The sequence below is a fragment of the Chlamydotis macqueenii genome, chromosome 6, assembly GCF_036417535.1.
Source record: "Chlamydotis macqueenii isolate bChlMac1 chromosome 6, bChlMac1.mat, whole genome shotgun sequence".
In the NCBI taxonomy this organism is placed as follows: Eukaryota; Metazoa; Chordata; class Aves; order Otidiformes; family Otididae; genus Chlamydotis; species Chlamydotis macqueenii.
In genome coordinates this window covers 44,998,246-45,066,377 of record NC_141561.1, presented here as the reverse complement: position 1 = coordinate 45,066,377, position 68,132 = coordinate 44,998,246, and the positions used below count along the sequence as shown (strand labels likewise).

The window sequence follows — 68,132 nt, the reverse complement described above, 5'->3', positions numbered from 1 at the left end:
AAACCACCCTCCCCTCTACGAGCGCTGGGTACTGTTTCTACACGTCTGTCGCTGACCTACCGTCTTCTCGCTGAGCTCTGCCGCCTTAGCCACCGCCGAGCCTGTCGCCCCATGAGCAGCCTCGCACGAGCCCTCGTGAGGAACGGCGTCAGGAGCCTGCGCAGACAGGGAAAGAGCAATGGAGCCACCGCACTGCCTGGCGCTGGGCTGAGCTGCCTTGTGCGCCTGCCTTCCACTGCACGGGACAGGCTGCCCTGGCCACGCCGCGGTCTGCAGCCTCCCACCCCGGCCAGCTCCAGGCATCCTGGTTTTCCCATCGAGGCCGCAGGCGCCATAAACCACGCCCTGCCTTCTCACCTTGGCGGGCTTTGGTGCTGTTCCTGGCGCCGGTGCCGGCTCCTTCACAAGACTTTTTTTTCGCACTACGTTCCCCAGCAAGTCTTTCACCAGGACCACACACGGCTCTGAACCCTTCTTCTCGCCAGCTGGAGGCAAACAAACACCCACCACGATGTGCCGCTCTCCGTACGACACGCTGCGCCTTCCCAGCTCGGCCCCTTGGAGCCTCGCCGGGTTGCCCGGGCTCGGAGACGGGCACAGGCTACGGAGAACAGCCCGTACACGCCCGCCCTGCAGATATCACTACCCGAGCATCTGGCCATTGCTTTCTCTACATATTTAGGATGCAACCCTACTTCCCTGGGGGACAAGTCGGAGATTGCACCCCTCACCGCTCCTCTGCTTGGGAGCTTCTACCAGCGATGGCACCGCTTGTCCACACTGCTCTCCGTACAGGGAGAGACCCTATGGAGAGGGACCGAAAGAGAATGGCCGAGGCTGGCAGAGGACTCTCACACCGCATGCTAATCCCAAGGCTTTACGAGACCCACGGCTCTGTTCCTTGAGGCGCTGGCTGCTCTCGCTTGCCTCGAGGAGCGCAGCAGCCGAGCGCGGGAGCCCTCACGCACAGCGCCGGGCGCCTGCTCGCTGCTGGCTCCCACAGCGCGGCAGCTCCTGCTGCCAAGCCCTTCGCCGGCCGCCTCCTGCCAACGCCACCTCCTCACACGGCACCACGCGCTTTTCTGAAGCCTGGCGCTTTTTCTTCTGCAACGCTTTCCTAGCACCTGCGCACACTACCACGCACGGGAGAGCTGCCTTTGCACAGGAACAGCCTGAGCCCCATGCACGTGAGGAGCCTGTGCCCCTGGCATGGCCCATTGCCCCCTCCTCCGCGTTATGGGCTCCACCACACCTGTCAGGCCCTAACGGATGCCTCTTCCCCCTACAGCCGTGACAGCCTCACTTACCTGAGGACTGACTCTCCTCCAGCATCTTCAGTCTGCCCCGGAGCTCGTCCATGCCTGCTTTTTGGCGCTGGATCGTTTCCTCGTGCCTCTGGCCTCGGCACCTCCTGCCCAGGTTGACCAAGGCCCACACCAGCTGCAGGAAGAAGCAGCCCAGTCAGTTCTCGCCCAAATCGCCTCCGGCTCAACACGAGCTCAGCTTGACCCCGGTTTAGACACCGCCACGCTGAAAGATGCCGCGCCCTCAGCAGGTGCCAAGAGCCAAGCCCGTGGGGCGTCTCTCCCCACAGTCTCTTGGCAGATTGGTGGGGTAGAGGAGCGGCAGCAGAGACCCCTTCCGTGGTCCTCTGTGCCGGCCTCACGCCACCAAGGGCATCAGCCCTGCAAACGCTCCGGAGAGCTGGGAGAGGGACGGCGCTTGGCTCTCAGCAGCCCCCTCAGTGTTTTTCTCTGGCACTTGGCGCCACCACAGAGGATTTTATTCCCTTGGACACAGGCACACCGATCCGCTCGGTGGCCTGCCTTTCTACGTGATCACAGAATGAGAGAATGGTTTGGCTTGGAAGGGACCTTTAAAGCCCACCCAGCCCAACCCCCCCGCAAGGAGCAGGGACATCTCCAACCAGACCAGGTTGCTCAGAGCCCCGGCCAACCTGGCCTGGAATGTTTCCAGGGATGGGGCATCCACCACCTCTCTGGGCAACCTGGGCCAGTGCTCTACCGATGATGTCCTACCAATGGCATGCGTGATTCTCTTCTACACTACACCCGTGCACACAGACCCCCACAGTTCCTTTGCTTGCTGCACCGCCCCAAACATCCAGACACTCAGGAGAAGGGAGGCCCTTCATCCCACCCTGCCCACTGCTGCAAGCTCCCCGCTCGGCTCTGGCCGCTGTCGCCCCGCCCTTTGCTCTCAAACAACAGCTGTGCTGGGCTGCAGCTCTGGCGCCCGGCGCTTCCCCTCCCCATCGCTACGTGCGCACCAGGACAGGCGCTACCTCCCGCTCAGCGTCAGGCTCCGAGTCACCGCCTGGCACCCAGCCTTCCTCGTTGGCACGCCCTCTGCCACCCTTGCCGTACAGGATGTACGATGCCTACAGTCCCTCCAGCTGCTGCCGCAGTCACCTTGCAGTTCTTCCCTTTTCCCGTGCCAGGGAACTCAAAAGGGGATTCAGCGCGGGGGACAACAGTCCCTCCATTCCCGTCCTGTGCAACACGCTACCCCTGCTCCTGCGCGCTCAGCCCTGTCACTGCTTTTGTGGTGCCAATCCCACCAGCAAGGTTGGGAAAAGGAGCCAACGCTTGCAGATCTTCCCCTCCGTCGCCCCCGCCTCTGCTTGGCAATTAGCACAACCATCCGCACACACCACACCTCGCGCTTCCAAAGCGCTGCGCCCACACCCAGCTCCTCACCCGCTGGCAATGCCCGTGCAGGAGCGCGGCTGACGCGGCTCGTGGGTGGCACAGGCAGCCCCGCTCCTGCCTTCGGCCAGCTCGGAGCATGCCTGAGGCGGGCTGGGGCACTGGCCACTCTCACCAGCACACTGACAAACACCACGTGCGCCATCGATACCCTCAGCAAACCCAGAGCTCGGCAGCCTCCGCACGGACTCACCCTCCTAAAGGCTTCAGCCACCTTCGCCGGTATCCCGGGAGCCTCTTCCACCTTCACCACCGCTTCTTGCGAGGCGTCCCTCAGCGCCTGACACTCTGCTTGGGCTTGCCTGTGCCAAGAGACAAGACCCTTGAGGGACACCGTGACGGACAGCAGCTGCCCAAACAGCCTGCGGAGAGCAGCACCCCGGGCACCCGTCGGTGACTGTCGCGGTGTGGGTGGGAACGTTCAGCTCAGTTCGTGGAGACTTCAACACACGGCCACTGGCACGCGTTCCACTCAACTCCTATCTCAGTTCACGTGGCGCTTGCATAGAGCCCCCATCGCTGAGCTCCGCTCCGCGGCTCTCGCACACACCTTTGGCTCCCGGGGAGGTCCCAAAATGCCACCAGCTGCTGGGAATCCACTAAGCAGCTTTGGCCAAGGCCCCAGTTCACAGCTGCATGTACCTTAACTCGTTAGCTGCTGCTTGCAGAGCTCGATCCTTCTCCTTCATCACCATGGACATCTCCAGCAGCTCCCTTCTAAGCAGGTGCAGCTCCTGCTCTTGCTGTTTCACCTGGCAGATGTTCTGCTCCACTTCTGACTTCAGCTGCTCGCTCAGCTCCCCTAGGCACACCACAGCTCCATGGGTGTCTGGCTCCCCCATCACCCAAGCCCTGGGGGATCCGCACCTCCCAGTGATCCGACGTCTGCGACCACGTCCCTTTTTCCCAAGGCGTTGTCATAAGGGTCGTCAGCCATCATAGGGCTTGTCCCCACAAACCCTCACCCTGCCCTCGCTAGCAGCCCTCGCCTCCTGGGCCCTGCCACCAGACCTTGCTTCCCCAAGTCACAGCGCAGGGCCGGTCTCTGTCAGGGCAGATGCCGCAATCACGGCTGGCTATGGCTACTTGCCTTCTGCTTCGAGAAAAGTGGGGTCGCCAGCATTTCCTGGCCTGCCCGCTTTCACCCACCTGCCTTCCTCATTCGCTTCGCGCTGTTATGGCCAGCAAAAGTGGGCCACGCGCATCCCTTTGCCTCACACCTCAGGCTCCTTTCTGCCCCATACAGCCTCCCCAAAGCAACGTCACGCCCACTGAGGGATCCCCGGCCAGGCTCTCCCAGTTTAAAGCCTCAGGCCACCTGCGGCTCCAAGGTGTGTACTCTTAACTTGAGCATTCACGGATTTGTTGTGTAAGTGCCAAGGCACAAAAATTAAAAGCTCAGTAACACCACAAGTCCCCCACAGTCTTACCCCATGTGCTGGGCAGTTCTTTATGTAGTGGCCAGGTTTCCCACAACGGAAGCAAGTATATGATGGTGGAGGGGCAGCCAAGGGATTCTTCACGTAACTAGAAGTTTTTTGGGAAAAAAAAACCAAAAAGGTATGCATGTGTCTCTCTACAATTTGTCCACAGGCTCCAAAGAACACATTTGACATTATCAACACCTACTTGACTGGATCATATTCACGGCAAGACTGCGTCATCATAGCTTTTATCTTCTCTTCTTCGGTGGCACTGGCTTCAGCCAGGTTGGCAGTCTCTGTAACGGGGAATTATTTGACACACATTAGAAACACCCTTCAGCCCACACAGCCAACGACACCAGCACTCACCCACTGCTGTAAAGAGCAGCACGGCGCTGGCTGCGCTTGCGCAGAAACAGCTGCTCATACAAAACACAGGTGTCCTGACGGCCTTTGCAGCATGGCCGTATAACCAGAACATGGTGGCACACCTTTCTTCTAAACAGGTATCTATAAGCAGCAAAATTAAAATTAGTTACAACTTTTTTTTAAATCATGCAGAAAAGCGTATACTTTGTTCATAAATGTCTGTATTAGGTGACCCTAACATGTTATCCATGATCAGATCCAATGATCCAGGGTTAGAGGAACACCTCTCACCATTCCAGTGAAGAAAAAGGAGTTTTCCTTAAAAGAAAGGTGAAAAATACAAAACACCACCTAGTAACTTTTCTGCTATCAGGACTATTTTGAAATGCATACTTACCCATACTATTTGACCCGAGTGACAAATCAAGATCTCGACCATCACCAGTCAAGTATCTCCTTCTGTTACTTCTTTATACTTCAGCAGCCGAATGGCAGTGCTGTCAACTCTGAAGAAAAATGCTGTCCCTTCTCCACGGGTAAATTCCAAGTGGCGGTACACTAAAGAAAGGCTTCACCTTTGGGAAATTAAAGCAGCATCAACCCTGAAGTCACCCAGATCCAAAAATGTGCTGCAGGCAGAAGTTCAGGAAAGCGACGGGTATTTTACCCACAGGAGTTCCCGGCTCTAACCCTGCAGCAAGATCTCCACACTGGGTTTTAGATATTTTCATTTGCAGACAAACTGCTAAACTGAACTGCTTCATCAGATAAAGTGGAAAGATCAAATGCAGAGCTGTAGAAGACCACTTTGTGTCGCAGCGAGAGTTAAATCCACCGCAATCTATTAGAGACGTTTAAGCCCTCAGAGGGGCCCAACCAACATCACTTCAATTATCCAGTTCTAGGAATAAAGACCCAAGTATTGAAGGATGTGAAAAGGAATCAGTTAGCCTCACAGAACTGTTCTCAACATGGATGGGATGTGTTGGGTTTGGTATTTGTTGGAACCTCAAGTCCCATGTAAGGAACAGCACCAACTTTAACAAGAGTGGTTTGTCAGTGGTTTTTGATAACGTCTGTAAACTGCATTAGGCAAAAAAAAAAGTATTTAAAACAAAAGCGAAGGACACAAAGTGAAAATGGCAAAAATGACACAGGTGTGTGTGTGTTTTATATAAAGTGCACAAGTATGTGTGTATGTGGGTATGGAATCAAGCGCGGTGTGTAGGAACAAATGTGAGAGTGTGTTTTTACATACTGCTTTTGGTGTTCCGCTCACTGGCTCAGCTGGACTTCTAGAAAAAGAAAGAAAGAAAGGAGATCAGAACTTGAAATAAAGCACTTGTACCCCACAGAAAGCAGTGAAAACAGATTATAAAGCCTCAACATCAGCACCTTATGTACTGATAGCCCAGCGAATGTGGGAATTTATTCATATACATAAACTGTTCTCTCCTGGAACATCCAGTGCCACTAAAAACAACCACAAACATCCCAATTCTACTCTGTCACAAATTATTCCAAGACTTCCAGGGACAGAACACAACAGGGCAAGAGGAAGTCCTCAGGTATTTTGCCTCTGCTCTCTAAGTATCAAAACCAGGAAATCTGTGCTACAGTGTCCTGTTCTTAAATAACCAGCCATCAAACCAGGAAGGTAACTGTAGCCAAGCTGTAGATCCCTGGTGTTACAAACAGGCACCAGATACAGAACTGAGTTTCTAAGAAAGAACAGTGATGGCCTAGACACTGCGAAGGGCAAGTGTACTTAGCGCAAAAAGATCAGTCACCTGACCATATTTAGCCATGGCAGCGCCAAAAATACCAAATGTGTTACATCTGCTGTATGGGCTGAAAACAGGAGTAGAAATGTCACCTGACAGCAGTTCCTAGGATCTGGTGTGATTTAGGAGTCCTGTGACAAACGTACTGTCCCAGCAGGCTTAAAAATGTCCGTCTGCTTTGGGACATTCAAACCTACCCCATCACAACAAAAATTAACAGCAGCTTTAACAGGAAAGAGAAATCTGAATGCCTCTGTACGCCAATATCCAGGAAAAAGTGAACAGACTGCACCCGCTACCAAAGAATACAATGCTTTAGGGACACTCACGGGACAGAGGTTTTGCTGGGAGCTTTAACTCCTCCAGCAGGGATTCGTCTCACAATTACCGAGCAGTTCTTCGGAATCAAGGCATCATCATCTGTGTATTCTGAAAGCAATACAGAAATAAAAAATCAGTCAATTTGTAAGAATGTACATTAATACGCAATTCCGTAGCATTCAGAGGATCCCTGTACAGATTGAAAAGCCAAATGTTATATGTAAGATCCCGCTTTTATCGTCTCAACACACTAACAGGACATCTCAAGAAATCTGCAGGTTTGAGAATCAAACACAAGCAGCAATTTCTGTTTGATTCTTTCAAAAGAGTTTGAATGCCAACAGCAACATGGTCTGAAAGGTCACTAAAGGAGAGTCTGCCAGTGCATGAGGTTCTTTCCTGATCTAGCTGAAGTTGCTTTTGCCCATTTGCCTTTGTCCATTTTGCCTTCCTAGTGTCTTAACACGAGTCCATCATACCATTCTTCCCACTGGCTCTTAAAATCCCGCTTGCTTTGAGCTTACCTTAGCATTGCTTCTGTCACTAGGTTGCCATTATGGAAAGCAACAGTGACTGAGCTGGAAAGGGTTCGAGTTCTCTGAACAAGCAGGCCATCTTCACTCAAGTGTCACTTTGCTCTTTCCGAGATCGTTTCCACATTTAGTCAGGATTCCTGCACAGACAAAGTGACACAAAAACCATACTTGATGTCCACATGTAAGAGCGCCAAACATCCCATTTAGGCAGAAGATCCTGGTCTAGATTTTCCCTTCCTCTTCTGAAGGTGAGTTTAGGCATCTGCAGCTGATTAAGAAAACCTGAAAGTCACCGTTATGCACACAGACCAACAGTTTGGCACACAGACCTGTTACACTGAAATGTATTCCCTAGCTTGGCCCTGAAAACCACTGGGGGATTTTTGCGTTTTCCCATGAAAACACCCTTACGAAAGCTTCCGGAAGCATCTGTGTCACTAACAGACCAACTTTAACATTTGACACTCATGCAACACACCCTGCCTAGAGGAGGATCTTGCCGCTGTTAAACAGCAGGGATGCTCTGTAAAGTACGAAGCAGATTCCTCCTTCAACTTCACCCTTAGGCAGCACCACACTTAACAGAACCCAGTGAAGCAGAGACTTTTTCTTCTCTGCAGGCTGATTACGTACAGAAACAATGCAACACACCTTGGACAACTGGTGCGATGTCTGTTGGAGGAACACTTGATGGGGTAACATACTGATGAGCATCAACTTTTGTTCTGAAACTTGACCTTCTGTTCCTCACCTGCTATAACAGAATCTACCTCTTTGCCCCATTTCAAAACATTTCTTCTTTTGGAGCGAATCATTGGGCTCCGTCGCGGGCTATGAGCATCCAACATTCTGGTTTTAAGGCTCCGTTTGAGACAGACCCAGCTGTTACAGGAGTGGTGTCAGCCAGCTGGCCATTCAGCCTGCTTGCGTTTGTGAAGCTGAAAGTACCTTAGCAAATAAAGACAAAATTCAGAGACCCTTCTGCAGAAAAGCCCTTAAAGCAAATCAGACATTTTTCAAAAGCTCTTGACAGTTTTATTCAACACCACAGGAAAACCAAAGCCTTCTGAAATGTGTCCCCACCTACATATGTCATGGCATCCACTGGCCTCCTGAGACCCCTAATACTGTGCTGTTCAGTCTCCTCACAAACATTCTCCTGAAAATGGTTTCACTGTCGATCAACAGCGAGCTTTATGTCCAGCCACTGAACTTACACTTCCTGCAGCGAACATACGATTCTGTTTAAGTTTAAACACAAAAATCAGGAAGAGGAAAAAAACAGTAGAACACATTCTAAAGAAAAGACTGATGTAAGGGTGCCAGGGAACTAAAGGAAAAAAATAATGTTTAAAAAGTGAAAACAATTTACAAGTCTCTTTATTTCTGAAAAGTCCCATCCCAAAGTCTCCAATTACATTGAACCTCCTCAAGATGGCAGATCACCAAACAGAAACATCATACTAAGTAATACAAACCCATTATCAGCTCCAAGAATTGAGCAGATTTAAATGAATTTATGACTTCTCTAAGAATCCTTCTTGCTTATATTCACCATAAATGTTCTGCCGCAAAACTTCAGTACCGGCCCGACACCGTTACCGTGCACTATCAGGGAAAAAACCACCCACGGTTAGAAATGAATGATGAACTGATGCTCCATAGCATCTGCGTGGCAGTGTCCCTGGTGTACAGCAGCAGTTCTATTAACAAGAAATGCCAAACTGTCCTTCAGAGGCAGCCAACACTCAAGTGCACGATGGCTTTAAGGGCTCTGCTGAGATTCCAACTCACAGCTGCACTCTTGACCCAAAATGTTGCTGGGGAGCAGTTTCTGCAACAGCCACAGAACCAGTTTTCCAGTGCCGCGGCGTACAAGAAGTTGAAGGCAAAGTTAAGTGACCAAACCCGCTGTTTTTCTTCAAGTCAGCCACCTGTTCCATTGCCATCCCGTTCAGCTTCCTCCAGCAGATTTCAAAGAAATCTGGCAAGCCTGTTCTTATCAGATATCCTCCCACATTTCCGTATCATTTTCCCTGAAGAATTCCCGGAAAGCAAAACCTTAGTGAGCTCTCCACGTTGCACATGAAGCGCGGGCACTTGTAGCCTGGCTGTGTGGCTGAAACACAGCTCTGGCGGTGGTTGTCAGAAGAGCCGCGAGGAAGGAACAGCTCTGTGGGGCTCCCAGCACAAGTCCCAGCTAGGGATGGAGGGCGAATCCCATTGTCGCTTCCCACCCCGCGCCCGCCGCCCCCACGCACCTTCTTTGGTCTGGGCGTTGGTGATCTGCAGGTCGCTGTTGGGCGCCTTCAGCTTCTCCCGGGCCATGATCTGGCGCTTGAGGTTGCGCAGGGAGATGTGCAGGCCGTTGAAGATGAGCGTGTGGTACTTGAGGCTGGAGGAGAACTTATAGTGCAGGCAGGACATGGTGAGGGCAAGGCGGTGTGTCCTCGGCAGCGGCGCCTACCGCAGCACACAGGGCCGTGGGCTCTGCTCTGAGTTGGGGCACGCAGCCCCGGCTCGGCCTCCGCTCCCTGTCTGGCACACAGCGCTGCCAGGCCGGTGTGTTTGGTGGCTACGGCGACTGCGGTGCCCCGGCCTCAGCGTTCCGCCAGGGCTTTAGGGGCACCAAGCAGAGGGGCTGGGCCAGCGGTGGTTCTAGGCCACGTTCCGTTGCCCCGACAAGACGCTGCCTGGCGCCACAAGCGGAACCAAACAGAACAGTCCGGCCACGCCCGGTCACCTGTCTGCTGGCTGTGCAGCCAGGGCCACTGGACTGGATCATCCTGACCGGGAGGAAGATGGAGGAGGCGCTGAAGCTGGGCCGCAGGGAGGCGGGCGAGGAGGGGGAGCTGGGTGGGCTGCTGGCTGCCTCGTGGAGAAGGCGCTGATGCAGGAGATGGAGTTGGAGCCCGCCAGCCGCGGCTCCTCCTGCCCGTGGGAGCAGCTGCGGGGCAAGTACCCTGAGGAGAAAGACCTGGGAGTGTTGGTAGACGAGAGGTTCAACATGAGTGGGCAATGCGCCCTTGCGGCCCAGAAGGCCAACCGCATCCTGGGCTGCATCAAGAGGAGCGTGGCCAGCAGGTCTAGGGAGGTGATTCTGCCCCTCTACTCTGCCCTGGTGAGACCCCACCTGGAGTACTGCGTCCAGTTCTGGAGCCCCCAACACAAGAAAGACATGGACCAGTTGGAAAGGGTCCAGAGGAGGGCCACAAAGATGATCAGAGGGCTGGAGCACCTCTCCTATGAGGCCAGGCTGAGAGAGTTGGGGCTGTTCAGCCTGGAGAAGAGGAGGCTCCGGGGAGACCTGATAGCGGTCTTCCAATACCTCAAGGGGGCCTACAGGAAAGATGGGGAGAAGCTGTTCAGTAGGGCCTGTTGTGATAGAACAAGGGGTAATAGGTTTAAATTAGAAGGAGGTAGGTTTAGATTGGATATGAGAAAAAAATTTTTTATAATGAGAGTTGTAGAGCACTGGAACAGGTTGCCCAGAGAGGTGGTGGATGCCCCATCCCTGGAATCGCTCAAGGCCAGGCTGGATGGGGCTCTGAGCAACCTGATCTAGTCAGGGATGTCCCTGCTTCTTGCAGGGGGGTTGGACTAGATGACCGTTGAAGGTCCCTTCCAACTCTAACTATTCTATGATTCTATGATTCTACCCGCTGCTCGGCCCCCAGGCTGAGGCCGCTGACGGCCAGCGCGGCCCCGAGGAGGGGCTGCCCGGCAAGCAGGGTAGGCAGAGAGGGCGAGGGGGAGCCTCCCCACGCTCACAGCCCTGCGGCTCACCGCCCCTCTCCCCGCAGGCAGCGGCCGTGAGTCGGGGAGCGTGGGAGATGGCATCCCCGCACCCCAGAAGGTGCTCTTCCCTGCGGAGCGCCTCTCCATGGAGTGGGAGCAGATGTACCCAGTCGGCGCCGGGCTGCACAACGTGGGGAACACCTGCTTCCTCAACGCCGGCCTGCAGTGCCTGACCCACACGCCGCCGCTCGCCAACTACCTGCTCTCCAGGGAGCACAGCCAGACCTGTGAGTGGGGAGGCCCGGCTCGGCGGGCGGCAGGGGAGGAGCAGCGCCCGCCTGTCCTGCTCCCGGCGCTGCGCTCAGCACCTCTGTGCGTGGCTCTGGCCAGGGCCGTGCGGGTGTCGGGATGCGCCTGCTCTGCTCCCTCCTGCCTGTTTCTCCGTCCAGAGGTCATCCTTGTGTCCGCGGAGACTTTGTCTCTGCTGGGCGTAGCCAGGACTGAGATGGGTCCAAGGGGGTCTGCTGGCTTCCTGGGGGCTGAGCTGGGGGTCCCACACAGCCCCTGCCTGCGGGGAGCGCGTGAGGGCAGGGCCCAAGGCTGCGTGCAGGCAGCAGCTGCTGTTGCTGGGGGGCTTTGAAAGGGAGTCCGGCAGGCACCGCTCCCAGCTGTGCCCAAGGGGAGCACGCGGGGCTCGCAGCTCTGTGCGTAGGGCTCTGCTGGGATCTGCCCCTCAGGGCCGAGCGCTGGGCTCCTCCAGCGCGTCCCTGTGACCTGTTTTCCGTCCACGTGGACAGTGTCTCGTCTGGGGGGGTTGCGCTGGCTGGTACTGTGACTCGGGCTGCTACTGAAATCCGGAATAGAACTCCTTAACAGCAATGAGAAGTTAAGAAGCAGGCACTTCTTTCTTGCAGCGCTGGGCACACGGGGATCGCTCCACCCAGCGTGCACGCCTGTCTCATCCAACAGCACAGTTAAATACACATTTGATATACATATTCAATAGATTTACGAGAAATGTCACGCATAAACATCAACTTTCCGAGAAATCATTATAATACATCTCCTCCCATTCGCGCATGCTCAGTAATTTGAGTCAGGGGTCTTCTGGTGGTCTCGGGGGTCGTCAGGACACCCCCTCCTCAAATTCGTCGGTCGAACCCATCCTTGAAATCTCCGTATGTGGTCCTGAGAACAAGGTCATATTTTCCTTGAATCTTCTGGCTTAAAAGTGATGGCTTAGAGCCCAAACAACCTACCTGGGCCTCGTTCTACCACCCCCAAACTTTCCCCAACACAATGGGCCAATTATCTAAGATAAGGAGGTGCCATCCTTCTCAGATAAGGAAGTCTTATGTTCCTTAAGGTAAGGATACTTCATATATAAAACTTAACCCTATATTTCTATGGTTAGTAAAATCACTCTACATTTATATTCCAGAATCACATTGATTAAGTATTCTCCTATTATTAACCATTGATATTGTTATTAATTATAATTCTGCTGATTGAAGTCCTCGATACCCAGATCGAGATGGAAGGGTACGGGGTTTCCTAGCAGCGAGCTGGTATTCATAAGGGGTCTGCAACACTTCGAAGGTTTTGCACCATTTGTTTCAGAAGTTTTGCAGCACCGGGACCTGTCACAGAAGGTAACGCGAGAGCAGATGCTCTCACTAACGCGGCCCTCGTTCCAAACACACTCACGCAGGCTGAGCTGTCCCATGAATTTTATCACCAAAACTCTGCAGCCCTTCAACGACAACTACAGCTGACACGGGAACAAGCTCGGGCAACTGTGCGTTCCTGAAGCAGCTGCCAGAACACAGTTACGCCCCCTTGATATGGGGTTAATCCGCGCGGTTTGTGCTCTCAAGAATTGTGGCAATCTGATATAACTCTCGTCCCGTCATTGGGCCCACACAAATACGTGCATGTAACTATCGACACCCATCCCAGCTTATTGTTTGCCTCTGCTCATGCAGGAGAACGTGCTCAAGATGTTTGCCAACACTGGACGTCAGCGTTTGCTTTCATGGGGGTTCCCACGCGTGTCAAAACAGGTAACGGGCCAGCGTATGCTTCTCGCGCAGTCCAAAACGTCCTTGCTCTGTGGGGCACCCAGCATGTTACTGGTATCCCGCACAACCCCACTGGACAGGCTGTCACTCAACGCGCCCATGGCACACTTAAAAATATGCTGTTAGAACAAGAAGGGGGAACGGAAGGGAGATCTGCAAACGAAAAGTCAGCGAAAGCAATGTATGTGCTCAGTTGTCTAAATGGTTGGAGTGACAATTCTTCCCCAATACAGAAACATTTTGGATCGTCTCCTGTACCTGAGGCCATCCGAGGGCAAGCTCCGGGGATGGTTCAGAATCTGGAAGCAGGGAACTGGGAAGGACCGTTCCCTCTTGTAACGTGGGGAAAAGGATACGCTTGTGTCTCTACAGCAGCAGTGAACACGTGGATCCCTGCGCGATGGGTACGACCGGCGCTCCAGGCTGCCTCGCGTTTGTCGGATTGTTAACGAGCTGTGTGGCAGCTCCATGGACATCAGTCACGGAAAGCAGAAATGTGTAGGGAACTATCAAAACCCAGCACTACTCCAGTGCCCGCCCTGATGGGGGGTTTTTCATATGTGGGGACCGTGCGCGGGCAGGGATGCCCTCCCATATGGGGGGCCCTGCACCATGGGAACCTTGGGGATGTTTACACCCAATAACGCAGTGATTTTACAGCGTAAAAGACCTAAACGAAGTACACGTAGCTTTGAATCTGACTGCCAAGACAATACAGAGTTTGGGAACCCAAGTGAAATTATTGCTGCTCCAGTCTTTGCACTTGGTGTGGCAAGTGCCCAGGCTTCGCTACGCTAAATAAATTGGGCTGTTGGCTTGCTAAGCAAACAAATGCAACTGCATCGGCGCTGTCAGCGCTGCTGACTGATGCAGGTGCTGCACGCGACGCTACTGTACAAAACAGAACCGCTGTCAGCCTGCAGAGCACATCTGACAGGCCTGGTTGCGTGCGCTGGCCACGCGTGCAGCAGCGTCTGGTCAGTACTCTTCCTCTGAATCTGCCGAGGGGATAAACAGAGGCGGCTCGGGGCGCAGGAGAGAGACAGGGCCCAGAGCGCACTCTGCGAACAACAGGGGAGCCCTGAAGGTGCTGCGCCTGCCTCCTTTCTCTGCCCTGACCCTGCTGATAAGCACCCTCCTGCTCGGCGGTGTCTCCGGTGTAGTCGGGGTGGTAACAGAACAGAGCAGCAATAGATTTTTTATTATGAGCACAAAATCACGGTTGCCAGGATTTTGATGGGCTTTGCTGCGTGAATCTGTCTGATCATTCGGAATCCATTCACAAAAGCATTCAAAACTTGCAAAAAGGAGTACAGAAACGGCAACAAAGGGATGGCTTTGATGTATCCAGAAATCTTTTTGGTGGGTTGACAAAAGCTTACTACAAGTAGCTGTAGGATGCTCATTCATTCCTTTTAGATGTGCATTTTGATCTGCATTCCGTGCGTGTGGAAATGTGTGCAGACTTTAATAGATAAAGCCTTGGAACAAGCCTCTTCTCAGAAACAAAGCAGGGGAGATGTGGGTATTTCTCCAGCCAGTACGGTGCCAGTGAAAGCGCACCGTCCTTGGGGGAGGGATACAATCCTGCTCGCAGGAAGAAGCCATGGCAGGAGAAGGGAAGCTTTAGGATACAAGACATTGTCAGCAGAACTTATGGCTTGTTTCAACAGAGGCTTGCAAAAAACTAGTCACTGGCTTTGTAGGTAAGGAGGTTGCTGCAGTTGTTATGTCTGTAACAGCAGAAGAATGCTGTAGTAGAAAATTACTTTAAACAAGAAGGGGGAATTGTTGGGGACGACGAGTAGCAGAAGCCACGGGAATGAGAAACAAGAAGCCACGAGAATGAGAAACAAGGGACTTTCCAAGAGAAGGAAAACAAGAGAAAGGACATCTGGGGGTGGATGGGCGATCGGAGGGTAGATAAGCACATAAGCTGTAACAATAAATGATTTCACTTAGCGTGCAGCGGGGGTCCGTGACTACGTTCCCACAGCCTTCCCTCAGCCATGGACACTTTCTGAGGCCAAGAAAAGCTCACAACGCTCACCTGGCTGTCCTGTCTGGGCCAGGCCACGGCACTCACGCTGATCTGCTCCACAGCCTTCCCCGGCACTGAGGCCAGGCTGACAGGCCTGTGCTTCCCTGCATCCTCCTGTGGCTCTTCCTGTGGACGGGCGTCACGCGTGCTGCCCTCCCGTCAGCCGGGGCCTCCTCGCTCGGCCAGGGCTGCTGGGCAGTGGTGGAAAGTGGCCTGCCGAGCGCTTCGGCCAGCACCCTCAGCCCCAACGGGCGGGTCCCGCCCGGCCCCGCAGATCTGTGTGTGTCGCAGTGCGGTCGCAGGGCGCTGACCATTTCCCCCGGGGGGTGGGGGCTGCATCGTGCTCCCCGTGCCGGTCTCTGGCTCGGGGGCTGGGCACCCTGAGCACAGCTCGCCGGCACAGATGAGGCGCAGGAGGCGTTCAGCGCCGCAGCCTTTTCCTCAGCCTCTGTCCCCGCGCTGCCCCTGCCCCGCCAGGGACGGGGATTCTCCTCAGCCCTGCTGCTGCTGCTCCTGTCTGTGCAGACACAGCTTTCACGCTCTCTCACGGCAGCGGCAGATTCAGCTCTCGCCGGGCGCTGGCACTGCCAGTTCTACGCCCGCACACCCTCACGGCGTCCTTGGCGTCCTGCGCAGCTGCTGACCAGGCCCGGCCGCGCGGGGGCGGTGCTCGGCCTGCGCCCGAGGGGATGCCGCCTGGGATTGGTCGCTGGGCTGTCACTCTGCCCCCGTTTGGGCCTGCCCTGAGGCAATGCTGTCTGGGATTGGTCCTCTTGGCTGTCACTCTGCCCCCATTTGGTCCTGCCCTGAGGCAATGCTGGCTGTGATTGTCCCCGGGTGGTGAGGCTGCTGGGCTGCAGTGCCCGCCCTCCACCTGGGGCAATGCTTCCTCTGATTGGCTGCCTGGGATTTCCCCCTTGCTCCTCCCATCTAATGACGGGCCAGACAGCTTATCAATCATCACGTGCTGCTCTCCCACACGGCGTGATTGGTGGAGCCAGCCTGCCCCGCCCCTGCAGGGTGCCCAGCTTTTTCCACTCTTGCCGCCTTTCCTGCAGGCCAAAAGTGAGAGTGCAGACTCTCTCGGTGCATCTTTGGACCTATAAAAAGTGGGCTTTGCCCTAAAAATGAGAGTTTAGACGCTTAAAATGAAGCTCTAGGCCTGAATAATGTTGTGATTCCTAAAATGAAGGCTTTGAGCTGTAAAAGTGGGGTTAGGGCCCTGTGAAAGAGAATTTGGACTCCAGAAATGAAGCTTGGAGCCCTGTAACGGATGGTTTGGAAACGGAAATGAGGCTTTGGACACTGCAATGAGCTTCAGTGTCTTAAAGCAATGTTTGGGCTCTGAAAAGGAGACTTTGCAAACTAACCCCGAGGCTTTGACCCTGAAAATCAGGAGTCAGGCCACATATTAGACATTGGACCTAAAGTGAAGGTTTGGACCATAAAAACGAGGCTTTGAAATCTGTAGGAGAGAGTTCAGGCCCTCAAAATTGAGGTCTGAAAAATAAAAATGAGGCTTTGGACCTTAAAAATGAGACTTTGGCCATGAGAAGTCGATGCCCGAAGCCTGTCAGTGTTTAAGAGCACTTGGGCAGTGTCGGTATTAACGAGCTTTAACGTGGTCAGGCCTGAACTGGTCAGGCAGTTTGACCAGATGATCGTTGTAGGTCCTTCCAACTTAAATACTCTATTCTATCATATTTTAAAACAAAAAAAAAAAAAAAAAAAAAAGAGGCTTTAAGCCCTAAAAATTCCAGAATGGATCCTACAAATTAGACTATGGGAGCTTTGGGAGCTAAAGAGAGTGTTTGGACCTGTAAAGGAGGCCTTGGACCCTAACAGTGAGCCTTTCAACCCTCAAAATCAGAGTTGAGGCGTTAAAAATGACACTTTGGGCCCTTAAAATGAGTCTTTGAACCTTTGGAGTAGGGCTTGAACTTCTAAATGAGGGTTTGTATCCTAAAAATGAGAATTTAGATCTTGAAAATGACTGTTTGGACAACCAAAATGAGAGTTTGGGCCCTAAAAATGAGACTTGAAGTTTGAACTTTAAAAACATGTGACCAGATGTTAAAACTGGGCCTTTGGACACTGAAATGAGCCCTTGGACCCAGAAAATGATTGTCGTAGTTCAGCCCCGATCGGGACCAAACTACGCAGTCTCCGTTCCTCTCACAAGGAAAATTCTTCACAACAGGCTGGCAGACACCTCTCAGGACGTTTTTACATCTCATTCACATCTCCTCTCCTCCCCACTTCTCTCAGCCGGGCTGGGCCCAGTTGGGCCCAGTTGCCGCCCGGCGGGAGGCCAGAGGGTGAAACCTGCAAGGCCCACGAGGCTCGCGCCTCCCCCTCTCTGTCCCCACTCAGCTCCTTCACATCTTCTCTAATTCTTTTTTTTTCTGTTTTCCCCTTCTTAAATGTGTTACGGCAGAGGCGTTATCATGGAACGTGCTGACACCAATTGGCTCGGCCTTGGCCAGCAGCGGGTCCGCCCTCGTCCCGGCCGAGTCCACTGAACAAAGAGGAGCAACTTCTAGCAGTTTCCGATAGAAGCTGCCACCTTAGGCCCCCCTCGCTAAACAAAACCAGAACAGTGATGATTTAGTCTCTAAATTGAGGATTTGGGGCCCTTTAAATAGGATTGTGTGGCTTGAAGATGCAGCTTTGGACTAAGAAATGAGGCTTTGTGCCCTAAACATGAAGGCTGGCAATGAAAAATGATGATTCGGGCCTTCAAAAGGAGGACATATCTAAATCTAATTAACATTTTCCCTTATATCTACTTAACAACATCTTATCTGAGTAAATTATGTTAACATCTCTAAATCTAATTAACAACGTTTTATCTTACCAAACTAAAAATGTGTCCCAGGCCAAGTTTGAGGCCTGTGGCTCTGGGGGATCAGAAGAGGAGGGTGATTGTTCACGAGGACAATCACAAGGTGAACACAGGTAAACCAACACAAGCATAGCAGTGCCCAACATCAAAAGTGCCCCAAAATAAAGCGCCATCAAAGCGTTAATCATTTTGCTCATTTTTGCAACCTTTTTTTTCCTTTGTGATGGTTTAGCCCGAATTACCACACAGTTTCTCGCTCATACTCCCCCTCCCCAGTGGGGAAGGAAGGAGAACCCATGGGTTGAGATGAAGACAATTTACTAAAATAACAAGGGAAAACTACAATAATAACAGAATATACGGATATTAAAATATACAAAGTGAACAATATGTGTTTTCTCACCACCCGATGTCCCAATGACCGACACAGCCCGTCCCGAGCAGCGATCATGGAAACAAAACTGAGCAGCAAGCAAAGGAGCAAAAGGGAGCCAGCAAGGGAGAGGGAACGATGCCAGCAAACGAGGAAGGAAGATGGATGCCAGGAAGGCAGATACCCGCCCTGGCCAGCCCCCACTTCTCTACTGAGCATGGCGTTCAGGCATGGAACACTCTTTGGCCAGTTTGGGTCAGTTATTCTGTCTGTCTTTCTCCCAGCTTCCCGCATCTGCAAATTAGCGAGACTTGGAAAGCAGGACGGTGTCCTTGGTCTCATTCACAACAACTCATATCATCAGGGTGTTTATCAACATTCTTCACACAGGGCATCCAAAACACACCGGCTACTGAGAGGAAAAATTAACTCCATCCCTGCCAAAACCCGGACAGTGTCCACCCCTTATTCCATACAATCTACGTCATGCATATACATATATACGTGTGTGTGTATATACACAGAGATGTAACTCCTTCAGTCTGTTGAGCTCATTTAGTCCATGACTTTGGGCTCCATCTGTCCTGACAGTCTTTCAGGACAAGAGAGATGGTATGTAGTGTGGGGTTGTTGCCTGCTGCACCTGGAACTCGCAGTTGGTACATCTGGCGTGGCTGGTGTATCATGCCCATGGTCTGCGAGTGGAAGATGTTGATCTTGAGGAAGTTGTTGGGGGCCAGTTCCTGTTCCATCACCGTTGCATCTCTCTCGGTTTTATTGAAGCTCATTCTTCACTGATCAGGGTGTTCCTTGCTGCAATACCTTTGACGTGACATGTAAGGACTATAGAAATGATTATATACAGGTCAAATTATTGGCTGTTCTCACCTAACATCAGATCTCCTTCAGCTACCCGTGGGACTTCCCCATCCTCCCGCATTACCCACCAAGTACATCCAGGCCCTTCAGCAAAAGCAATCCCACGGGTGGGTTTGCCTTTGCCCAGGGGAGGAATAACCCAGACCGTCTTTCCTAACATACTCCTTAGATGCACCACAGGGACTTTATCACCCTCTGCCCTCTGGCTGGGCAGGGCCAGCTCGATTGGTGGATCCCCGAGTGTTGACTAACCAGGTGGCTTTTGCTAAATGTTTATCCCAATTTTTGAAGGTCCCACCACCCATTGCTTTCAGTGTAGCTTTCAGCAGTCCATTGTGCCGTTCAATCTTTCCAGAGGCTGGTGCGTGATGGGGGATGTGGTATACCCACCCGATGCCGTGCTCTTTGGCCCAGGGGTCTATGAGGTTGTTTCGGAAATGAGACCCGTTGTCTGGCTCAATTCTTTCTGAGTGCCATGTCGCCAGAGAACTTGCTTCTCAAGGCCCAAGATGGTGTTTTGGGCAGTGGCGTGGGGTACGGGATAGGTCTCTAGCCACCCAGTGCTGGCTTCCACCATTGTAAGGACGTGGCGCTCACCTTGACGAGTTTGTGGGAGTGTGATGTAATCAATCTGCCAGGCCTCTCCATATTTATACTTCAGCCATCGTCCTCCCTACCAAAGAGGCTTTGACCGCTTGGCCTGCTTAATAGCAGTGCATGTTTCACATTCATGGATAACCTGTGCAATAGTGTCCATGGTCGAGTCCACCCCTCGATCACGAGCCCATTTGTATGTTGCGTCTCTTCCTTGATGGCCCGAGGTGTCATGGGCCCACCGAGCTAAAAATAGCTCACCCCTGTGTTGCCAGTCTAGGCCCACTTGGGAAACTTTAATCGTAGCAGCCTGATCCATCCTTTGGTCATTTTGGTGTTCTGCCGTGGCTCGACTCTTGGGTACGTGAGCATCTACGTGACGGACTTTTACAACCAGATTCTCCAGCCGGGCAGCAATCTCCTGCCACAGTGCGGCAGCGCATATGGGTGTCCTGGTTCTGGCTAGAGCAGAGTTAATATTCACCTGAGCTGTGCAGAGAACTGGAGCTGGTGGCCCCTATGGCTGGGGCACCCAGCTGGGATAGTTAACTAATGAGCCAACAGCTGGGGTTAATTTACCCTGCTGAGCCCATCCCATCTCAGAATCACAGAATCACAGAATTATTATCAAGATTGGAAAAGACCTAAAAGATCATCCAGTCCAACCATCACCAGTACTTCTCAGCTAAATCATATCACTCAACACAACATCCAAACGTTTCTTGAACACCCCCATGGTCGGTGACTCCACCACCTCCCTGGGCAGTGCATTCCAGTGCCTGACTACCCTTTCCGAGAAGTAATATTTCCTAATGTCCAGCCTGAATCTCCCCTGGCGCAGCTTGAAACCATTGCCTCTAGTTCTGTCACTGTCTACACGAGAGAAAAGGCCGACCCCTAGCTCACTACAACCTCCCTTCAGGAAGTTATAGAGAGCTATAAGGTCTCCCCTGAGCCTCCTCTTCTCCAGACTGAACCATCGCAGCTCCCTCAGCCGCTCCTCATAAGGCCTGTGCTCCAGACCCCTCACCAGCTTCGTAGCCCTCCTCTGAACGCGTTCCAGGGCCTCAATGTCTTTCTTGCAGTGAGGGGCCCAAAACTGAACACAGTACTCAAGGTGCGGCCTCACCAGTGCCGAGTACAGGGGGACAATTACCTCCCTGTTCCTGCTAGTAACACTGGTTTTGATGCAAGCCAGGATGCCGTTGGCCTTCTTGGCCACCCGGGCACACTGTCGGCTCATGCTCAGCCGAGCATCAATCAGTACCCCCAGGTCCGTTTCCTCCACACAGTCCTCCAGCCACTCCACCCCAAGCCTATAGCGCTGCCTGGGGTTGTTGTGGCCGAAGTGCAGGACTCGGCATTTGGTCTTGTTGAACCTCATCCCATTGGCTTCAGCCCAGCTCTCCAGCCTGTCTCTGGAGACAGTTCCCTCTGTAGGGCGCACCTCCGCCAGTTCCCTCAGCACTCTTGGGTGGATCTCATCCGGCCCCATGGACTTGTGGCAGTCCAGTTGGAGTAGTAAGTCTCTGACCGTTTCTTCCAGAATCACAGGGGGGTTAGCGTGCTCCCCAGCCGAGACTACCAGGTCAGAGAGAGGAGTACCCTGAGGATAACTGGTCTGACCTTTAAAGACAGACGTAAAGAAGGCATTCAGAACCTCCGCCTTTTCCTTATCCTCAGTGGTCACATTCCCAGCCTCATCCAGCAAAGAGTGGATATTCTCCTTTGTCCTCCTCTTACTGTTAATGTATTTATAAAAGAGTTTCTTATTCCTTTTCACCCCAGTGGCCAGGTTAAATTCAAGCTGGGCTTTTGCCTTTCTGATTTCACCTCTACACATCCTAACGACTTCCTTGTATTCATTCTCTGACACCGTGCTCAGGGTATCAGTGAGGAGGGTGCTGAGGGGAGCCTCCTGCTACATGGAAGAAATGGGGTGTGGAGATTTGTAAGCCATCGTACTGTGTTGGTATTCCATCACTGTTTTGTGTTTTTTTTTTTTCTATTATTGCTGTTAAATTTACTTTTTGTTCAATCTCAACCCACGTGTTTTTGCTGGTTTTTTTTGTTTACCAATTCTCCCCCTATTCTCTCGGAGGGTGGGGGAACGAGAGAGAGACTGCGTGGTCTGGTCCCGGTCAGGGCTGAAGTACGAAACATGGTGTTTCTGTGCCTGTGAACCCCCTGGAAAAGAGCGCTCTGGGGCACTCAGAACCCTGGGCTCTGTTTGCCCCTTACACACAGACGTGTGTGACCCATCCAGCCTTCTTCAAAGGGAAGCTGTGCGTAGAACAATTTATGGTCTCCAGCATTTTTAAACTGGTATTTAAGGTGCAGACTATTTGAAGGAGAAGCTATCCACTGCACCTTTAATTGAGAAAGACAGATGCAAGTGTCATGATTTCATTTTACAGCAATAAAAGGACACACAGGTTGGGAGCTGGGAGATTAATTTTGCATTCACATTAAGTGATTTTCCGACAGTTAGCACAACCTGCAGGTTTTTACAGGACTGTGTCCTTTCAACATACAAATTGTAACATCAGCCTTATGCAGAACACATTACTGAAGGCAGTTGGGTTTTTTTTTGTTAAGTAGAATTGTTCAAATGTTTTTATGACACACTGGTCCAGACACCAGCAGGGTCTAAGGGAGTGACTGTCGGTTATTTGGACCTTCAAGCCCCTGTCGCTCAGATCAACTACTCATGGTTTCGTTTTCATATGCATTCATTTACAGAAGGAAAAAGCTACTTTCAAGATTTTAATAAATGGTTATTTCATAAACACAGTAACATAATCAGTTCCATTAACATTAACAGAAATGTTTACTGCTACATGACTAATTTGTTTGAACTGAAACAGTTTACAAAAAAACACCCAAAACCTGCAAAAATTTACTAGGAATAGAACAAAATTAAAATATGTCATTTTAGACATACTCTAATCAAACAGCCTCCTCCTCTTTCATAGTCTTTCCCCTCCTCCATCACGTTGTTCCGTCATGGCTACTCCTTCTTTCATAAGCCTTCCTGTGATATGGTGGAACACCTCTGTATCTGTTAACGTTCCCCCGCTCTCGTCCCCCTTCAGGTACAGACCGTTCAGTGGGAGTCCGACCTCTAAACCCTGGGGACCTCGATCGTGAACGGTACCTTCTGTAGGGGGGTGACCTTGATCTGGAATGGCGAGAGCCACGTGACCTTGACCTGGCACGAGAGTTACGGCTCTTCCCTTTGCCTCTTCTTGGATGAGGTGGTGATCGCAGGTAGGAACGGGAACGGGAATGGCTAAGTGATCGAGAGGAGGAGTTAGTGCGGGAGGAACTTGATCTTGAATTGGAGTAGCTGAAAGAGTAAGATGAAGCAAGATGAGGAGACTTGGATCTTAAAAAAACCACAGCACACACAAAAAATAGATGATGTTAATTCAAAACAGTCACTCTCCCCAGTTCTTTACCTCCCAAATTTGGTTTGGTTTCTTTACCTCTCCACAACTGCTGCTTTGTCAGTGGAAAAGCAAACAGGAAGGGTCAGTGTATGTATGGTCTGTCCCATGAACGACCATAGCTGTTGACTGATTTAAACTGGTGCATACTGGCCGCTACTGGTATGTGAACGTGCACATTTTTCACTGCTCCACAACTACATCCAGTGCAAATCAGTTGTGTTGCAGTAAGATAGAAAAAGAGCAAGTCCTAACGGCTACAGGGCAGTAACAAACACCAAGAAAACGTGATTTAGCCTGGAGACAGTAAAGCTCAACTCTAAAAGGCCAGCTTAGTCTACTTCGCTTCATACTTAGGTGGTGCTTGGAACGGGGTGAAAAATACTTGTCCTGCAATCCTACATACAGGGCTATTTGATCAACACTTCTAGCCAGGTGTCCCAGCAAAATCTGGCACATACCTCTCGCTCTGACCAAGGACAGCGATCGCATTTCAAGCAAAATCATATCGTAACGCTTCTACACTCCGCCTCTCGTCATACGACTCCATGCCATTACTCTAGGAAAGACCCTGACAGCATGACTAAGAGAGAGTCCCGGTTAAAATCTCTCCATGTATCCACAGGAGATACAGAAAAGAGGAAATCCTTCTAGACAATCTGCTTCTCCTTCACGGAGGAACCGAGAGGAAACGGCCTTAAGCTGCACCAGGGGAGGTTTAGATTGGATATCAGGAAAAATCTCTTCACCAAAGGGTGGTCAGGCACTGGAACCGGCTGCCCGGGGAAGTGGTTGAGTCACCATCCCTGAAGTTGTCCTAAAATAACAGTGTGGAATTTTCCAATCATTTGCTCCAGCAGTATTGGCTAAGTTGTTAAAGGAATCATGTCGGAGGCCAATTTCTATTGGGAAATCAATTTCTACAGCCCTGTTCAGCCAGCAATCAAAAGCCTGGCTTTCCACCTGATCCTTTAATTAGATTTAGTTTTTATATGTAATTATGGTTTGCTCAAAATTATTCATTGTTTAAAGTCCTCCTTTCAATCATGTAGCAGGTTTTTTTTTTTAAATAATCTTACTGCAAGCACAGAACCCCTTTGTTAAAGCCAAGTCCAATTAAGCCATTTAAAAATTAATTACCACCTGTATTTTCCACAGCTCTCTGCGCATACGTATTCCATTATAAATCAGCTGCTGTATAAGTATGTGTTACGGCCTCATTTAACAGGTGACAAGTAGTCACCTACTGCATTTCTGTAGAACACTTACCGTTCCCAGCCCGGTCTGGCACCTGAGCAGTGAACTGCAGTGGCTCTCATGGGGTGACCTTTTGGAGTGGGGAGAGGGAAAAGGGAAAAAAAATCCCATTCAGTTTATCTGAAGATTTTTTTATTTAAGAAATTCTGAAGTTCCTGTCACTTACCAGCTGTGGGTATGGGCTGTCCTGGGGGGCCCAGCAGACTCGGCAGTGCTGGCTGTCTCAGTGCAGGAGCCTGACAGCCCTTGTGAATACAAGCAAGAGTTGCAAAATAAGCTCTACTGAAATACAAGACTCGCTGCTTGTGTTGACATAAAACTGAGCTTCTCTTCCAACACACTGCCGACGGACAGCGAGGAAGATGTAGCGAGTTCAGCAGCACTCACCAGAGCAGCAGGAGGGGTAACAGCCAGGAGTGGTGGTGGAGGTGGTGGCAGTGGCGGCGGCTGCTGCTGCGGCTCCCAAATCTGCGCAGAGTGCCTTTTTGTGTAGCCAGTTCCGTTGCTGAAGCTCTTCACAGCCTAGAGGCAGAGAAACATTTACAAAGAGGTGACAGGAAACTTCAGGAGATGTACGAAGAAAGGCCTCCACAGGGTACAACCCCTTGTGTATTCCTGTCCGTGCTATCAGCCCTACAATAAATCAACACACAGAGGTGTGAACAGATGGCATTAAACACCGGTATCAATGACTGGCAACGCAGAGTCTCTGTCTTTGAGGGCCTTCACTGTTAACACCAAACTTGAAAGGGAGGCAATCCTGTTAAACAACAGCGGGACCTGAATTTGCCCCATGGCCTCCACAGCGTTGTGAGCTTCTGTAACAGCAGATCATGTACTTGAGCAGGAAACTGAGCCGTATTCAATCCAGCCCTGCTTAAGGCCGTGTCAGTGAATGCTTCCTTCCCTGCCAGCTGTTTGCAAGTAGACTTTTCTGACAAACAGTTTACGGAAACGTCATCACGTTACCTGGCGTAGGAACCTGTTGGCAACTAATGCATCTGGAGAAACGTCTGTCTGGTGACACGTTGGGCAGGTGTGTTCCTCAGATTCCAGCAGCGCTGTTCTAATGCCTGTGAAGAATTAGAATCATCAACACAGATTTTAGCCCAACCAAGGACATTTTGAGAGTTCTAAGCAATGCTAAAAAGACATCTCTGATTAATGGGTGAATGCGGTCTTGAATGGAGAGCATGGAGCTCTAATTGTCCAACAGCGTACAAAATGTCTAGTACGAAGCAAATACCTGTACGGTTTTGATATTTCACTGTTGTAACATTGGAAGCTGTGGCGAAGGCTCTGTCCTGGTGTTTTGACTCGACTTTTTTCCTCCGTCCAGTACAGTGAGCAGTCCCCAAGCTCAAGGGGTGGCCGAAAAGTTTTGCCTGGTGGTCAGTTCTGCTCGCCTGCCCCTGGGTGCTCCCCTGCATTATTGACATAAATAAAAACTCTGTGGTCTACCGAAAAGAAGTTTTTGTGCGCCAAGAGGAGAAAATAAAAGGTGGAGCCCAGAGAAAGGGGAGCGGAACAGAGGCAGAGGGAGGGAAGTAGGGGGTGGTAGGAGAAGAAATCAGAGTTGTTTTCAGTCAGAAGCACAAAGGAAAAAAGGAAGGAATCTGAAGAACAGAAACCCCGCGCACCGTCACCAGCCCTGGCTGCACAGCGGCGCCCACAGGGCCGGTCCCATGCCGCTGCCCGGGGAAGAGGCAGCTCCCCAGCCCTCCAGCTGCGGCCTCACCTGCTCCCACTCACCCCAGGGGAGCGCTACCCCGCGACGGCCGGCGAGGCCACCCCGCCGGAGAGACTGGCAGAGCCGCCCCTCCATCCTGAGCGAGAGGGCAGGACCCATGTCTCCTGCAGCACTCAGGGATGTGAGCGACAGTGGGGGCCCGGCCCCGCGCCCCGACCCAGAGGGAGGGCAGAGACACTGCCACAGCCCTGGGGCTGGGGGGGCTCTCCCCACCCATCGCCGGCTTCGCAAGATCCCCAGTGCTGGCTCCACGCTCGCCCCCGACACAAGCCCCAGCTCCGAAGGCATGAGGTGCCTGCCGAAGTCTGCGGGCAGAAGCTCAGGCTCACCTTTTTGGCAGAGAGTGCCGGCTTCTTGGCCCGCGGTGGTGACGCGGTGCTGCTCAGGTCCAGAGCAGCGCTGGCCCACAGGGACCGACTCACATTTGCTGAGGGGGCACTTTGGGGTGCAGCTGGCCTGGTGCCGGGGCCAGCAGGGAGGGGCAGTTTGGGCCACGGGGACTCAGCGGGCCGCTTCAGCGGAGCAGTGCTGTTTGGCAGCTTCGTCCCCATCCCGAACGTGCCGCGGGCCACAGGGCCTCCCACCTCCTCCAGCCCTGGCAGCTTCCTCCCCGGCAGCACGCCTGGTCTCTAGACAGAGAGAGAGAGAGAGAAGTTCAGAGAGGAGAGAGTTGGAGGCAGCCAGGACACAGAGCCACACTGCCCTCCCCATCTCTCCCCAGGCCCACACAGGATCCCTCCTGCAAACCCTCCTCCCTCGCGCCTGCCCCTTCGGAGCCGCGCGCCTGCCTCCCCGCCAAGCTGCAGCCCACCCGCCCGCGCAGAGCAGACGGGGGGCAGCAGCTGCCAGCTCCCGGGAGCGCTGGCCGAGAGCAGCCCTCAGGACTCACCGGGCCCAGCAGCGGGGAAGACACCGTTTTCCTGACCCGACCGCAGATGGCGCCGGTGCGGCCAGGCCGGCCGGAGGCAGCTTTGGCCAATGGCCCCTCCGGGCTCTTCTTGGGGCTGGGGATTCTGGCAAAGGCAGAGCAGCGCACGCATTAACTGCGAGGGTTTGCGTGATCGTAATGCTCTCGCCAGAGATGCACGCAACAACAGGAGCCAGGAGCTCCGAGGAGGTGAGGGGCTCTTGCCCTGCACAAGGTCACGGCACGGGGCTGGACCTCTCCCTGCCACCCTCCTCCCAGCCAGCGCGTGCGCACGGGCATGGGGCTACGTGGGCCCAGCTCCTTCCAACAGGCAGGCACGTGCTACCAGCCCTGTCCCAGATGCTGAGAGCAGGGGACAGGGGCCGGGAGACACCGGGCGCTCTCACCTCCGGTAGAACAGCAGGTAGGCCTGCTGGGCCAGGACCACTGAGATGTTGCTGGGGCGGACCAGGTCATCGTCCATTTGGTACCACTGCCCGTTGCTGGCCTGCGGAAGGAGAAGAGAGAAGGGGGTCGGGCTGTGTCCGGGGACCCTCCTGGCCTGAAGAGCAGCAGGAACAGCGCCCGCCAGCAGAGCCCCTCCCCCCAAAACCCACAGGCGGCCCAGGGCAGGCAAGGGGACTCTGCGAGAGCAGACCTCCACGCTTCTGTGGCAGAGCACAGCCTGCACCCCCCACCCACTGCTCCACACCACTCCATCTGCTGAGCACCCTCCTTCCTGTGCCTGACAGGGACCCACCAGCGGCCAGCAGCCCCCAGCCCAGACTGGAGCCAAGAGAGCGCCGCGGGCTCACCTTCACGTGGCAGTAGTAGTGCCCTGACTGGCTGCTGGTCCCAGCGTGCACCAGCACGGCATAGAGCCCATACACAACAGGATCCCCGTTCTCCTGGGACATGTAAGGGCGGACGTTCAGGAGCTGGGGATATGGCACGTTCTGCGGAGAGAGGACGCCTTGGGAGCCTGCACAGCAGATGGCTTTCTTGCTACAGCAAGAGCAGCTCAGTGGTCCTACGCGTCCCATCGCTCGAGGGAGGGGGACGCGCTCTCCCCAGGCAGAGGTCACGCTGAGGAAGATGCCGGAATGAGCCAAGCTCCCCCCGCACCACACAGCTGGGGAGGGGCTGCAGGACTGCAGCAGAGCTCACGCTGTGCACAGGACCCCCTCCCACCCTGCCCTGGGCAGCGGGGCCTGGGGCCAGGAGACAGCCCCTCATCGGTGTTGCCAAGCACTCACCTTTGTGATTTTGCCTCCACCAGCAACGCGTTTCAGCTTGAGCACAAGAATGTTGGAGGCTCGGTGGATGGTGACGCCTTCGCTTCCTGACACTTCATGCTTGCACCTGGAGAGGAAGAGCTGGAGCTGTGTTCCACCACCCAGATGATTGCCAGCCCTGGCCAAGCGGCAAACCCCACAGAAACGACCCTGACGACCCCAAGCACCGCTCCAGGGCAGCTGCTCACGGCCACGTCTGCTGGCCCACGTCCTGCTCACGAGGGGAGGGAGCTGAGGAGTGGCGGGCTTCATCGCAGGCTTCAGTGGCCACGTACTTCATGGTGTGGCCATGGAGCAGGTAGAGAAGCCCTCCCGTAGAGTGACAGGCTTTCCACCTGCTTCCCACCAGCACACCCGCGGGCCCCTTCCCGCCCGCAGCCCCACACACTCACTTGGCACATGTGTAGGCGTTCTCCCCGCGCAGCACAGCCGGCCTCACAAAGTGCTCCAGCGCCTGCTCGAGGTTTGCGGCTTGCTGCAAGGACAGAGCAGAGGTCAGGGCACGAGCGGCCTGTCCACACGACAGACCAGCTCCCTGCCGAGACGCTGGCCCCAAGACAGAACCCAGAACATGAGCACAGGGCCACGGACGGCGCCAAACCTGTGAGCCGGCCACCAGCTAGCCGCTGGCCAGCATGCCACGAGGGACGGCCCCACTGCCCCTCACCACCACAGAGCCCCGGCGGAGGAGTCGTGGCTCACGCTCAGGCAACGGGCGCTGCTCTGCCCGGCACAGAAGGCAGCGCAACAACGGAAGCTGCTTCCCCCTGGCCTGCAGCATGCCTTGGCATTGGCAGGTGAAGGAGCCTTGAGAGCAGGCACGGGGCAGCTGCAGGAACATCCCCGCGAGAGCAGAGCTCCTCCCCGTCCCCGACCCTGCCGCACTACCTCGATCTCCAGCGTCAGGTCCAGGTACGGGTCATAGGTGTCCGAGACGCCCTTGCACAGCGAGCACTTCACTGCGACAGAAAGAGGAGTGAGCGCAGCCTGGCACCACACCTGCACCCGCCACCAGCCCAGCGCAGCGCAGGCAGCTGCAGTATTCCTGCTCTGCGGGTGTGGGCTCTGGGATGGCAGCACCGCAATTCACAGCCTGGCAAGGAGGAAGGCTGGCAATTCCACGGTGCGCTGGGACAGCAAGTGCTGCTGGAAAGCTGGCAACACAGGTTCCTTTGCTGGTGGCAGCGAGCCGGGGACCCGCAGCCAACAGCCTTTTCCATGGCCGCCACAGGGGCCACCACCCACTGCTGCCGCAAGACTGAGCAACTGCAGACACCCAGCTGTGGGGAATTTGCACAGCTCAGCAATCTTCCCAAAGATTTGTACTGCAAGGCTGTCAGGGAAGCAGCAGCGCTGAGAGTCACAGGCCCAGGACCTGGCGGCCAGCACTCACCACGGGACCGCAGGTAGCCGCCAAAGATCTGGTGAACCAGCGTCGTGGCCTGGGTCTGGCGATCCAACCTAGAGACAGCAGCACCAGATCACGCACCACCCCTCCACAACGGCCGCCCCCGCCGGCCACCGCTGTCTTCTCAGCGCAGCTCCCCTGCGCGCTCCGGCCAGCCAAGGGGCTGCAGAGCTGCGGGAGCAGAGGGAAGTCGCAGCCTCTGCCAGGCTGCCCTCCCAGTGCCGGGGCTCACAGGGTGACACCGGGCTCCCACGCGCACCTTCCTCTAGAAGGAGCAGAAACTCCTGGCCGCAGCTCAGAGCTGGGCGCTGCACACAGAGGCCACGCAGGCTGCCCGGGACAGAGGGCCCAGGGGAAAGCTGCTCTCTCGCAGCCACAGAGCTGGGGCTGCCCTAGCAAGCACGCCTGCATTCCTCAACCACTGGGACAGCATCCAAACCCGTAGCAGCCTCAGCATTTGGGGACAGGAGCGCAGCTGTGCTGGGGCAGAGGGGTCAGGAGAAGGGAGAAGGCAGAGCTGTGTCACAGAGGGGCAGAGGGGGGCCATGCACCCCCAGGGCCCTGGAGGCAGCACCTCCCTCTAGGAGTGCCAAGTGGGGGACACGCTCACCCTACCGTCCCCTCCCGCGGGCGCAGGGGACCAGCGAGGGGGCAGCGCAGAAGAGCAGCCGTGGGCCGTCAGAGGCCCCACATACCTGCTAGAGCCATTCAGGCAGGCCTTCTGCATGGCATCAAGGGTGCAACGCAAGAAGTAGTGCGCGTCCCCCTGCATGCCGAACTGGATGTACTGGGCAATCCCTGCAGGAGAGGGAGAAATCAGCCCCAGCACGTGATGCAACAGATGCTGGCCCTCCCTCAGGGCAGGGACTCGGGGTCTGAGCCCCCTCAACCCAAACCACACGACAGACTCATGCCGGCCGCGGAGGAAGCTCCACGCAGCCCCCGGCAGGCTCCGTGAGTCACCTCTGAAGAGCCGTCTGCCAAGACCCGCCCCGATCTCAAAGGTTCTGCTCCCGCCTTAGGCACCGCGCTCCTGCATGGTGACGGGAGGGGAGGGAAGGGCAGCCATCCTTACGCTTGAGGCTCTGGATGACAGACACTGGCTTTATTGCTGTGCCGCTGCTGGAAAAAGCCTGGATCGTGTGCTTCTCCATAACACACAGCATGCAAAAGCCTCTTCGCTGGCCTGCAGCAGGAGAGAAGACAGGACGTCGGGACAAACTCCGGAGAGATGGAGGCAGGACAGGGGGCAGGGGACCTCCGGTCCAACACAGCTCAGCCGCGCTCAGTTTTCCCTAGGAGCTCTGTGCTCCGGTGCAGCTCGGGGGCATCCCGGGTGCACAGGGACCACCACACGCCACCCCAGCTGGCGCAGCCCGAGTCACAGTACCAGCCAGCGCAACGCCCCAGACGAGACACTGTCCACGTGGACGGAAAACAGGTCACAGGGATGCGCTGGAGGAGCCCAGCGCTCGGCCCTGAGGGGCAGATCCCAGCAGAGCCCTACGCACAGAGCTGCGAGCCCCGCGTGCTCCCCTTGGGCACAGCTGGGAGCGGTGCCCGCCGGACTCCCTTTCAAAGCCCCCCAGCAACAGCAGCTGCTGCCTGCACGCAGCCTTGGGCCCTGCCCTCACGCGCTCCCCGCAGGCAGGGGCTGTGTGGGACCCCCAGCTCAGCCCCCAGGAAGCCAGCAGACCCCCTTGGACCCATCTCAGTCCTGGCTACGCCCAGCTGAGACAAAGCCTCCCCGGACACAAGGATGACCTCTGGACGGAGAAACAGGCAGGAGGGAGCAGAGCAGGCACATCCCGACACCCACACGGCCCTGGCCAGAGCCACGCACAGAGGTGCTGAGTGCGGCGCCGGGAGCAGGACAGGCGGGCACTCCTCCTCCCTGCCGCCCGCCGAGCCGGGCCTCCCCACTCACAGGTCTGGCTGTGCTCCCTGGAGAGCAGGTAGTTGGCGAGCGGCGGCGTGTGGGTCAGGCACTGCAGGCCGGCGTTGAGGAAGCAGGTGTTCCCCACGTTGTGCAGCCCGGCGCCGACTGGGTACATCTGCTCCCACTTCATGGAGAGGCGCTCCGCAGGGAAGAGCACCTTCTGGGGTCCAGGGATGCCATCTCCCACGCTCCCCGACTCACGGCCGCTGCCTGCGGGGAGAGGGGCGGTGAGCCGCAGGGCTGCGAGCGCGGGGAGGCTCCCCCTCGCCCTCTCTGCCTACCCTGCTTGCCGGGCAGCCCCTCCTCGGGGCCGCGTTGGCCGTCAGCGGCCTCAGCCTGGGGGCCGAGCAGCGGGTACTTGCCCCGCAGCCGCTCCCATGGGCAGGAGGAGCCGCGGCTGTCAGGCTCCCACTCCATCTCCTGCAGCAGCAACTTCTTCAACGAGGCACCCAGCAGCCCACCCAGCTCCCCCTCCTCGCCCGCCTCCCTGTGGCCCAGCTTCAGCGCCTCCTCCATCTTCCTCCCGGTCAGGATGATCCAGTCCAGTGGCCCTGGCTGCACAGCCAGCAGACAGGTGACCGGGCGTGGCCGGACTGTTCTGTTTGGTTCCGCTCGTGGCGCCAGGCAGCGTCTTGTCGGGGCAACGGAACGTGGCCTAGAACCACCGCTGGCCCAGCCCCTCTGCTTGGTGCCCCTAAAGCCCTGGCGGAACGCTGAGGCCGGGGCACCGCAGTCGCCGTAGCCACCAAACACACCGGCCTGGCAGCGCTGTGTGCCAGACAGGGAGCGGAGGCCGAGCCGGGGCTGCGTGCCCCAACTCAGAGCAGAGCCCACGGCCCTGTGTGCTGCGGTAGGCGCCGCTGCCGAGGACACACCGCCTTGCCCTCACCATGTCCTGCCTGCACTATAAGTTCTCCTCCAGCCTCAAGTACCACACGCTCATCTTCAACGGCCTGCACATCTCCCTGCGCGACCTCAAGCGCCAGATCATGGCCCGGGAGAAGCTGAAGGCGCCCAACAGCGACCTGCAGATCACCAACGCCCAGACCAAAGAAGGTGCGTGGGGGCGGCGGGCGCGGGGTGGGAAGCGACAATGGGATTCGCCCTCCATCCCTAGCTGGGACTTGTGCTGGGAGCCCCACAGAGCTGTTCCTTCCTCGCGGCTCTTCTGACAACCACCGCCAGAGCTGTGTTTCAGCCACACAGCCAGGCTACAAGTGCCCGCGCTTCATGTGCAACGTGGAGAGCTCACTAAGGTTTTGCTTTCCGGGAATTCTTCAGGGAAAATGATACGGAAATGTGGGAGGATATCTGATAAGAACAGGCTTGCCAGATTTCTTTGAAATCTGCTGGAGGAAGCTGAACGGGATGGCAATGGAACAGGTGGCTGGCTTGAAGAAAAACAGCGGGTTTGGTCACTTAGCTTTGCCTTCAACTTCTTGTACACCGCGGCACTGGAAAACTGGTTCTGTGGCTGTTGCAGAAACTGCTCCCCAGCAACATTTTGGGTCAAGAGTGCAGCTGTGAGTTGGAATCTCAGCAGGGCCCTTAAAGCCATCGTGCACTTGAGTGTTGGCTGCCTCTGAAGGACAGTTTGGCATTTCTTGTTAATAGAACTGCTGCTGTACACCAGGGACACTGCCACGCAGATGCTATGGAGCATCAGTTCATCATTCATTTCTAACCGTGGGTGGTTTTTTCCCTGATAGTGCACGGTAACGGTGTCGGGCCGGTACTGAAGTTTTGCGGCAGAACATTTATGGTGAATATAAGCAAGAAGGATTCTTAGAGAAGTCATAAATTCATTTAAATCTGCTCAATGGTGCTTGATTCTTGGAGCTGATAATGGGTTTGTATTACTTAGTATGATGTTTCTGTTTGGTGATCTGCCATCTTGAGGAGCTTGAATGTGATTGGAGACTTTGGGATGGGATTTTCAGAAATAATGAGACTTGTAAATTGTTTTCACTCCTTGAACATTATTTTTTTCCTTTAGTTCCCTGGCACCCTTACATCAGTCTTTTCTTTAGAATGTGTTCTACTGTTTTTTTCCTCTTCCTGATTTTTGTGTTTAAACTTAAACAGAATCGTATGTTCGCTGCGGGAAGTGTAAGTTCAGCCCCAGCCTTTACAGTGGTTGGACATAAAGCTCGCTGTTGATCGACAGGCAGTGAAACCATTTTCAGGAGAATGTTTGTGAGGAGACTCAACAGCACAGTATTAGGGGTCTCAGGAGGCCAGTGGATGCCATGACATATGTAGGTGGGGACACATTTCAGAAGGCTTTGGTTTTCCTGTGGTGTTGAATAAAACTGTCAAGAGCTTTTGAAAAATGTCTGATTTGCTTTAAGGGCTTTTCTGCAGAAGGGTCTCTGAATTTTGTCTTTATTTGCTAAGGTACTTTCAGCTTCACAAACGCAAGCAGGCTGAATGGCCAGCTGGCTGACACCACTCCTGTAACAGCTGGGTCTGTCTCAAACGGAGCCTTAAAACCAGAATGTTGGATGCTCATAGCCCGCGACGGAGCCCAATGATTCGCTCCAAAAGAAGAAATGTTTTGAAATGGGGCAAAGAGGTAGATTCTGTTATAGCAGGTGAGGAACAGAAGGTCAAGTTTCAGAACAAAAGTTGATGCTCATCAGTATGTTACCCCATCAAGTGTTCCTCCAACAGACATCGCACCAGTTGTCCAAGGTGTGTTGCATTGTTTCTGTACGTAATCAGCCTGCAGAGAAGAAAAAGTCTCTGCTTCACTGGGTTCTGTTAAGTGTGGTGCTGCCTAAGGGTGAAGTTGAATCTGCTTTGTACTTTACAGAGCATCCCTGCTGTTTAACAGCGGCAAGATCCTCCTCTAGGCAGGGTGTGTTGCATGAGTGTCAAATGTTAAAGTTGGTCTGTTAGTGACACAGATGCTTCCGGAAGCTTTCGTAAGGGTGTTTTCATGGGAAAACGCAAAAATCCCCCAGTGGTTTTCAGGGCCAAGCTAGGGAATACATTTCAGTGTAACAGGTCTGTGTGCCAAACTGTTGGTCTGTGTGCATAACGGTGACTTTCAGGTTTTCTTAATCAGCTGCAGATGCCTAAACTCACCTTCAGAAGAGGAAGGGAAAATCTAGACCAGGATCTTCTGCCTAAATGGGATGTTTGGCGCTCTTACATGTGGACATCAAGTATGGTTTTTGTGTCACTTTGTCTGTGCAGGAGTCCTGACTAAATGTGGAAACGATCTCGGAAAGAGCAAAGTGACACTTGAGTGAAGATGGCCTGCTTGTTCAGAGAACTCGAACCCTTTCCAGCTCAGTCACTGTTGCTTTCCATAATGGCAACCTAGTGACAGAAGCAATGCTAAGGTAAGCTCAAAGCAAGCGGGGTTTTAAGAGCCAGTGGGAAGAATGGTATGATGGACTCATGTTAAGACACTAGGAAGGCAAAATGGACAAAGGCAAATGGGCAAAAGCAACTTCAGCTAGATCAGGAAAGAACCTCATGCACTGGCAGACTCTCCTTTAGTGACCTTTCAGACCATGTTGCTGTTGGCATTCAAACTCTTTTGAAAGAATCAAACAGAAATCGCTGCTTGTGTTTGATTCTCAAACCTGCAGATTTCTTGAGATGTCCTGTTAGTGTGTTGAGACGATAAAAGCGGGATCTTACATATAACATTTGGCTTTTCAATCTGTACAGGGATCCTCTGAATGCTACGGAATTGCGTATTAATGTACATTCTTACAAATTGACTGATTTTTTATTTCTGTATTGCTTTCAGAATACACAGATGATGATGCCTTGATTCCGAAGAACTGCTCGGTAATTGTGAGACGAATCCCTGCTGGAGGAGTTAAAGCTCCCAGCAAAACCTCTGTCCCGTGAGTGTCCCTAAAGCATTGTATTCTTTGGTAGCGGGTGCAGTCTGTTCACTTTTTCCTGGATATTGGCGTACAGAGGCATTCAGATTTCTCTTTCCTGTTAAAGCTGCTGTTAATTTTTGTTGTGATGGGGTAGGTTTGAATGTCCCAAAGCAGACGGACATTTTTAAGCCTGCTGGGACAGTATGTTTGTCACAGGACTCCTAAATCACACCAGATCCTAGGAACTGCTGTCAGGTGACATTTCTACTCCTGTTTTCAGCCCATACAGCAGATGTAACACATTTGGTATTTTTGGCGCTGCCATGGCTAAATATGGTCAGGTGACTGATCTTTTTGCGCTAAGTACACTTGCCCTTCGCAGTGTCTAGGCCATCACTGTTCTTTCTTAGAAACTCAGTTCTGTATCTGGTGCCTGTTTGTAACACCAGGGATCTACAGCTTGGCTACAGTTACCTTCCTGGTTTGATGGCTGGTTATTTAAGAACAGGACACTGTAGCACAGATTTCCTGGTTTTGATACTTAGAGAGCAGAGGCAAAATACCTGAGGACTTCCTCTTGCCCTGTTGTGTTCTGTCCCTGGAAGTCTTGGAATAATTTGTGACAGAGTAGAATTGGGATGTTTGTGGTTGTTTTTAGTGGCACTGGATGTTCCAGGAGAGAACAGTTTATGTATATGAATAAATTCCCACATTCGCTGGGCTATCAGAACATAAGGTGCTGATGCTGAGGCTTTATAATCTGTCAAACGGCCACTTTATTGGCTCTGAGAGCTCGCCTCACGTGTGGGCAATCCTCTAACCACCCTCTCACGCTACCCTTTCCCCATCACGGCACTCCTCCATCTCTACGCGTGTTTCATGGCACCTCAGGTGGTCCCCACACCCACTCGCCCTGCACAACCCTTAGCTACCTTCCATTTTTCCCTTGAGCGTGGCAACTTCCTCCTCCAGCGTCTTCTGCTGTTTCTTGGCCTCCAGCAGCTTCTCCTCCAGAGCCAAAATTGTCTCCGATTGCTGCTTGCTTTGCTCTTCATATTTCACTATTTCCTCCTGCAGTAGCCACTTCTCCGACTCTTCCTCCTGCACAACGGTCTCCAGCTGCTCTTCCAGCAGGAGGGGAAGACGGGAGGACGGGAAGACACAAATCACTGAAAACTGACAGCAGCTCTGCTCGACCCAGCCCCCTACATACCAAGGCAAAGGCTGTCCTGGCGCCTTCCTCCTCCGACTCCGAGGCTCCTGCGCTCAGGCACGATGACCTTACCTTTCCCTTGGGAACACGCGTCCTGCAGCTGCCTCCAGCCCGGACCGTGGATCCGCAGGATCCTGCCCCGTGCCCACCGCCGCCCTACCTGCTCCTTGGCCTGCTCCAGGTCGGCTCTCAGCACCTCCTCCTTGCGCCCCACGGCCTTCAGCTGCAGAGCTTGCCTGGCGCGGTATTGTTTCAGCGTCTTCTCAGCCTGCAAGCCAAGAGCATTTGCACATCAAAGCCAGACCAGTCAAACGTGCCAGAAGCGCTTCTACCCAGACTATCTCGTGCCCACCCCTCCCTGCCCTCCGCCGCATACCCCACAGCCGGACCCTTACCTTGGCTTTCTCGGCCAGCTGCCCTCGCATGGTCTTCTGTTCCGCGCGATACTTCTGCACCTCCCCCTGCAGCCGCTCCATGTCGCGTTCCAGCTCCTTGATGCGCTGCAAGAGTCCCAGGACAGCGCAGGCTCTCACCAGAGGAGCTCGGCACTGCCTCTCCAGAGGGTTTCTCCCACCAAGCCCTACATTTTCCCCATCTGGCCCATTTCCTTTAGCCCAGAGCTTTTTCCTCTCAACGTTTTCTGCAGTCAGATTGGTTTTCGAGTGGTTTGCACTCTTATTTCGGACACCATTCTCCTGCATTGCAGTGCGGTGTTACGATTTCTACTGGAGCTGACATTCCTCCGGCTCCCTCTGCACATTAGGCGCCTTCTATTACAGGAGTCGGAGGCAAAGCACCTCCCTCAAAATGCCCGGTCGCTTTTTCTCTCAACGATGCATTCCCACGCCCGCTGCTCGCCCTTAGCGCTCCATCGCCCCAAACGCTGTGCGACTCACATTTCGGCACGGAGTCAATTCTTGCTCTCTGAGCTCCTGCTTCACTTCCTCTCTAATTCTAGAGCACTAGAATGAACGGCGCCCAAGGAAGAAAAAAGAAGACATCAGGGCAGGCAGACACCGTCATTCCTGCAGCAACTGTCGACCCGCACTTCGGTGCCCCAGCCCTGCTACGTGCTCCGATGATGGAGTGCCCGCCATGGGGCCGACAAGGCACAGAGACCACGAGAGTGCCCGCACCTGGAAATGCCCCTTTTTAAGGCACTGCCTGGCTGAGGGAAGGACAAACACCCACAGGGAGTACCCACTGACAGAGCTAAACTCCTCCGGCATCAGAAAGACTACGACAGGGATGGGGGGAAAGGATCCAAGGCAACAATCGCCAATTACAAACATCCACGGCCACCCGACCGTGATGGCGACAGACATCTCCAGGATACTCGGCGCTGTATCAGACTGTGCCTTTCAGCTCTGCGCTCCAGGGTATCGGGGATTCAGAGTCCCCCCCGAGCGCCTCGCACCAGCTCCCGCCTCCCTCTGGCTCTTCCGCATCCACGGAGCGGAGGAAACCCACCCAGGGATGCTCGGGGACGGGCTCTCTGCCTTGAAATGAGTGCTGCGGGACAAGTGCCACCAGCCACCCAGCAGGATGTGTCACTGGGATGCCTGGTCCCCCTCCGCACATGGCAGCTCAAGCGCTCGTACACATCAACCCTTTCCCACCGGTTAACGGGCTCATTTGCAGCACAGCTCTTCTCCAGAGCGCTCCTCGGGGAGGATGCTCGGCCAGGTCCAGGCTGGCAGGTGCGGTGACCCCTACCTGCAGCCCTGGGGGCCCCAGGCAGCTTTTCCATTGCTGCAAATCCACAGCCATTCACTCTGTTCTCCCAACACGCTGCGCCCGCTCTGCACTTACCATGCAGCTCTGCCAGTTAGGGAGGGAGCTGCTAATACGGAAAACAACAGCCGGCTGCACAGCCCGCTTTCTTTAGGAGAAAAACCAGGCTGGGCTGCAGGGAGCACCCACAAAGACGAGTTTTCCATGGGAAAGAATCTCAGCAGGAGCGCTTGGCACCTATAACCAGCTGTGCTCACCGAAATCCAGGGCACACAGCACCTGCTTGCCCAACACACAGCGGGATTCAGCTGGGGCAGGCCACGCAGCTCCGTGGGCATCGCATGGCCCCCAGACCCACCCGCTGACCCGTCGCCGCTCCGTCCCAGTGGTGCTGCGCCCAGGAGCCTCAGGTTACAAGGGGAACCCCGACACACCCAGCTGCTGGGCTCCTTTACAGAGAGACGCCAGGCCCTTCTTCCCCTCCTGGCTTCACACCTCACTCCAGACACGAGACTGACATTTCCTGAGCCCCCCCCATCTGGGATGATCACCTTGGCAGACACGACTGCTAGCTGCTTGTCCTTCTCTCTGTTTTCCTCTTTCACCTTCTCAGCATCTTGTCTGAGTTGCAGCATCTTCTGCTCCTTCTCAGCCACCTCCCTTAGCAGCCTGCTCACTAGACCTGAGGAGAAAACCGCTCCGGTGACAGGCTACCCTAGGTCCCTGGCACAGGACCACCCTCCCTCTTTGACAACCGTCCCCCTTGGACAGCGGATTCAGCTTTTGGCATGCCACGCTGCCCATCGCTCCGTGACAGCATCGCTACCAAGCTCCGCGGGGCCTTGTGGCACACACTCCTGGGAGGCTGAGCAGCTCTTACGGATCCTATTCAGCCGCCTTACTGCGTCAGATCCGCAACTCCAATGCTGCCCTCCCTGCCGAGCGAGCTCTCCCCCACGGGGTGCACGGCCGCCTACTCAGCAGCACTGCGTGCCAGCAGCTCAGAGCCTGCCCCGCCAGCGGCGCTTTTCTCCCCTAACACACTTCTCCACCCCAACACTCTGCCTTCGGCGCCCGCATTATCCCTCGCTCCGGGGGCCCTCGTCGCGTCAGACGCTGCCCTGCAGCCCCCGCAGAGCTTCAGGACACAGATGCGCAGGATTTCTAGGAGCCCCTCCAAAACTTCTGTTGCTTGGACACTTCGGCCAAGGCTCCCTCCTTGCCAGGAGCCGCTCCCCACCCGCTTTGTGCCCCTCCACAGAGCTCCAGGGATACCATACCGCTAACTGCAGCACGGTCCCTCTTCCACTTCTCGCTTTCTTGCCGCAGCCTTACGATCTTCAGGTCTCTGCTGCAGGCGCAATGGGCCTCACTCATGTCTTTCTGCAGTTTGCTGACCTGCAAAACACAGACTCGCTCGTGCTCCTCCCCGGAATCCTCTTTCCCTCCCTTACAGCCCCCTCCAGAGAGGGAAATCTGGCGCTTCCCAGGTCACGCTCCCATGGGGTTACTCTTTAGCAGTGTGGACTGGCTCCCCGCAGTCCTCGCTTCAGCGAGGACCGTCTTAGATTCCTTGTGACCCTTCCTGCCGCACCCCTCAGACAAGAGGCACGGTGAGGCGCTGTCTCCCAGGCCGGCAACGCCTGGCTGGGGCCGGGTGACCCTGCTAACGTGGCAGCACGCAGACACACCTGTACACCTAGCACCTTGCCAGGGCGCACGTATTTATTGCCACAAACGCCAATCCAGAGCCGCTAAGGGGAATTCCTGTTCCCGTTCCCACCGCAAACGCCGTTTTTACAGGCTCTGCTGGAAACGGACAGTGGGAAACACCCTTTGCTACCCGCTTCCGTACCATTGGCAGCATGCGTAAAGCACAAAACCGCTTCCTGCTGCTCAAACGACTGGTTTCACTACGCAGTTACTGGAGGGCATAGAAGAGGTGGGAGAGCCTTTGGTGGGGGAAAGGAAAGACGCTGCAAACACAGACACCGCTCATCGTTTCATCTCAGCCCTGTCACTGCAGCGATGCTGCCAGCACCCCAACACTCTCTCGCCTTCCCTCCACCAGGAACCTGCTTCTCACAGGCTCCTCTGCACCACAGACAGTCAGGACAAGCCCAAAGCATTTCCCAGCCTCCGTCACACCCCAGATGCCGCGGGAGGGCAGGATGCAGCTGGGACGTGCTGGCCAAGATGCCTGGCTCCCGACCTGCGTGCCTCCATCACACCGACACCTTGCATTGAGCCTTTTCCCGTACCAGAGAGACGCGGCAGGACTCTGTCACTGTCTCTCCAGGACATTTTCTGAGCTCCCATAAAACGCAGGTGCGTGCTATTACCGTACCCCTGCACATGACAACTGGAAACCCTCTCTCCTTTACTCAGCCACCTATTGCCAACAGGATGCCCAGGGACTGCGCTGCCTTCGCGATGGGTATTCTCCCCCAACCCCAGAAACGCACCCATGCAGACCCTTCCTGAGGTAAGAGGGGCCAGGGGGAGGTGAGAGGGAAGCAAGGGCTCTGGCTGCCGGGCCCACCATGCTCGTGTGCACCTCTTCTCTACCAAAGGCTCCTTCAGCTCCTGTTTCCCTCCCCACTGCAGCTCCACAGATCCCACCACACACACACGCCACATTTTGGTACCAGCTTCTTTGCTGGAAACTTGCACAGAAAGCAAGCAAGCAGGTAAAATACAAACAAGAAACACAACCACAACCATGCTGGAAAAAACACTTCGCCTTCCCTTCCCTTAGGTGCAGCCCTGCTCCTCCTACAAACTGAGCATTACGCGACAAAACACATCTGTCGCGGAGAGGTCTTTTCCCTGCACGGTGCCCATGGAGGCCATCAGTACCTGCTGCCTCAAGGCTCTGATCTCCTCCGTTTTGGCTCCCAGCTCTCGGTCAAAGGTGCGCTGCTTCTGGGACAGCTCTACCTTGGTCCTTGCTGTCACCTCAGCCAGCATCCTCGCCATCCTTCTGATCTCATCATGCAGATCTCTTATCACTGCATCTTTCTCCTTCAATCGTATTTCCCGACTTGGCAGGTGATCCAGTTCCTTGTCCACTTGCAGAAGCCCTGCATCCTGTGGGCAGATTACGGGTGCCGGCTGTCACTCTCTGGCTACGGAGACACCGGGCCGCCCACTCCGGGTGGTACCCGCTCGTGGCCATCGACTGCCTGGAACCTGCTCGCCCTGGCCTCCCACGACCCACCGCGCCCACCCCCATCCCCAGGAGAACTCCCCTTTGCTGACGGTCCCTGCACCCTGCTGGGGTGGCTGTCCAGAGCCAAAATCATTTGGTGGGCCTCGCCTGCTCTGCCCAGGACGGGGACAGGGACGGTGCCCCTCACACCTTCCCCCACCTCACCTTCTCCTGCGGCATGATTTCCCCTTCCTGAATCCCCAGGAAAGCAGATTCCTCTGCACCCGTTGCACCGCTGCCTGGGACGCCGGTCAGGACTGGAAAAAAGCACACCCCACAGCAGCAAACGTCAGCACGGGAACTGGCTGCACGCCGCGTCCCGCTCACTCGCCTCAAACCTACTCCAAGGCAGCGGCTACTTTACAGACCACAAGCTCGCCTCACAGCCACAACAGACACCAACTCCTCGGCACTAACAAGACACCAGTGCAAACATCGGCACACCAGAGAGAAACAACACACCGCTGGGACCCCAACGAGCCTCAAGGGCAGCGGAGACACCGCAGACCAGGGCTCCGGTGACATTTCCCCCTTGCGCCAGCTCTCCTTTGCCGCCTCACTGTTGACTTCGTACGGCTTCGGCCAGCTCCATCCACCCAAATCTCAGGGCAGGAAAAGCCCCAGACTGAGAGTCGGGCCGTACCAAGCTACATTCACGGCAACAGTTTTGTTTTCCAGCTGGACCATTCCCCCAAGCCCCTGCCTGCGCTTCATCGCTATTGCACGCAGAATTTCCAGAGGCGTGTTCGCTACAACCCTCCTTTCAGGTTTCTGCACTCAAGGCAGCCAGTAACCGCGCTTCCAAGGAGGAAAAACCATCACTTTGCCCTTCCCGATCACACACAGAGAAAAAGGAAGAGGAAACGTCCCTCTCGGCTACCAGGGCAACGGCATTCCCCTTGGGACATCCAACCCATTTCTTAACTGACCCACGTGCCACCCAGCACCGGCACACGACCCCCCGCCAGCTCCACTGGACCAGGACTCACAGCCCACTGCTGCCGAGGCGCAGCCCTTCTCAAAACTGCCTCTGCTCGGATCCGCTCCGCTCCAGGCTAAGGCCCTCACAGGGGACACCAGGCTACCAACCACCCGCTTCGGCATCGGGGAGTACCTGGCCTCACGGCGGAGGTCCTGCTCAAAGTGTCCAGCGGGATGCAGCCGGTCACGCCCTTAGGCCGAGGACTCCCAGATCGCTTCGGTGACAGCGGACGGGGCACACGGCTGGTCGTGCCGGGAGTCCGGCTGCTGGAAGAGGCGGGGGCGTGCTGCCCCCTCGGCGAGGAGAGGGGCGGATGAGGCACAAACTTTGAGAGTTCGGCCTTTGAAGCCACCTGGAGCTGCCTGTTCCATGCTGTGCGACGTCCCACGGGGGTACAGGAGGGGAAAAAAGACCCCAATAGCAGCAAGGCTTCAGGCACCTCCTTAGCCCTTGGGCCGCGTGCGTTATGTCCTACAAACCGCAGGCACAGACATCAGCGCAGGCGGATTTTGAGTCCTCTCCCCTTTCCGTTCCCCAAGGATCGGATTTAAATCCAGACTCCCCCATCTTTGGCCAAAATTAAAAAAAAAATCCTTGGGTTTTGATGCTTTTCCAGCTCTCCCCTCTCTCTCCATTCGACCGCCCTATTTCTGCACGTCGTCGGCATTATCCGAACGCCCTCGTTTCCCGCCTCTCCCGGCTCCCACGCAGGTGGTCCCACCCTCTCCCTTCTCCCGTGCAGCGAGCCGACCCAAAGCCTCTCACTGCACTCCTGCCTTGCCATGGCAATCACCGCCCCCTACGCCGGGGCTGTCACACACGTAATTCGGACACTCTCCGCTATCCTCCCGACAAGCAGAGCTTCTCCGGACGGCAGCGATGAGCCACCTTCATGGCCTCCTACATCAGCTGCTCCAGCTTCACGGTGCAACTGGGCTTTTTTTTTTTTTTTTCCCCTTCTCCTCCCCTTGGTCACAGCTTTCTAGACAACTTTGGACTCCCCAGCTCAGCTTGCCACACCAGCAATCTCACTGAGACCACCAAACCCAGCATCTTGGTGCACAAACTGTCTGACTCCAACAAAGTTCTCCTCGTACACAGGCTCTGCCAGGAGACCAGGCTCTGCACCTCCTGCCACACACGCGCTTCCGGGACTCTGCCTCCGCATCTATTCCCTAGGATTCCTCAGGAGCCACAAGAATGCAAATAACACTGCACTTTATCAATCCTTACCTGTACAATAACCCAAAAGCTCCATGGCCTCCAAAACCAGCCCTTACCAGTTTGGGTTTCCTTTTTTTTTTCCCCTCTTTTTCCCCCCACCAGAAACAGGAGACTGCCACTGCATTCGACTACATTCTTTGCCAGGTTACACTTGCTTTGAATTTTCCTTCCGCTCCAAAGCTGACTGCGATGTCCCGGCCGCGCTGTGCAGAACACCACGGTAGCGCCAGCCACGCACGCTGCCGCTGAGCACAGCGCCGCTCAGGCCTGCACCTTCGGTTTGCTCTAGGTTTGATCCAACAGCAAACTTCTCCCAGGGTCATTAGCTTTTGCGCAACGGTAACATGCACGTCGAGGAAAAGGACATTTCCCACCCCCACCTTGCTCACCGCCTCCAACTTGCTCTTGGGAAACCTGCCCCGGGCTTCTCCTTTTCCCTACGGACCTGCTCCGCTTTCTTCAGCGGCGGGAGCTCAAGCTTTCCAGTCTCCACACCTCGCCTTGCCCCAGGATCACCCAGACCAGCTTGGCCCCAGAGCACAGCGTGGCTGCCCCGCGTGGTTGCCCACCCTTCCCCGGGGAGCCCCATCTCACCCTTCCCTGGGGAGCAGCACTCACCACCAGCTCAAAGGACGTGCCCGCTGCTCCGAAGCGCAGGATATCGCCTGCACTCACTTTCACGGACACGTTTTGGATCTGGCAGCCGTTTACAAAGGTACCATAGCGGGAGTTGAAGTCCGTAAGAACGAAGCCGTTGATGGAGGCGCTGAATTCGAGGGCCGCGTGACGATCTGCTACCCCTGCAGCCTGGCACGGGCAATCAGCGGGCAGGTCAGGTTTGGGGAGTGATTTGCCAAGCCCTCCCGCCCCTCTCTCCCCCTTGGCGCACCTCTCTGCGTAAGCAAGCTGGCAGCCCCTACGCTTGGCACGAAGGACCCCAGCGCACCCTCCTCCCTGCACCCAAACCACCGCCCGTTTGACCACGGCTGGCTTCCCCGTCCCTACCTGCAGGACGATGTCGCACGCCTCGTGCCTGCCTATGGTCGTCCTGGGCGCTTTCAGCTGATAACACGCCTCCAAACTCTTTAGAAAGGCCAGCATCCTCCAGCCCCTTCACCTGCAAGGCTTACGTTACAAAGAACAACTACTACCATTTAGTAAACCCCCCGTCCGACGCACAGCAACCCAGCCACAAACGTGCTGACCAACTCACCTGCTAGAGATGGTACAACGTCGCTCCAAGGGCGGCTCTGCCCCGGCCGGCAGCGTGGCTGCCACCTCGCTGCAGCCTTGGAAATCCCAGCCGCGTCAGCCCTCGCTGATGCCCTCCTGGGTGCTCCTCTCGCTGGGGTTGGGTAGAAAACAAAACGCCACAACTTCTCCTTCTGCCTGGCCACTGGCCCAGCAACACGACAAAGTTGGGTGCCAACAGCAGCTCTGCCACACACCAACTGACACAGCCGGGCCGCGGAACAGAACCGTGGCAACGCAGACGTTCCGTTGTGGTTCTAGGTTGCCCGCGACGACTCAGGCCACTCCAATCGGATCAGCCGCTCTGAGCCCGGTCCCGCTTGCCACGGAATGTTTACAGGGACGCGGAAACCACCGCCTCCCCGGCAACCAGTGCCAGTGTTCCGCCACACTCAGCGCATCCCCTGCTTTCCTCACAACATCAGACTTCCTCGGTTGTACAGAGGAACGCCAGATCTGTACACCGGATCTGCACATCCCGTGCCTTTCCGCTGACCGTAAGTGACCCTCCAGAGAGGCCGGGATACACGGGCACTCTTACAAACCGCCTAGGAAAAACATATCCTCATTTCTCACCTACCAGCACGTCTTACCTGGCAAAGCCATCTCCATCACGCTCCCCTCCAGGAATACCTGCTCTCTTACAGCATATCCCAGTGCCACCTCGTTCGCACACAGGGGCGAGCCGTGCTAGGACAGCGATGGTCACAGCTCTGGGAGCACTGGTGTTCCTCAGCATCCCACACCTTCCTTGGCTTTCCAACACACCATCAGCAGACAAGTACGCGGGCAGCCAGCGAGGCTCTTTTGCCAGTCAGCCAATCGGGACAGAATTCCTACTTCAGTCACGGCCCGTTTCCCCGCGGTCACTGCACTTCCCGCCATTTCCCCAGCTCTTTTCCTACTTGAGCCATTGCGAAAGATGCTGCTATCGCCCGTCTGTTCCACGACACGGGACTTCCTGGCAAGGACGCTCCATGAACCTTCAGCTCCCAGCCGCTCACACAGGATGCCTCGCTTGACTCACCCCGATTTTCTAGGACACCCCATCGGGTTGGGTTTCTTCAGCAGGCAGACAGACCTTCGTGCCTGGCCTCCCGCTGTGGGCGGGCTCCCACGTGCACACACGCCTGCGCAACACCTTCCAAGGAGCCGCACCACCTTCCCAAGCCCTCCACAGCAAGAACCACCCCTCATGGCACCCCCCAGCCCAACTCCCTCATTCTGCGGTATGTTCTTCTCCTTTTTTTCCCTTCTCTGGGATAAAGGAGTCCCTAGCGTCCTGGCGTTACTGTGCCCACCTGGCACCGTGCCTTGGGGCACGGCAAAGTGAAATTGCTGCAATGCACCCACAGAACTCACAGGATGCACTAAGAAACAAGAACCAACAAGAGCAACTGGGACCTGCGTCTGGACCAGCACCTCCTCTCGGCTTGGGCTTTGGCTATTTGTGCTCCTTTTGTATCTTTGGTCGCAGGGACCGTAACTACATCGACATCAGCCTCCCACCACCCCAACCACATCCCTACCAGCAGCCCAGAGCGGCTGGGAGTCATCTACACTCGCTCCAGCTTCCGGAGAGATCCCGCTCTCTGCCCACACCTCCCAGATCCACCCCGTTTGAGGCAGCCCGGGGCTGAACAGGCAGAAGCCTTTGTCGTCGACCGCTTGGCTGGAAGCCCGGGAGGCGGCGCGTGGCCGAGATTGCCCGCGCAGCGGCATCCGCCCTAAACCAGCCGGCTGCTTTCACACCGCTCTGGCTCGCAGACCCTGGCACGGCCCAACCACGCACGAGTGCGCGCGCACGCACGCACAAACACACCGTGCACAACATTTTTTCAAAAGAGGTCTGCATGCACCGCGTGCTCAGCTGCCGTTTCACCCTGCACACCTGGCAGCGGTGCACCCCGACAGCTCCCAAGCCCCCGCACTGATCCACATGCCTCAAACGGACCGTCCCCTTCGCATCTGAGCGCAAACCACAACACAGAAAGCAACCGGGGAAAGAGATCTGTCCTCTCCCCGAGCAGCGCGGGGCTCGTTTCTGCCCGCTGCCCGCCAGCAAGCCCAGACATTGCCAGGACTCGGGCCTGGCCCCGGGCCACTGTCCCAGGCCCTGAACAGAGCAGGGGAAAGCCACAGCGCTACTCTGGCAACGCCGTTTCCCTTACTCAGAAAGAAAGGGCACTAACAAAAGGAGCTTTGCCCTTTTCCACTTAGAAAACCCTCGTTTGGCATCAATTTGGTGGCTCAGAAAAGTCTGGCTGGCACGGGGGGAGAGGGGGTGAGAAGATACATGGGGTGGTCCTTCTGTAAAACACCACAAATTACACTTTTGCTGTTGCCAGTCTCCAGTTACTTCAGTGCACCAGACCCAGCGGCATCCAGGTTTCTTTCCCCACGCTCTTTTGAAAAACCCTGTCCAGGGGAAAGTTTGTCTAGTCCTCGTGCCGCAGCGCTACTCACCCATCGTGTCCTCCACGTCGCAGCTTCCAGGGAGCCCTGACCGCTTCTGCACCCACAGACTGAGCCCCTCTTACTGTAGGTTTGTTTTTTTTAAAAAAACCACAAAAAACCACCAAACCCCAGCAGCATCACAGAGCCTCTTTTCAGGTCATTTGCTGGCTCCCTGGTGCTCTCTCCTGGATCTCCTCGGACTTGGGCGGAGGGGTCAGCGGCTCTATCGTGACAGGGGCCGTGCTGTTCCCCTCCGCGAGGTTTAGTCTGACGTCCTTCATGTGCAGCTTCTCCGACTCGATCCTCCGCACCTTCAGTGGCTTCAGGCGCTTGCTCAGGTGCGAGTTGTGCCGGCTGGGCTGCCGCTCCGTGTAGGGCTCTGCGCCGGCAGCACCCGGCGGCTGGGTGTTTTCGTCGAGGCCCGTCAGCGACGCGTAGGAGGGCAGGGAGACGCTGATCCTGTTGCTCCTGTCCGAGTCTCTGCCCTCAGAGTAGCCCGTGTTCATCACCTCCTCGTAGCTGGGGACGTAGTACTGGGAAGACGCATCTTCGTCCTCTTCTGGGCTAGAGGGGACAAAATTCAGGCTATCAGTAGCACATCTTTTCAGATTCACTAGGGGCAGGGAGCAGAATAATACAACAGCAAAAGATCCCAAACATTTTCTTTGCCCTTCTGCCTCACACCAGTTCCTGTCACTGTGACAGAACAGATCGCAACCTCACCTACATTCAGACACGTTATTGTTTCCTTGTGACGTACGTCTGTCTTCGCTCTGTCGCCTTTCTGGCCGCAGCAGGCACGCCCCGCAGGTGCCCCACGCAAGAGATGCGTCCCCAGAGTTGCTCTGGCAACTTTCAGCCCGCTGATGCCCCGGGGGTCCCGCGCCACAACCCCTGCTCCTCGTTTCCCCGCTGCCGCCTGCGCGGCCCTCTGGGAGAGAGCAATATGACGCGTCTGCACCTGCGAGGGGAGAGGTCTCCTGCCTCCACTGCGGGCAACCGAGCGCCTGGAGAGCGTCAACGCCTTCCCACCTCACCTTCTGCAGTGTGGCCGCTTGCAGCAGCTGCTTCTCCCGGCTCAGCTCAAGCTGCGTCCTCTCCAGGGCCTCTCTCAGCACAGCCTTCTCCTCTGCCTCCCTGCAGACTTTCTTTTCCAGTTTGGCTATCTGCTCCTGGCACACTTGCAGGGACGCTTCTTTCAGCCCGCGCAAAACGGGAGGGGAAAGCGTCGGTCACCGCGTCAACCCCCCAAAACACAGCTGGCCTCCGCACTTGCACCCCTCCTAGGACCCTCCCCACACCATGGGGTGACGCTGAAGGACAGCGGAGCAGCAAGCGCCTTGAATGCTCCTCACTGATACCCTGAGCACCATGTCAGATGGGATGGAACAGCCCTTGGGCTCAGTTGGGTAAATTAACCCCAGCTGTTGGCTCATTATTTAACTATCCCAGCTGGGTGCTGCAGCCATAGGGGCCACCAGCTCCAGTTCTCTGCCCAGCTCAGGTGAATATTGACTCTGTTCTAGCCAGAACCAGGACATTATCCACCCCTAATTCCACACCATCTACATGATGCCCAGATCCTACACTTTCCAATCAATCATCACCTTTTTCTTTCTTTGACCTACTTGTATGCATACACACAGATGTAACTCCCTTAGTCTATGGCCCACCCCTCCAAAAGGTCTGTTGAGTTTATCCAGTCCATAACTTGGGGCTCCATCTGTCATAACAGTGTCTCAGCGTAGGACAGACAACGCAGTGTTTGCTCAGGTGCGTATCTGGTGCTGCTGGGGACAACGAGGATCAGAAGCCATGGGAATGAGAAACAAAAAGCCACGGGAATGAGAAACAAGGGACTTTCCAAGAGAAGGAAAACAAGAGAAAGGACATCTGGGGGTGGATGGGCGATGGGAGGGTAGATAAGCACATAAGCTGTAACAATAAATGATTTCACTTAGCGTGCAGCGGGGGTCCGTGACTACGTTCCCACAGCCTTCCCTCAGCCATGACACTTTCTGAGGCCAAGAAAAGCTCACAACGCTCACCTGGCTGTCCTGTCCGGGCCAGGCCACGGCACTCACGCTGATCTGCTCCACAGCCTTCCCCGGCACTGAGGCCAGGCTGACAGGCCTGTGCTTCCCTGCACCCTCCTGTGGCTCTTCCTGTGGACGGGCGTCACGCGTGCTGCCCTCCCGTCAGCCGGGGCCTCCTCGCTCGGCCAGGGCTGCTGGGCAGTGGTGGAAAGTGGCCTGCCGAGCGCTTCGGCCAGCACCCTCAGCCCCAACGGGCGGGTCCCGCCCGGCCCCGCAGATCTGTGTGTGTCGCAGTGCGGTCGCAGGGCGCTGACCATTTCCCCCGGGGGGTGGGGGCTGCATCGTGCTCCCCGTGCCGGTCTCTGGCTCGGGGGCTGGGCACCCTGAGCACAGCTCGCCGGCACAGATGAGGCGCAGGAGGCGTTCAGCGCCGCAGCCTTTTCCTCAGCCTCTGTCCCCGCGCTGCCCCTGCCCCGCCAGGGACGGGGATTCTCCTCAGCCCTGCTGCTGCTGCTCCTGTCTGTGCAGACACAGCTTTCACGCTCTCTCACGGCAGCGGCAGATTCAGCTCTCGCCGGGCGCTGGCACTGCCAGTTCTACGCCCGCACACCCTCACGGCGTCCTTGGCGTCCTGCGCAGCTGCTGACCAGGCCCGGCCGCGCGGGGGCGGTGCTCGGCCTGCGCCCGAGGGGATGCCGCCTGGGATTGGTCGCTGGGCTGTCACTCTGCCCCCGTTTGGGCCTGCCCTGAGGCAATGCTGTCTGGGATTGGTCCTCTGGGCTGTCACTCTGCCCCCATTTGGTCCTGCCCTGAGGCAATGCTGGCTGTGATTGTCCCCGGGTGGTGAGGCTGCTGGGCTGCAGTGCCCGCCCTCCACCTGGGGCAATGCTTCCTCTGATTGGCTGCCTGGGATTTCCCCCTTGCTCCTCCCATCTAATGACGGGTCAGACAGCTTATCAATCATCACGTGCTGCTCTCCCACACGGCGTGATTGGTGGAGCCAGCCTGCCCCGCCCCTGCAGGGTGCCCAGCTTTTTCCACTCTTGCCGCCTTTCCTGCAGGCCAAAAGTGAGAGTGCAGACTCTCTCGGTGCATCTTTGGACCTATAAAAAGTGGGCTTTGCCCTAAAAATGAGAGTTTAGACGCTTAAAATGAAGCTCTAGGCCTGAATAATGTTGTGATTCCTAAAATGAAGGCTTTGAGCTGTAAAAGTGGGGTTAGGGCCCTGTGAAAGAGAATTTGGACTCCAGAAATGAAGCTTGGAGCCCTGTAACGGATGGTTTGGAAACGGAAATGAGGCTTTGGACACTGCAATGAGCTTCAGTGTCTTAAAGCAATGTTTGGGCTCTAAAAAGGAGACTTTGCAAACTAACCCCGAGGCTTTGACCCTGAAAATCAGGAGTCAGGCCACATATTAGACATTGGACCTAAAGTGAAGGTTTGGACCATAAAAACGAGGCTTTGAAATCTGTAGGAGAGAGTTCAGGCCCTCAAAATTGAGGTCTGGAAAATAAAAATGAGGCTTTGGACCTTAAAAATGAGACTTTGGCCACAAGAAGTTGATGCCCCAAGCCTGTCAGTGTTTAAGAGGCACTTGGGCAGTGTCGGTATTAACGAGCTTTAACCTGGTCAGGCCTGAACTGGTCAGGCAGTTTGACCAGATGATCGTTGTAGGTCCTTCCAACTTAAATACTCTATTCTATCATATTGTAAAAAAAAAAAAAAAAAAAGAGGCTTTAAGCCCTAAAAATTCCAGAATGGATCCTACAAATTAGTCTATGGGAGCTTTGGGAGCTAAAGAGAGTGTTTGGACCTGGAAAGGAGGCCTTGGACCCTAACAGAGAGCCTTTCAACCCTCAAAATCAGAGTTGAGGCATTAAAAATGACACTTTGGGCCCTTAAAATGAGTCTTTGAACCTTTGGAGCAGGGCTTGAACTTCTAAATGAGGGTTTGTATCCTAAAAATGAGAATTTAGATCTTGAAAATGACTATTTGGACAACCAAAATGAGAGTTTGGGCCCTAAAAATGAGACTTGAAGTTTGAACTTTAAAAACATGTGACCAGATGTTAAAACTGGGCCTTTGGACACTGAAATGAGCCCTTGGACCCGGAAAATGATTGTCGTAGTTCAGCCCCGATCGGGACCAAACTACGCAGTCTCCGTTCCTCTCACAAGGAAAATTCTTCACAACAGGCTGGCAGACACCTCTCAGGACGTTTTTACATCTCATTCACATCTCCTCTCCTCCCCACTTCTCTCAGCCGGGCTGGGCCCAGTTGGGCCCAGTTGCCGCCCGTCGGGAGGCCAGAGGGTGAAACCTGCAAGGCCCACGAGGCTCGCGCCTCCCCCTCTCTGTCCTGCTCAGCTCCTTCACATCTTCTCTACTTCCTTTTTGTCTGTTTTCCCCTTCTTAAATGTGTTACGGCAGAGGCGTTATCATGGAACGTGCTGACACCAATTGGCTCGGCCTTGGCCAGCAGCGGGTCCGCCCTCGTCCCGGCCGAGTCCACTGAACAAAGAGGAGCAACTTCTAGCAGTTTCCGATAGAAGCTGCCACCTTAGGCCCCCCTCGCTAAACAAAACCAGAACAGTGATGATTTAGTCTCTAAATTGAGGATTTGGGGCCCTTTAAATAGGATTGTGTGGCTTGAAGATGCAGCTTTGGACTAAGAAATGAGGCTTTGTGCCCTAAACATGAAGGCTGGCAATGAAAAATGATGATTCGGGCCTTCAAAAGGAGGACATATCTAAATCTAATTAACATTTTCCCTTATATCTACTTAACAACATCTTATCTGAGTAAATTATGTTAACATCTCTAAATCTAATTAACAACGTTTTATCTTACCAAACTAAAAATGTGTCCCAGGCCAAGTTTGAGGCCTGTGGCTCTGGGGGATCAGAAGAGGAGGGTGATTGTTCACGAGGACAATCACAAGGTGAACACAGGTAAACCAACACAAGCATAGCAGTGCCCAACATCAAAAGTGCCCCAAAATAAAGCGCCATCAAAGCGTTAATCATTTTGCTCATTTTTGCAACCTTTTTTTTCCTTTGTGATGGTTTAGCCCGAATTACCACACAGTTTCTCGCTCACACTCCCCCTCCCCAGTGGGGAAGGAAGGAGAACCCATGGGTTGAGATGAAGACAATTTACTAAAATAACAAGGGAAAACTACAATAATAACAGAATATACGGATATTAAAATATACAAAGTAAACAATATGTGTTTTCTCACCACCCAATGTCCCAATGACCGACACAGCCCGTCCCGAGCAGCGATCATGGAAACAAAACTGAGCAGCAAGCAAAGGAGCAAAAGGGAGCCAGCAAGGGAGAGGGAACGATGCCAGCAAACGAGGAAGGAAGATGGATGCCAGGAAGGCAGATACCCGCCCTGGCCAGCCCCCACTTCTCTACTGAGCATGGCGTTCAGGCATGGAACACTCTTTGGCCAGTTTGGGTCAGTTATTCTGTCTGTCTTTCTCCCAGCTTCCCGCATCTGCAAATTAGCGAGACTTGGAAAGCAGGACGGTGTCCTTGGTCTCATTCACAACAACTCATATCATCAGGGTGTTTATCAACATTCTTCACACAGGGCATCCAAAACACACCGGCTACTGAGAGGAAAAATTAACTCCATCCCTGCCAAAACCAGGACAGTGTCCACCCCTTATTCCATACAATCTACGTCATGCATATACATATATACGTGTGTGTGTATATACACAGAGATGTAACTCCTTCAGTCTGTTGAGCTCATTTAGTCCATGACTTTGGGCTCCATCTGTCCTGACAGTCTTTCAGGACAAGAGAGATGGTATGTAGTGTGGGGTTGTTGCCTGCTGCACCTGGAACTCGCAGTTGGTACATCTGGCGTGGCTGGTGTATCATGCCCATGGTCTGCGAGTGGAAGATGTTGATCTTGAGGAAGTTGTTGGGCGCCAGTTCCTGTTCCATCACCGTTGCATCTCTCTCGGTTTTATTGAAGCTCATTCTTCACTGATCAGGGTGTTCCTTGCTGCAATACCTTTGACGTGACATGTAAGAACTATAGAAATGATTATATACAGGTCAAATTATTGGCTATTTTCACCTAACATCAGATCTCCTTCAGCTACCCGTGGGACTTCCCCATCCTCCCGCATTACCCACCAAGTACATCCAGGCCCTTCAGCAAAAGCAATCCCACGGGTGGGTTTGCCTTTGCCCAGGGGAGGAATAACCCAGACCGTCTTTCCTAACATACTCCTTAGATGCACCACAGGGACTTTATCACCCTCTGCCCTCTGGCTGGGCAGGGCCAGCTCGATTGGTGGATCCCCGAGTGTTGACTAACCAGGTGGCTTTTGCTAAATGTTTATCCCAATTTTTGAAGGTCCCACCACCCATTGCTTTCAGTGTAGCTTTCAGCAGTCCATTGTGCCGTTCAATCTTTCCAGAGGCTGGTGCGTGATGGGGGATGTGGTATACCCACCCGATGCCGTGCTCTTTGGCCCAGGGGTCTATGAGGTTGTTTCGGAAATGAGGCCCGTTGTCTGGCTCAGTTCTTTCTGAGTGCCATGTCGCCAGAGAACTTGCTTCTCAAGGCCCAAGATGGTGTTTTGGGCAGTGGCGTGGGGTACGGGATAGGTCTCTAGCCACCCAGTGCTGGCTTCCACCATTGTAAGGACGTGGCGCTCACCTTGACGAGTTTGTGGGAGTGTGATGTAATCAATCTGCCAGGCCTCTCCATATTTATACTTCAGCCATCGTCCTCCCTACCAAAGAGGCTTTAACCGCTTGGCCTGCTTAATAGCAGCGCATGTTTCACATTCATGGATAACCTGTGCAATAGTGTCCATGGTCGAGTCCACCCCTCGATCACGAGCCCATTTGTATGTTGCGTCTCTTCCTTGATGGCCCGAGGTGTCATGGGCCCACCGAGCTAAAAATAGCTCACCCCTGTGTTGCCAGTCTAGGCCCACTTGGGAAACTTTAATCGTAGCAGCCTGATCCACCCTTTGGTCATTTTGGTGTTCTGCCGTGGCTCGACTCTTGGGTACGTGAGCATCTACGTGACGGACTTTTACAACCAGATTCTCCAGCCGGGCAGCAATCTCCTGCCACAGTGCGGCAGCGCATATGGGTGTCCTGGTTCTGGCTAGAGCAGAGTTAATATTCACCTGAGCTGTGCAGAGAACTGGAGCTGGTGGCCCCTATGGCTGGGGCACCCAGCTGGGATAGTTAACTAATGAGCCAACAGCTGGGGTAAATTTACCCAGCTGAGCCCAAGGGCTGTTCCATCCCGTCTGACATTGCTCAGGGTGTAAGTGAGGAGGGTGCTGAGGGGAGCCTCCTGCTACTTGGAAGAAACTGGGTGTGGAGATTTGTAAGCCATTATACTGTATTTGTATTCCATCACTGTTTTGTTTTGGGTTTTTTTTCTGTTATTGCTGTTAAATTTACTTTTTGTTCAATCTCAACCCACGTGTTTTTGCTGGTTTTTTTTTGTTTACCAGTTCTCCCCCTATTCTCTCGGAGGGTGGGGGAACGAGAGAGAGACTGCGTGGTCTGGTCCCGGTCAGGGCTGAAGTACGAAACATGGTGTTTCTGTGCCTGTGAACCCCCTGGAAAAGAGCGCTCTGGGGCACTCAGAACCCTGGGCTCTGTTTGCCCCTTACACACAGACGTGTGTGACCCATCCAGCCTTCTTCAAAGGGAAGCTGTGGGTAGAACAATTTATGGTCTCCAGCATTTTTAAACTGGTATTTAAGGTGCAGACTATTTGAAGGAGAAGCTATCCACTGCACCTTTAATTGAGAAAGACAGATGCAAGTGTCATGATTTCATTTTACAGCAATAAAAGGACACACAGGTTGGGAGCTGGGAGATTAATTTTGCATTCACATTAAGTGATTTTCCGACAGTTAGCACAACCTGCAGGTTTTTACAGTTGACTGTGTCCTTTCAACATACAAATTGTAACATCAGCCTTATGCAGAACACATTACTGAAGGCAGTTGGTTTTTTTTTTGTTAAGTAGAATTGTTCAAATGTTTTTATGACACACTGGTCCAGACACCAGCAGGGTCTAAGGGAGTGACTGTCGGTTATTTGGACCTTCAAGCCCCTGTCGCTCAGATCAACCACTCATGGTTTCGTCTTCATATGCATTAATTCACCAAAGACTCCAACTCGTTTCAAAATTTTAATAAATGGTTCTCTCATATACACAGTCTTTTCCCCACAGTAACATAATCGCGATCGACATCTACAAAATAATTTCCATTAACATTTACAAAACACTTTACAGATACATTACTAATTTGTCTGAACTGAAACGGTTTACAAAACACATCCAAAACCCACAAAACATTAGTAAGGCTATAGCAAAATTAAGGAATTTAAGACATACTAATAATGAAACTGGATACTACTCTTCCATATTGTTTCTACTCCTGTTTCACACTGTTTCTCTATGGCTACTCCTTCTTTCATAAGCCTTCCTGTGATATGGTGGAACACCTCTGTATCTGTTAACGTTCCCCCGCTCTCGTCCCCCTTCAGGTACAGTCTGTTCAGTGGGAGTCCGACCTCTAAACCCTGGGGACCTCGATCGTGAACGGTATCTTCTGTAGGGGGGTGACCTTGATCTGGAATGGCGAGAGCCACGTGACCTTGACCTGGCACGAGAGTTACGGCTCTTCCCTTTGCCTCTTCTTGGATGAGGTGGTGATCGCAGGTAGGAACGGGAACGGGAATGGCTAAGTGATCGAGAGGAGGAGTTAGTGCGGGAGGAACTTGATCTTGAATTGGAGTAGCTGAAAGAGTAAGATGAAGCAAGATGAGGAGACTTGGATCTTAAAAAAACCACAGCACACACAAAAAATAGATGATGTTAATTCAAAACAGTCACTCTCCCCAGTTCTTTACCTCCCAAATTTGGTTTGGTTTCTTTACCTCTCCACAACTGCTGCTTTGTCAGTGGAAAAGCAAACAGGAAGGGTCAGTGTATGTATGGTCTGTCCCATGAACGACCATAGCTGTTGACTGATTTAAACTGGTGCATACTGGCCGCTACTGGTATGTGAACGTGCACATTTTTCACTGCTCCACAACTACATCCAGTGCAAATCAGTTGTGTTGCAGTAAGATAGAAAAAGAGCAAGTCCTAACGGCTACAGGGCAGTAACAAACACCAAGAAAACGTGATTTAGCCTGGAGACAGTAAAGCTCAACTCTAAAAGGCCAGCTTAGTCTACTTCGCTTCATACTTAGGTGGTGCTTGGAACGGGGTGAAAAATACTTGTCCTGCAATCCTACATACAGGGCTATTTGATCAACACTTCTAGCCAGGTGTCCCAGCAAAATCTGGCACATACCTCTCGCTCTGACCAAGGACAGCGATCGCATTTCAAGCAAAATCATATCGTAACGCTTCTACACTCCGCCTCTCGTCATACGACTCCATGCCATTACTCTAGGAAAGACCCTGACAGCATGACTAAGAGAGAGTCCCGGTTAAAATCTCTCCATGTATCCACAGGAGATACAGAAAGGAGGAAATGAAGACAATTTCTCTCATGTATCTCCTCCCCGGTGCTTTGAGGCAATGCTTACAAGCAGAACAGGGAGACGCAGGAAATCCAGCAGCCACAGCTATTCAGTTTCTAGCCTCCTCACGGCTGCCGGGAGGAGAAGGCTGTCGTTACAGAGAAGCTTTAGCAAAAGCGACGCTTGTTCCTTAACAACTGCTGCCCAGTTATAACTGTCCGTCACCTGTAACCGCTGCCGTATCTGAGCTGGCAACCCACACATAAAACTGCCATCACTGCTGATCTCCTGAACCATCCACTGCATCTGACGACAGAGAGGTGGAGTGGAACTCCCCCTGATCCTTCTAGACAATCTGCTTCTCCTTCACGGAGGAACCGAGAGGAAACGGCCTTAAGCTGCACCAGGGGAGGTTTAGATTGGATATCAGGAAAAATCTCTTCACCAAAGGGTGGTCAGGCACTGGAACCGGCTGCCCGGGGAAGTGGTTGAGTCACCATCCCTGAAGTTGTCCTAAAATAACAGTGTGGAATTTTCCAATCATTTGCTCCAGCAGTATTGGCTAAGTTGTTAAAGGAATCATGTCGGAGGCCGATTTCTATTGGGAAATCAATTTCTACAGCCCTGTTCAGCCAGCAATCAAAAGCCTGGCTTTCCACCTGATCCTTTAATTAGATTTAGATTTTATATGTAATTATGGTTTGCTCAAAAAGTATTCATTGTTCAGAGTCCTCTTTTCAATCACGTAGCAGAGGTTTTTGTAAAATAATCTTACTGCAAGCACAGAACCCCTTTGTTAAAGCCAAGTCCAATTAAGCCATTTAAAAATTAATTACCACCTGTATTTTCCACAGCTCTCTGCGCATACGTATTCCATTATAAATCAGCTGCTGTATAAGTGATGTGTTACGGCCTCATTTAACAGGTGACAAGTAGTCACCTACTGCATTTCTGTAGAACACTTACCGTTCCCAGCCCGGTCTGGCACCTGAGCAGTGAACTGCAGTGGCTCTCATGGGGTGACCTTTTGGAGTGGGGAGAGGGAAAAGGGAAAAAAAATCCCATTCAGTTTATCTGAAGATTTTTTTATTTAAGAAATTCTGAAGTTCCTGTCACTTACCAGCTGTGGGTATGGGCTGTCCTGGGGGGCCCAGCAGACTCGGCAGTGCTGGCTGTCTCAGTGCAGGAGCCTGACAGCCCTTGTGAATACAAGCAAGAGTTGCAAAATAAGCTCTACTGAAATACAAGACTCGCTGCTTGTGTTGACATAAAACTGAGCTTCTCTTCCAACACACTGCCGACGGACAGCGAGGAAGATGTAGCGAGTTCAGCAGCACTCACCAGAGCAGCAGGAGGGGTAACAGCCAGGAGTGGTGGTGGAGGTGGTGGCAGTGGCGGCGGCTGCTGCTGTGGCTCCCGAATCTGCGCAGAGCGCCTTTTTGTGTAGCCAGTTCCGTTGCTGAAGCTGTTCACAGCCTAGAGGCAGAGAAACATTTACAAAGAGGTGACAGGAAACTTCAGGAGATGTACGAAGAAAAGCCTCCACAGGGTACAACCCCTTGTGTATTCCTGTCCGTGCTATCAGCCCTACAATAAATCAACACACAGAGGTGTGAACAGATGGCACTAAACACCGGTATCAATGACTGGCAACGCAGAGTCTCTGTCTTTGAGGGCCTTCACTGTTAACACCAAACTTGAAAGGGAGGCAATCCTGTTAAACAACAGCGGGACCTGAATTTGCCCCATGGCCTCCACAGCGTTGTGAGCTTCTGTAACAGCAGATCATGTACTTGAGCAGGAAACTGAGCCGTATTCAATCCAGCCCTGCTTAAGGCCGTGTCAGTGAATGCTTCCTTCCCTGCCAGCTGTTTGCAAGTAGACTTTTCTGACAAACAGTTTACGGAAACGTCATCACGTTACCTGGCGTAGGAACCTGTTGGCAACTAATGCATCTGGAGAAACGTCTGTCTGGTGACACGTTGGGCAGGTGTGTTCCTCAGATTCCAGCAGCGCTGTTCTAATGCCTGTGAAGAATTAGAATCATCAACACAGATTTTAGCCCAACCATGGATATTTTGTGAGTTCTAACCAATGATAAAAAGACATCTCTGATTAATGGGTGAATGCGGTCTTGAATGGAGAGCATGGAGCTCTAATTGTCCAACAGCATACAAAATGTCTAGTACGAAGCAAATACCTGTACGGTTTTGATATTTCACTGTTGTAACATTGGAAGCTGTGGAGAAGGCTCTGTCCTGGTGTTTTGACTCGACTTTTTTCAGCTGTCTAGTACAGCGAGCGGTCCCCAAGCTCAACATTAACGAATAAAACACATCTCAAAAAACATTAGTAGGTTCCAGTTCTGAGGGTTTTATCCAGCTCTCCCGTGGAGAAGAATGTGCATTAAATGCCTGACTATCTGTTGGTTGCAGACCACAGGAAATCACCAGAGCTGGCTACAGAATTCTGTATGAGAGAACGGGCTGTGGACAAGCTCAATGCTTTCAAGATCTCACGCTGTAATCACCTGCACAGTTCCGCACTCTCCTCCCACTCATCTTTCCACATGTAAAGAGGATTTAACAACAGGTAAAAAGGGAAAAAAGCTTTCTGCCTTTTTTCCTTTATACAAGAAGAGACCTTTCCTAGTCACAGTGTACTTCAGTGTGAAACAGAACTGGTCTCCAAGTACAGCCGTTATCTCCTGTATCTGCTTTCAGAAGGTCAGATGTGATCTTTTGAATCAACAAACATGGGGGTAACACTCACATTCATCACAGTAACTGTTTCCACAGCAGGGAATCACAGCTGCGTCAGTCATGATCTCTTTGCACATGGGACACAACAGCTCCTCTGGAACGGGATCTGAGGAGGAGGAGGGTGGCTGCTCTGACAGAAAAGGAGGCTTCTCCTTCTTTCCTCTAGCATAAGCTTCCCTGGGGGGGTTGGGGAAGGAAAAAGACAAAAGTTAAAGATGGGTAAAGGAAAACATTTCCAAGCTTTGGATTTTACCACAGCAAGATCATAGAGTCATAGAATCTTTAAGGCTGGAAAGATCTCCAAGATCATAAAGGCCAACTGTCAACCTAACACCACCACGCCTACTAAACCATGTCCTGAATAACAGATGGAATTCTTCTCCCTGCACATTCCCCTTCCAAAACACAGGCTTAGTTGTTTAAAATACTTTTCTACAGCGACAGCACTACAAGAGGGAGGGAGGAACAATTTTCCTTCTGCAGAATTCTCCCATTCATTGGATCAACTAAGAGATTAGCTCAGACTAGGAAAATAACTTTTGGACAGCTAGGAATCAGGTGAAACGAACCCCCCTCTCCTTTGCCAGAGGGGAAATGTGAACTGCAGGCTCAGGATAAAGTTATCTCTGTGCAACTACATTTTATAAATGACAGAAGTCTATGTCACAGCTTCCACTAAAGGAGATCCGTGACGGAAGAACGGAAGTGCTGCCACGTGCATTGTCAAACAGCCACTCTTCTCAGCACACAGCAGGATTTTTTTAGTTTAGAGTCACAGGAAAACCTCAGTCTGCTTCACACATGAGATCTGATCAAAGTCAGAGCGGGAGGAAATCTCTGTCCAACAGCAATTGGTTAAATTTTGCAAGAAGCCTTTGAAAGATCAACCAGAAGCAAAACGAGCTCTCAATGAGAACGACTTGCCTGGAAACTCTACTGAAATGTTCTGCAGACAGACAGATCCTTAGCGTACCCGCAATTTAACCAACTTCCAGGGGCACGAGCAGTTGGTACCACCCTAATTCCATATGGGAAAGGATCCCGGATTTGAAGGTGAGGATACAACGACAGTGTTTCCTCCCTCGAAATGACACAGCCTGGCCAGCTGGCTTGCACTGCCACTCGGACATCTACGCATGCTTTCCCTCGTTCGCTTCTTGGTCAGTCCAGTTAATTCCATACTTACGCATTAATAAATGGTATGACGTATTTTCCATCAGTGGTTATCATCGCGCCCTTTGTGCTGGGATCTTTCACCTCCATCATGAAACTCCTTGGAATTCCTGTGCTCTTTCTCAGTCTGGGAACAGACCCCAGCTTTTTGTCCTGTTAAGAAAAGAAACGCAGACATCTCTCATCTTAACACCCACACGCAAAATGACATTTCAATGATGATTTTAGGCGGCAAAGCCTTTACTCCTCTCCTTTCACCTATCGTAGGGGCTGCTCGGCTGAAATACTTATTTCCTAAATGACTATAGCCAGGATGACCCAAAGCCTTGAGCAGTGCTTTGAACTCAGTCGATGTTCTTTGGCTTAACTTCAGGTTCCTAAGGGTGAGATATCCCTTGGCTCCTTCCACTCAGAGAAGAGACACAAACCCGCTCCTCCTGCAAAGCGCAGTTCAGAGGGAGAGCTCAGTTCAGTGCTCTGAACCAGTCACTGGGGAAACTGACATTCACTGTCTCTGTAGGAAGGCTGGATTCACACCTCATGCATATCCATTCAGTGCCCAACGCTAAATGGCAGGAATGCTCAACCAGAGGCTGTGGAATTCACATCAGCAAATATTCCACAGATGGGGTCAACAGAAACATCTTGTGTTTACACAAAATACTAAAAACTGTGAACGGTCTTTGAAAAAAAAACCTAAAACCAGAAAAATTTCCATTAATACTGAAATATAGAAAAATAAGCCTGAAAGTTCACAGAGAAACATCTGTGGACAAATTTAATGTCCATGACGTAGAAAATCCAAAACAGTTACACTGATAATTCCAGGTTTCCCTTCCAGTTTGAAGGCCTTTGCAGCATTGCCGTATAAGCTCTGTATTTCACCCCAGGAGAAACAACTCTTAACGTGAGCATTCACGGATTTGTTACCTAAGTGCCACGGCACAAAAATTAAAAGCTTGGTAACACCACAAATCCCCCACGGTCTTACCCCATGTGCTGGGCAGTTCCTTATGTAGTGGCCAGGTTTCCCACAACGGAAGCAAGTATATGATGGTGGAGGGGCAGCCAAGGGATTCTTCACGTAACTAGAAGTTTTTTGGGAAAAAAAAAAGAAAAAGGTATGCATGTGTCTCTCTACAATTTGTCCACAGGCTCCAAAGAACACATTTGACATTATCAACACCTACTTGACTGGATCATATTCACGGCAAGACTGCGTCATCATAGCTTTTATCTTCTCTTCTTCGGTGGCACTGGCTTCAGCCAGGTTGGCAGTCTGTGTAACGGGGAATTATTTGACACACATTAGAAACACCCTTCAGCCCACACAGCCAACGACACCAGCACTCACCCACTGCTGTAAAGAGCAGCACGGCGCTGGCTGCGCTTGCGCAGAAACAGCTGCTCATACAAAACACAGGTGTCCCGACGGTGTTCTGGGGGTCCTTACGCCGTTACATGGTGTTTCTGTGCCTGTGAACCCCCTGGAAAAGAGCGCTCTGGGGCACTCAGAACCCTGGGCTCTGTTTGCCCCTTACATACAGACGTGTGTGACCCATCCAGCCTTCTTCAAAGAGAAGCTGTGCGTAGAACAATTTCTACTCTCCAGTATTTTTAAACTGGAATTTATCTGCAGATATTCAAAGGAGAAGGTATCAACTGTACCTTGAATTGAGAAAGATGTATGCCTGTATCTTTATTTCATTTTACAGCAATAAAAGGACACACAAGACTAGGAAAATTGTTTTTTGCTTGCTGAAATTCAGCCTCAGACACAGAAGCATTAAAAGGAATCAGGTTTTTTATAATCCCTCATCAGGACAAAATACTCTTTTCAGTAGAAACCTGGCCACCGTGTGCTGTAGGCAGGCCAAACTGTGCGTTCCCCCGCTACTAACGTCTTCACATTAAGTGATTTAACGACAGTTAGCACAACCTGCAGGTTTTTGTTCCAGCTGACTGTGTCCTTTCAACATTCAAATTGTAACATCAACCTTACACAGAACTACGTGTTCACATTATTGAAGGCAGCTGGGTTTTTTTTTTAAGCAGTATTTGCTCAAATGTTTTCATGACACACTGGTCCGGATACCAGCAGGGTGTAAGGGAGTGACTGTTGATTAGCAATAATAAACCAGAAATCTGTTAGCACCTTGCCCGCACGCACTGCCAGTCTGCACTAAAGAGGTTAAAGCAACACTTTTGAGCTGCTCTGTGTCGTGTTCCTGAATTTTCCTGAAATACTTGATGTTATGCAGCCTTATGTAGAGGCTGCTCAGGTGTCTTCCCAAACTGAGAACTACTCTTTACACGACAGCATCAAATATACACACAGCTGTACATCACCGTATAACATTTAAAAACACCGAGCAAACACTTTTTTTCTTTTAAGTATTTGACAGAACATATCTATACCTGTGTAAGCTGGGACACAGAAATCGATGCGGAAGAGCCGTGCACCTGTTCACAACACATTAAACACATAGTCAAGTTCTACAAGCAAAACACAGCAACAGTGAACCTCTGCTGTAGTCTGAACGTCTGCACTCTGTCCTCTGAGTGTCACTGAAAGAGGCATTTCCAACCTGCTGTCGTTTGAGTTTGTTCAAAACACAGTCCCAGCCTATGACCGCTGAAGAGTGCCTCTGTGGTTCCTGAGAAGAAATGAAAATAACCAAACCCGCTTGGGATCAACCTATTGCTCCAGAATATCTCGGAGAGGGACCCTGGCCCAATCCTCGGAAAGCAAACAAGAAATTAGGAAAGCTGTCTATTGGAGTCCAGCATTAAACAGTTTATCATCGACCAGTTACTGAAATGGAACCATTCAGAAACTGTTAATTAGTTCTTGTCCTTTTTCAGGAAGCAGTTGTTGTATGGCCTGCAGGCAACAGTCTGATTTTCTTACGAAAGTGGTGGCACTCTTTTCTCCTAAACAAATATCAAAAGCAGCAAGTATGCACAAAAGCTTATACTTTGTTCATGAACTTCTGGATTAGATGACAGCTTATCCAGGATCAGATCCAATGATCCAGGGTTAGAGGAACGCCTCTCACCATTCCAGAGAAGAGAAAGCAGTTATCCTTAAAAGAAAGGTGAAAAATACAAAACACCACCTAGTAACTTTTCTGCTATCAGGACTATTTTGAAATGCGTAGTTACGCATAGTATTCGACCCGAGTGACAAATCAAGATCTCGACCATCACCAGTCAAGTATCTCCTTCTGTTACTTCTTTATATTTCAGCAGCCGAATGGCAGTGCTGTCAACTCTGAAGAAAAATGCTGTCCCTTCTCCACGGGTAAATTCCAAGTGGCAGTACACTAAAGAAAGGCTTCACCTTTGGGAAATTAAAGCAGCATCAACCCTGAAGTCACCCAGATCCAAAAATGTGCTGCAGGCAGAAGTTCAGGAAAGCGACGGGGATTTTACCCACAGGTGCACCCGGCTCTAACCCTGCAGCAAGATCTCCACACTGGGTTTTAGATATTTTCATTTGCAGACAAACTGCTAAACTGAACTGCTTCATCAGATAAAGTGGAAAGATCAAATGCAGAGCTGTAGAAGACCACTTTGTGTCACAACGAGAGTTAAATCCACCGCAATCTATTAAAGAAGTTTAAGCCCTCAGAGGGGCCCAACCAACATCACTTCAATTATCCAGTTCTAGGAATAAAGACCCAAGTATTGAAGGATGTGAAAAGGAATCAGTTAGCCTCACAGAACTGTTCTCAACATGGATGGGATGTGTTGGGTTTGGTATTTGTTGGAACCTCAAGTCCCATGTAAGGAACAGCACCAACTTTAACAAGAGTGGTTTGTCAGTGGTTTTTGATAACGTCTGTAAACTGCATTAGGCAAAAAAAAAAGTATTTAAAACAAAAGCGAAGGACACAAAGTGAAAATGGCAAAAATGACACAGGTGTGTGTGTGTTTTATATAAAGTGCACAAGTATGTGTGTATGTGGGTATGGAATCAAACGCGGTGTGTAGGAACAAGTGTGAGAGTGTGTTTTTACATACTGCTTTTGGTGTTCCGCTCACTGGCTCAGCTGGACTTCTAGAAAAAGAAAGAAAGAAAGGTGATCAGAACTTGAAATAAAGCACTTGTACCCCACAGAAAGCAGTGAAAACAGATTATAAAGCCTCAACATCAGCACCTTATGTACTGATAGCCCAGCGAATGTGGGAATTTATTCATATACATAAACTGTTCTCTCCTGGAACATCCAGTGCCACTAAAAACAACCACAAACATCCCAATTCTACTCTGTCACAAATTATTCCAAGACTTCCAGGGACAGAACACAACAGGGCAAGAGGAAGTCCTCAGGTATTTTGCCTCTGCTCTCTAAGTATCAAAACCAGGAAATCTGTGCTACAGTGTCCTGTTCTTAAATAACCAGCCATCAAACCAGGAAGGTAACTGTAGCCAAGCTGTAGATCCCTGGTGTTACAAACAGGCACCAGATACAGAACTGAGTTTCTAAGAAAGAACAGTGATGGCCTAGACACTGCGAAGGGCAAGTGTACTTAGCGCAAAAAGATCAGTCACCTGACCATATTTAGCCATGGCAGCGCCAAAAATACCAAATGTGTTACATCTGCTGTATGGGCTGAAAACAGGAGTAGAAATGTCACCTGACAGCAGTTCCTAGGATCTGGTGTGATTTAGGAGTCCTGTGACAAACGTACTGTCCCAGCAGGCTTAAAAATGTCCGTCTGCTTTGGGACATCGAACCTACCCCATCACAACAAAAATTAACAGCAGCTTTAACAGGAAAGAGAAATCTGAATGCCTCTGTACGCCAATATCCAGGAAAAAGTGAACAGACTGCACCCGCTACCAAAGAATACAATGCTTTAGGGACACTCACGGGACAGAGGTTTTGCTGGGAGCTTTAACTCCTCCAGCAGGGATTCGTCTCACAATTACCGAGCAGTTCTTCGGAATCAAGGTATCATCATCTGTGTATTCTGAAAGCAATACAGGAATAAATCAGGAAGAGATAAAAAACTCTAGAACACATTCTAAAGAAAAGACTGTTGTAAGGGTGCCAGAGAACTAACGGAAAAAAGATAATGTTCAAGGAGTGAAAACAATTTACAAGTCTCATTATTTCTGAAAATCCCATCCCAAAGTCTCCAATCACATTCAAGCTCCTCAAGATGGCAGATCACCAAACGGAAACATCATACTAAGTAATACAAACCCATTATCAGCTCCAAGAATCAAGCACCATTGAGCAGATTTAAATGAATTTATGACTTCTCTAAGAATCCTTCTTGCTTATATTCACCATAAATGTTCTGCCACAAAACTTCAGTACCGGCCCGACACCGTTACCGTGCACTATCAGGGAAAAAACCACCCACGGTTAGAAATGAATGATGAACTGATGCTCCATAGCATCTGCGTGGCAGTGTCCCTGGTGTACAGCAGCAGTTCTATTAACAAGAAATGCCAAACTGTCCTTCAGAGGCAGCCAACACTCAAGTGCACGATGGCTTTAAGGGCCCTGCTGAGATTCCAACTCACAGCTGCACTCTTGACCCAAAATGTTGCTGGGGAGCAGTTTCTGCAACAGCCACAGAACCAGTTTTCCAGTGCCGCGGCGTACAAGAAGTTGAAGGCAAAGCTAAGTGACCAAACCCGCTGTTTTTCTTCAAGCCAGCCACCTGTTCCATTGCCATCCCGTTCAGCTTCCTCCAGCAGATTTCAAAGAAATCTGGCAAGCCTGTTCTTATCAGATATCCTCCCACATTTCCGTATCATTTTCCCTGAAGAATTCCCGGAAAGCAAAACCTTAGTGAGCTCTCCACGTTGCACAGGAAGCGCGGGCACTTGTAGCCTGGCTGTGTGGCTGAAACACAGCTCTGGCGGTGGTTGTCAGAAGAGCCGCGAGGAAGGAACAGCTCTGTGGGGCTCCCAGCACAAGTCCCAGCTAGGGATGGAGGGCGAATCCCATTGTCGCTTCCCACCCCGCGCCCGCCGCCCCCACGCACCTTCTTTGGTCTGGGCGTTGGTGATCTGCAGGTCGCTGTTGGGCGCCTTCAGCTTCTCCCGGGCCATGATCTGGCGCTTGAGGTCGCGCAGGGAGATGTGCAGGCCGTTGAAGATGAGCGTGTGGTACTTGAGGCTGGAGGAGAACTTATAGTGCAGGCAGGACATGGTGAGGGCAAGGCGGTGTGTCCTCGGCAGCGGCGCCTACCGCAGCACACAGGGCCGTGGGCTCTGCTCTGAGTTGGGGCACGCAGCCCCGGCTCGGCCTCCGCTCCCTGTCTGGCACACAGCGCTGCCAGGCCGGTGTTTTTGGTGGCTACGGCGACTGCGGTGCCCCGGCCTCAGCGTTCCGCCAGGGCTTTAGGGGCACCAAGCAGAGGGGCTGGGCCAGCGGTGGTTCTAGGCCACGTTCTGTTGCCCCGACAAGACGCTGCCTGGCACCACGAGCGGAACCAAACAGAACAGTCCGGCCACGCCCGGTCACCTGTCTGCTGGCTGTGCAGCCAGGGCCACTGGACTGGATCACCCTGACCGGGAGGAAGATGGAGGAGGCGCTGAAGCTGGGCCGCAGGGAGGCAGGCGAGGAGGGGGAGCTGGGTGGGCTGCTGGCTGCCTCGTTAGAGAAGCTGCAGGAGATGGAGTTGGAGCCCACCAGCCGCAGCTCCTCCTGCCCATGGGAGCAGCTGCGGGGCAAGTACCCGCTGCTCGGCCCCCAGGCTGAGGCCGCTGACGGCCAACGCGGCCCCGAGGAGGGGCTGCCCGGCAAGCAGGGTAGGCAGAGAGGGCGAGGGGGAGCCTCCCCGCGCTCGCAGCCCTGCGGCTCACCGCCCCTCTCCCCGCAGGCAGCGGCCGTGAGTCGGGGAGCGTGGGAGATGGCATCCCCGCACCCCAGAAGGTGCTCTTCCCTGCGGAGCGCCTCTCCATGGAGTGGGAGCAGATGTACCCAGTCGGCGCCGGGCTGCACAACGTGGGGAA

At 53.2% G+C, this 68,132-nt stretch overlaps 5 protein-coding genes across 5 annotated transcripts; 1 reads left to right on the top strand and 4 right to left on the bottom strand.

Annotated features, from left to right (window-relative positions):
* Window positions 1-4,354: 4,354 nt before the first annotated feature.
* LOC147600375 (E3 ubiquitin-protein ligase RBBP6-like) lies at window positions 4,355-9,590 on the bottom strand. Its single transcript, XM_086751267.1, has 5 exons — window positions 9,425-9,590; window positions 6,636-6,735; window positions 5,708-5,817; window positions 4,523-4,663; window positions 4,355-4,449 (listed from the first exon to the last, which is right to left on the bottom strand). Exons 1-5 carry the CDS (start codon window positions 9,588-9,590, stop codon window positions 4,355-4,357), a joined length of 612 nt encoding a protein of 203 aa, XP_086607393.1.
* A 4,370-nt stretch (window positions 9,591-13,960) lies between these two features.
* Window positions 13,961-32,235, bottom strand: LOC147600374 (ubiquitin carboxyl-terminal hydrolase 36-like). Its single transcript, XM_086751266.1, has 17 exons — window positions 32,001-32,235; window positions 31,708-31,929; window positions 30,856-30,966; window positions 30,476-30,578; window positions 29,766-29,833; window positions 29,261-29,331; window positions 28,765-28,847; window positions 28,334-28,439; window positions 27,893-28,033; window positions 27,485-27,585; window positions 27,060-27,183; window positions 26,610-26,799; window positions 26,384-26,475; window positions 24,808-24,942; window positions 15,069-15,149; window positions 14,546-14,606; window positions 13,961-14,043 (listed from the first exon to the last, which is right to left on the bottom strand). Exons 1-17 carry the CDS (start codon window positions 32,233-32,235, stop codon window positions 13,961-13,963), a joined length of 2,007 nt encoding a protein of 668 aa, XP_086607392.1.
* A 374-nt stretch (window positions 32,236-32,609) lies between these two features.
* LOC147600373 (E3 ubiquitin-protein ligase RBBP6-like) lies at window positions 32,610-35,956 on the top strand. The gene is made up of 3 exons (XM_086751265.1): window positions 32,610-32,775; window positions 35,486-35,585; window positions 35,950-35,956. Exons 1-3 carry the CDS (start codon window positions 32,610-32,612, stop codon window positions 35,954-35,956), a joined length of 273 nt encoding a protein of 90 aa, XP_086607391.1.
* Window positions 35,957-47,227: 11,271 nt separating this feature from the next.
* Window positions 47,228-50,017, bottom strand: LOC147600372 (uncharacterized). The gene is made up of 4 exons (XM_086751264.1): window positions 49,990-50,017; window positions 48,677-48,834; window positions 48,363-48,570; window positions 47,228-48,252 (listed from the first exon to the last, which is right to left on the bottom strand). Exons 1-4 carry the CDS (start codon window positions 50,015-50,017, stop codon window positions 47,792-47,794), a joined length of 855 nt encoding a protein of 284 aa, XP_086607390.1. The 3' UTR covers window positions 47,228-47,791.
* A 205-nt stretch (window positions 50,018-50,222) lies between these two features.
* LOC147600371 (E3 ubiquitin-protein ligase RBBP6-like) lies at window positions 50,223-67,325 on the bottom strand. The gene is made up of 13 exons (XM_086751263.1): window positions 67,160-67,325; window positions 66,031-66,130; window positions 65,795-65,833; window positions 65,177-65,213; window positions 63,569-63,613; window positions 62,341-62,429; window positions 62,142-62,238; window positions 61,164-61,303; window positions 59,988-60,154; window positions 59,139-59,242; window positions 58,557-58,691; window positions 57,374-57,521; window positions 50,223-50,374 (listed from the first exon to the last, which is right to left on the bottom strand). Exons 1-13 carry the CDS (start codon window positions 67,323-67,325, stop codon window positions 50,223-50,225), a joined length of 1,419 nt encoding a protein of 472 aa, XP_086607389.1.
* Between the last annotated feature and the right edge of the window lie 807 nt (window positions 67,326-68,132).

What these genes read in the sequence shown, in the direction of transcription:
- LOC147600373 (XM_086751265.1), top strand. Translation starts at nt 32,610, where the DNA reads ATGTCCTGCCTGCACTATAAGTTCTCCTCCAGCCTCAAGTACCACACG. An exon ending in CAACGCCCAGACCAAAGAAG is followed by an intron (nt 32,776 to 35,485) that starts GTGCGTGGGGGC and finishes TATTGCTTTCAG; the next exon opens with AATACACAGATGATGATGCC.
- LOC147600375 (XM_086751267.1), bottom strand. Translation starts at nt 9,590, where the DNA reads ATGTCCTGCCTGCACTATAAGTTCTCCTCCAGCCTCAAGTACCACACG. An exon ending in CAACGCCCAGACCAAAGAAG is followed by an intron (nt 6,736 to 9,424) that starts GTGCGTGGGGGC and finishes TATTGCTTTCAG; the next exon opens with AATACACAGATGATGATGCC. An exon ending in CCCAGCAAAACCTCTGTCCC is followed by an intron (nt 5,818 to 6,635) that starts GTGAGTGTCCCT and finishes TTCTTTTTCTAG; the next exon opens with AAGTCCAGCTGAGCCAGTGA.
- LOC147600371 (XM_086751263.1), bottom strand. Translation starts at nt 67,325, where the DNA reads ATGTCCTGCCTGCACTATAAGTTCTCCTCCAGCCTCAAGTACCACACG. An exon ending in ATCCTAGGAACTGCTGTCAG is followed by an intron (nt 65,214 to 65,794) that starts GTGACATTTCTA and finishes TTCTTTTTCTAG; the next exon opens with AAGTCCAGCTGAGCCAGTGA. An exon ending in TTACCCCTCCTGCTGCTCTG is followed by an intron (nt 57,522 to 58,556) that starts GTGAGTGCTGCT and finishes CTCTGTCGTCAG; the next exon opens with ATGCAGTGGATGGTTCAGGA.
- LOC147600374 (XM_086751266.1), bottom strand. Translation starts at nt 32,235, where the DNA reads ATGGAGGAGGCGCTGAAGCTGGGCCACAGGGAGGCGGGCGAGGAGGGG. An exon ending in GGGGCTGCCCGGCAAGCAGG is followed by an intron (nt 31,930 to 32,000) that starts GTAGGCAGAGAG and finishes CTCTCCCCGCAG; the next exon opens with GCAGCGGCCGTGAGTCGGGG. An exon ending in CTTCCCCGCTGCTGGGCCCG is followed by an intron (nt 26,800 to 27,059) that starts GTGAGTCCTGAG and finishes CTCTCTGTCTAG; the next exon opens with AGACCAGGCGTGCTGCCGGG.
- LOC147600372 (XM_086751264.1), bottom strand. Translation starts at nt 50,017, where the DNA reads ATGCAGCCCCCACCCCCCGGGGGAAATG. An exon ending in AAGCGGCCACACTGCAGAAG is followed by an intron (nt 48,571 to 48,676) that starts GTGAGGTGGGAA and finishes GCTCTCTCCCAG; the next exon opens with AGGGCCGCGCAGGCGGCAGC. An exon ending in AATAACGTGTCTGAATGTAG is followed by an intron (nt 48,253 to 48,362) that starts GTGAGGTTGCGA and finishes CCCTGCCCCTAG; the next exon opens with TGAATCTGAAAAGATGTGCT.